This window comes from Choloepus didactylus, chromosome 19 (assembly GCF_015220235.1).
Source record: "Choloepus didactylus isolate mChoDid1 chromosome 19, mChoDid1.pri, whole genome shotgun sequence".
Taxonomy (NCBI): Eukaryota; Metazoa; Chordata; class Mammalia; order Pilosa; family Megalonychidae; genus Choloepus; species Choloepus didactylus.
In genome coordinates this window covers 3685046-3757134 of record NC_051325.1, presented here as the reverse complement: position 1 = coordinate 3757134, position 72089 = coordinate 3685046, and the positions used below count along the sequence as shown (strand labels likewise).

Genomic DNA, 72089 nt, shown 5'->3' with positions numbered 1-72089 from the left:
TTCCAGAAAGATGGTGGAGTAGGAGATGCAGAACAAATTTCTCCTCTCTTAAATGGACTAGAGGAAGGGGAGATGACACCCAGAACAGTGGTGACAGGGTGTGACTGGCTGGAGAGCGATCTCTACAACACATGGTGGAGACTAGGATCTGGAGGCAGAGAGATTGCTCCTGAAAGAAGAAAGTGAATTTATTATAATGGGACCACCATGGGAGACGGGTGGCTGTGGCTGGACACCAAGTGTGACAGGGAGCATGTTTCCATGCCCTATTCACCCATTTCAGCAGTTGGCTGGGGAGATAAACCTTCAGAGAGCCATGGCTGGGAGATCCTAAGAGGGAACTTAGGATTTCAGGGATTTGTGGTGACTGCATTTCCTCTTTCTCCATGGAAGCCTGTAAATTGTTCCATTCCAAATTACCATGATATATATTCTTTTCTAGCACTCATGGAAAGTTCTCTGAGATTGATCATGTGCTGGCACAGACAAAAGGTCTTAATAAATTTTAAAAGATTGAAATTATACAAAGCATACTTTCTGACCATAAGGGAATTCAATTAGAAATCAATAACAACCAAAGAATGAAGCCTTTCACAAATATATGGATGTCAAATACCTCACATCTAAACAAGTGGGTCAAAGAAGAGATTGTAAGAGAAATAAGTAAATACCTAGGGGCAAATAAAAATGTGAACACAACATATTAAAACCTATGTTTGAATAATATGGGGGATGTATGTGATGGAAGGTTCTGAGTGTTCTTTTTTACTTGTATTTTTATAATTATTTTTAATTTTTTGGTGTATGAAAATGTGCAAAAACTTATCTATGTGATATTAACACAACTGTATGATGGTACTTTGAACAACTGATTGTACACTGTTGATGATGCTAGGGTATGTGAATAATTCTCAATAAAAATGAATCAAAAACACTATGGGATGCAGGGAAAGCAGGGCTGAGGGAAATATGCAGCTCTAAATGCATACATCAAAATGGAAGAAAGAGGTAAAACCAAATACCTAATTGAACAACTGAAGAAACCACATAATAACAGGAAGTGAATACTAAAAAAGTAGAAGAAAAGAAGCAACAAAGAGAAAGCAGAAATAAATTGTCAGACCTCAGAAAAAAGAGTCTAACATATAGAAGGATTGTCTGATCCAGGGGCACTGCTGTTTATCTCACAGAAAATAGGTGCCCCATAAACTAAAGAATGAAGGCTGTTCAAGGCTGTTCTAGCTCCAGCCACAGTGGTCCCTTAAAGATGGGTAAGGCAAGGTCAGATATGTCCATGAGATGAACAACCAGAAAGGCCTCCTCTCCCTAGATAACACAGCTAGATTTCAAAGAGTAATACTCAGAACCCTAGCAACCAATCAGCCCAGAAATTAATAGGCACTCACCCAATCAAGGCACAGAATGCACTCAGCAGGCACCCTTACCCCCAACATCCTCCCATCCCAACGTGGGTTTTTCCATTAAAAATGCTGTTCTCAGAAAGCTGGAGTCGTTGTCTTTTTTCTTTCTGCTGGCTCCCACCTGCTTTCTTCCTCTAATAAACCTTAAACTCTCTACTTGAGCCATGATTCACTGCATTGTGTGGATTCCTGAATGACTCTGACCTAACATAAATGAAGTAGAGAATTAAAAAACACAACAGAAAGAAAAATGAAATCAAAAGTCATTCTTTTTGAAGATCAAAAGAATTGAGAAACCCTTAGCTAGAGTGACACAGTCAAAAAGAAAGAAGAAACAATTCAGAAATGAGAGTGGGGTCTTTACTATGGATCCCAAACAATTTTTAAAAATTGAAAGGGAAAACTATGAAAAACAGTACTCAACAAATGAGGCAACTTATAGGAAATGGACAGTTTCCTGGGAACACATGGACAACTTACACTGACTCCAGAAGAAATAGAAGACATTAACTACCAATCAGAATTAAAGAGGTCAAAGCAGTAATCATGTTCCTACAAGTAATAGCTTGGGACCAGGTATCTTCACAGGGGAATTTCACCAAACTTTCAAAATTGAACTGTCACCATTCCTGTTCAAATTCTTTCAAAAATTGAAGAAAAAAGAGCATTACATAACTAATTTTATGAAGCTGACATTACTCTAAAACCAAAACCAGAAACTACAAGAAAGAAAAACTACAGGCCAATATCCTTAATGACTATAGTTGAAGAAATTGCTCAACCAGATACTTGAGAAATGATTTCAATTCCACATTAAAAAAATTATACACCACAACCAAGTTGGGTTCATTTCTGGCATGCAAGTATGGTTCAACATAAGAAAATCAATCAATATAAATCAACATATTAACAAATCAAAAGGGAAAAATAAAATCCTCATCTCAAAATATGCTAAAAAGGATTTGACCAAATTCAGCTTACATTTTTGAAAAAAGAACACTACAAAAGGTGAGAGTTGAAGGACATTTCCTCAATATGATAAACGCTATATATGAAAAACCCATAGCCAATATAGTAGTAAACAGAAAATGAAAGATCCCCACAAAGATTGGGAATGAGAAAAGAATGCCCATTGTAAGCACTATTATTCAACGTTGTGATCAATGTTCTAGCCAGAGCAATTCACACAAAGGAAAAAAGGTATCCAAATTGGAGAGGAAGAAAACCTTTCATTATTTACAGATGATATGATCTTATATTTGGAAAATCCTGAGAAATTGATGACAAAGCTACTTGAGCTGGCAGACTAATTCAGCAGAGTGGCAGTATACAAAATTAATGCACATAATTCAGTAATGTTACTATATGATGGAAATGACTTAATTGAATTGGCAATCAAGAAAAATATCCACTCACTGTAGCAACTTAAAAAAATCAAGTACCCAGGAAAAAAAATTAGCCAAAGATGTAAAAGACCTCAACACAGAAAATCACAAAACTTGACTAAAATAAATCAGAGTGGAAAATATATTCCATGATCATGGATAGGAAGGCTAAACCTTTTAAAGATATCAATTCAACCCAAAATGATCTACAGATTCAATGTGATTGCAATAAAAATTCCAACATCATATTTACATACTTGGAAAACCTAGTTATCAAATTTTTTTTGAAAGGAAACTGGCCATAAGTTGCCAAAAACATTCTAAAAAAGGAAGAACAAATTGGGAGGACTTATAAACCCTGACTTTAAAGCCTAATATAAAGCCACCATGGTTAAAACAGCATGGTATTGGCAGAAAGACAGACATATTGATTTGTGGAATTGCATCAAGGGTTTGGAAATAGACCAGCAGAACTATGGTCAACTGATTTTGATAAGTCCCCCAAATCCACTGAACTGGGATAGAACAGTTTCTTCAAAAAATGTAGCTTGGGGAACTGGATATCCATAACCAAAAGTAAGAAAGAGGAACCCTAGCTCATGACCTTGATAAAAATTAATGCACAGTGGATGAAAAACCTCAATAGAAGACACTGTACTATAAATCTCTTAGAAGATAATACAGAAAAACATCCTCAAGAATAGGAGGTGACTTCTTCGACCTTACATCTAAAGCACAAGCAACAAAGGAAAAGATATATAGATGGGAACTTCTCAAACTCAAAAGTTCTGCACCTCAAAAAACTGTCAAAAAGGTGAATAGGTAGACATCTCAATGGGAAAAAATATTTTGAAATCCTATATATGATAAAAGACTGATATCCATCACATATAAAGAAGCAGCAATGCAATGACAATAGTAAAAACAATCAAATCATAAAATGGATGAAAGATATAAAAAGACATTTTTTCTAAAGAAGATGTACAAATGGCTAAAGACACATGAAAAAGATTCATCTTCACTAGCCATTAGAGAAATGCAAATCAAAACCACAATGAGATATCAACACTCAGTAATAAAAATGGCTACCATTATACAATCAGAAAACTGCAAAGGGTGGAGAGGATGTGGAAAAATTAGAGCTTTTATTCATGGCTTCTTGGAATGTACAATGGTACAACCACTGTGGAAGACACATTTGTGGTGTCTCAGAAATCTCAATATTGAATTAGCCTATGATCTGGGAATTCCAGTTTTTGGTATATACCCAGAAGATCTGAAAACAGTGACATGAACAGACATTTTGACACTGATTTTCATAGTGGCATTGTTTACAATTGCCAAGAGATGGAAACAATCCAAGTGTCCTCCAACATTTGAGTGGATAAACAATATGTGGTATATACATAAGATGGAGTCATAATGGTGAGTGAAGTAAGTCAGACATAAAAGGAGAGATATTGTATGTTAACAGTACTATGAACTCCCTGAACAGTGTAAAATCAGTGCTGTATTTTACAGAATATAGGTAACCTCAATAGAGACAGAAACTAGGAAAGGGGGAATGATAGCCTAATATGCTCATATATGTTAATGTGCATGATTTTAAAAGTATGAGAATGCATGTGTGACTATTTGTTTGCTAACGCGATTGCAAATAGAGCAGCATTGAAGGTGAACATGAATGATGTTTTTTTAAAGGCATGTATCACACAGATAAGCACTACAATTATAAATAAGTGCTTACATGATAAACTTCTAAGGTAGAACACTTGTACAAAGAGTTAAACACGGATTGGCATATGAGAAAAACTGCCTATTGTATAATAGGAACTATAATTAATAGGGATGTCTTTCTAGTACTATACAAATGCTAGGGATAAATAATTAAGGGAAGATTAAAGCTTTAGGGTGTTTTCGGTCATGAGAATTATTTAAAATGGAGAGTGATTAAGATGATTATATAACTAAGTGAAGATAATGTGAGACATTGATTATTTATCTTGGGCAGAACATATACTATGTGAAATTAGGAATGCTCTACATAATAAGTCAAGAGCTCAACCTTGGGGCTTCCTCTTGTGAAACATTTGCTGTAAAGTGGAGGCTAGCCCCACCTAAATTATGCCTCCAGAGAATCTCTTTATTTGCTCAGATATGGCCGTTCTCTCTAAGCACAACTCTGAAAATAAATTCATCATCCTCCCTTGGATGTTGGGCAGGACTCCCAGGTGAGTGAGTCACCCTGGCAATGTGGGACATGGATCCCAGCAATGAGCCTGACCCTGTTATCAAGGGATTAATAATGTCTTTTTGACCAAAAAAGGGAAAAGAAAGGCAACACTATAAGGTTTCAGTGGCTAAGAGATTCAAATAGAGTCTAGAAGCTGTCCTAGAGGTTATTCATATGCAAGCTTCAGATAAATATGCCAGATGGCCAGAGTATGACAAGCCCAAAACAACAGTAGTTCCCAAAACTTTAAGAAGACCTTGGTCCCTATATGACACACCAAAAGTTTCACTCACTAACTATATTTTTCAGGAACTTAAATCCTCCAGACTGTTTCTATGCCACATAATCCCAAAACCCAGAGGCAACAAACTCATCAAAACATTAGCCAGACATGCTTCCCTTTCCCATAATTTAGAAAATCATTTTCAACATGAAAAAAAATGGATGTTCATTCCCTAGACATCTCTGAAGATGGGGAAAGTGATTAAGTTAGAGGAAGGTATAGCCAGAGACAAGAGAGAAATTAACAGAGGAATACAAATACTGAATCTTTGTATCATGTGTTTTCCTTACTTGCTATGGTACTACAGTAGCTGGAAGGAAACAACAGAAATGTTGGAATTGTAACATATAACATTCTTTGAAATTTGCTCTACATCTACTTACTAAATTTTACTTTGAATGTTATCACCCTTCTAAATATATGTGAAAATTCACAATAAGAAAATAACTGAAATTATGGTACTGTAATCCATAATAATCTTTGAAATTTCCTATGTAACTACTTGTTAAATCATACTTTGAAAGTTATCACCTTTCTGCATATATTTCACAAAAAGGAAATAATAAAAATTGTAACTGTAACCCTTACAATTCTTTGAAATTTGCTCTATAGCTACTCCTTAAATTGTACATTGAAGCTATCACCTTCCCAAATACCTTTAATATTTCACAATATGGAAATAACTGAAACTGTGGAACTGTAACCCATAATAATATTCTTTGAATATGGGTCTCTAACTACTTGTTAAACCACACTTTGAAATTTATCACTTACATGTATGTATGTATGTGTGTGTATATATATATTATATCCCACAATAAAAATATTTAAAAACCCTATCACCTCATAAAAGAACATATATAATTATCTGTGCACAAATAGATAATTTTTCTTCCTTTTCATTGCTACATATAGTTACTGTTTCATAGCATGGATAGACCCCAAGACTGGTATCTCACTGTGATTTTCCCTTTCTGTTTTAGTTTCCTGGCTGATAAATGAAATACCATGCAGTGGGTTATCATAACCAATGGAAATTTATAGGCTCCCATTTTTTTTTGGTCACAAATTAAGGTGTTATCAAGTCAATGATTTCTCCCAGAAGACTGTGGTGTTCTGTGGCTGCCAGCCAATCCTTGGTACATGGCTTTTTTAGTACCTGGCAATGCACATGATATCCTTTCTTGGCCTGTCCTTTTTCTGAGTTCCATTGACTTCCAGCTACTGGCTGCTTCATTAAGATTTCTGTCTCTTTGACTGAATACCTGAAAAGAACTCCAGCAATAGGACTAAGACTCTCTTGATTCAACTGGCCATGCCTTTGCTGAAGAAATTTCATCTAAAGTTGGTATTTGCAATCGGTTCTCACCCAGAGGATTGGATTGTGTTTATGAAAATGTTTTTCTGGTGTAATACCTGCAAATGACCACACTTGCCTTTCCATAATATAAAATGGTGATTATGATATTTCCATGTGTGCATTTCTTTTAATCTGCTTCCAGTCTTTGAGTATTTACCTGTTTTATAATTGGAGTTTTTACTTTCCTTACTTTTGTATTTGTAAATTCTTTATATATTAAGATTACAAGTGAAATGGTGGATATGAAATTTGCAAATGTACTTTCTTGTCTATTACTACTCTTCATTTTTTTAATGTCTCATAGCTAGACAAATGTTTTATATTTGGTGTAGTCCATGTTGCCATACTTTTGTGAATCCTTTTTCCTCAAATATACTTCCTTTTCATGATTATTATTTTAATTTAAATGTCATATATATTGTGCAAACTACCCAAAGATTTTGATATTCTTGGTCTTTCACAGTACTGTTTGCTCACTCATTGATCTCTGTGATCTCTGTGATCATACTTTTCACAGAATGCTTTAGTTAAAATTTTAGATTATTATGTTTTTATGTGAAACTTGGATATTATTATTTGAAGAGAAATGCTTTCCTGTAGTGCTTTGGTCAGGATAAAATAAGAGTTGTTTCTTGGTTTCAAGTTTAGGTATCTGTTTCTTAGGTGTTTTGCTTCCTATCCTGGTATTTATGGATACCCTATGAATATATTCATCTCCTAGACCCAAAATTTATCAATTCTAGCTCCGATGTAAAGATGTGAAACTTCATTTTAGACTCCCTATGATTGGAAGAATTTTAGTATTTTTTCCATTTCAACATATTTTCATTTATGTAACATTTTCCTTCTTCAAGACCAAAGAAGTGAATATTTGTATTTCTGCAGTTAGGATGCTTTCTCATCTACTATTGCTTACCCATCTTGACATCCAACAGTTCAGTAACTGTGCTTATTTGTATATGAGTGCATGTAACAGGCTCCACCATATAAATGATCCATTTTCCTGATGTAATTCGATCCTGTCAGGTTGAGTCTTTATGAAAGAGGATACCACTTTGACTTTATGAACTGATAAGGGGCATGATTCTTATGAATAGGGAAAAGAAAGGAAGCCTAGGCTAGGATACTGCTGGTTGGGAACAGAAAACCCTAGAGAATAACAGGAAATGTCTTCTTCACTGAACTCTCTTTTTTTCTAGAGGTCGGGGCACAGCTGAGAACCCATACTTGTTTTTGTACAAAAGTACCATGGGACTATGCCTCTGTGCTCTTCTTGCACGGTAATACATGGCTGTGCCTGCAGGGTTCATGTTGGTCATTGCTAGAGACACCTGACTTATGGCATTGTCCTTACAGATTGTGAGCCGGCTTTTCAGAGATGTTTCATAACTCTTATCATCATCCCAATATATGGTTGCAAGCCACTCCAGTGCCTTCCCTGGGTGCTGATGGATCCAGGAGATACCGATTCCAGAAGTGCTGATTGAAAACCCAGAAAAGGTGCAGGTCAGTGTAAGGGTCTGTGCAGTTTTCACCAGACCAGGACCAGTCTCCTTCAATGTGACCTGGGAAAAAAACCCTGTGGAGAGAAAACAATGAGAAAATGAAGCAAATTCAGAATGAGAAGAGAAGTCTTTTCATCTCTGTGGGATGAACTTCCCAGAGCACTCACAGGGAGGGACAATCAGCAGCAGGAGAATGGAGTAAATCCTGTCCATGGTGGAGCCCATGAGTCATGGAAGCAGGACAATTGCTCAGCTTTTCAACACAGGGGAAGGTGGAGCTGAGGAAGATTTGCATTGACCTTATAAAGCTCTGTCCCTCAGATCACAAAACAGAGTAAAGGACCAAATCTGTGTTGGAAGTGAATGGAGACAATAGGACTGGTCTCCCACATAGTGATCTCCAGGGATGGAAAATCCATCCATTTCTGAACCTGATTTCATGATGTACAAAGTTCACAGAATTGGCCTGGGAATTGGACAGATAAAGCATTTGAGATTCCAAATGCAACAGAGAGGATACCCTAATTGGGTATTTTTCCCTAGTTGCCTCACCATTATCATTTCTGTCATAAAGGAGTGTGATTAGGGAACAAGACAGACATGGCTTATTCCCATGTTCAGAGGCAAAGAGGTGTTTTCTTTTTTCATTGACATATATTCTCATATCATACAATCATCCATGGTGTAGAATCGAATTTTCAGAGTACCATCATATAGTTGTGCATTCATCAACCTAATCTATTTTTTAACATTTTCCCTATAACAGGAAAAATTTAAAAAAATAAGAATAAAAGTAAAGAAAAACAACCAAATCATCCCCACATCCCAACATATTTTTCATTTAGTTTTTCTCCCCATTTTTCTACTCATCCATCCAAACACTGGATAAAGGGAGTGTGATCCACAAGGCTTTCACAATCACACCATCACCCCTTGTAAGCTACGCTGTTATACAATCATCTTTGAAAAATCCAAGTTCAGCCAAATACATGTTCAATCAAAATATAGTGAGAGGTAAGGATTCAACTTATTCCTTTAACCTGTAGATGTCCACTTGTCTCAGCATGATTTGTTAAAGAAAATCCTCTTTCATATTGAATATTTGCACACTTGTCAAAAATCAATTGTAGAAAAGCACTGAAATGTAATTAGGAGCACTGAAATATATACCTGAATGTGTTGAAAGGGGGAATGTTAGATTGTATATTTGGTAGCATCTCTAACTTCTCTGATAGTATTCCCTAATAAAGAATACTCTATTTTTTTTTAATTCAATGAACCAAAGAAACCAGGATTTACTTACAGGCTCTCTATTCTTTCTATTTGTCTATATTTATATTCTTTTACAGTACCACACCTTTTGACTGCTGTGGTTTTGAGTTAAGTTTATAAAATGGGAATGCAAATCCCCTAAATTTTTTCTTGTTTTTCAAGATTAATTTTTCTCTTAAGGTTTCTTGCAATTCTATACAAATTTGAGGAGTAACTCTCCTATTTCTTCATAAAAATATGTTAGGATTTATTCAACATTGCATTCAATGTGAACATTGCTTTAGGTAGTATTTATCTAAAATGCTAACCCTCTCAAATATTGAATGCAGAATACTTTTCCATTTCTTTAGGTTTTCTTCCATTTCCTATAGTACAGATTGTAGTTCTTTAAATCTACAGAAATTTACCTCCTTTGATAAATTCATTAATATATTTCATTCCTTTAGATGCTGTTAAAGATAGAATTGATTCCTTCAAATCTTTATCAAATTCTTCCAAGATCAATTTAGGAACACAAATGATTTTTGTGTTGATCTCGACCCTGCCATATAACACACTTCTTTTCTCACACTAGTATTTTTTTATGCTGATTCACTGAGATTATCTAAAATTAGTGTCATTTTATGGGTGAAGATGGCTTATTAATTCCACTACTAACACTGAGAGAATGACTGTTGGCCATCAAACCTGAGTGTCCAGCAGCATCCATGGACAAGCTGTAAATATGCTGAGCACTCCTGAGATAATCTCCCAAAGCACCTGCCTGGGTGACCTTAACTCATAAGCTGTTCAGAAAAAAAGAATCTGGTTCTCTGAGCACCCTATGATACATGATCCAGGCCTGTATTTCCTATCCCACTGATGATATGCATTGCATTAGGTCCCTTTTAAACTCACAGCTTCCTAAACATCTCCCAGGAATTTGGCTTTGAATAACAGTGTCATATTATCAAACTCCACATAATGGAATTCCACATGGTATTCACGCATTTAAGGTTCATCCCCATTGTGCCTTGTCTTTAGTAACTGATTTCTTGTCAGCTTGTTTTCATGTTCCTGTCATAATACCTAACCTACCATCTCCTGCTGCAAGCTCAGCCCAGACCATATTAGCTATGCTAATCTCTGCATGTGCTCTTCCTTGGATTATTGTGTGTCCAATAATTCCAGAGCCACTGATTTAACAAATAAATGAATCCTTGTCCTCTATGTTCTCACCATTAAGGCATTTATAGTATGTAGATTCACCCATTTGAAATATACTTCTGTCATCTTGAGTGAGGCAAATCTTCCCAAAGTAGTACAATATTATGAGACCCATCAATTGTCCTAGTTAAAATCTTAGGTTGTATTTTGAAAAAGGAGAACTATGCCCCTGAGAGGAAGGCCCTCCCTGGTACCCCTGCATCTGCCTGAGGCTGTTCTCAGTGGGTCATGATTGCCTCCTACATCCCCAGCCCCTGCCCTGCATGGTGGTTCTAGTCAGGCTCACTAGGCACTTCCATCCCGGGGTCTTTGTCTAGGATTACTGGATTTGCTCTTGGCTTCAGACTGCACTTTAGAGATTCCACACACTGTTGATGCCATATATGTCTTAGTGAACTGTTTTTAGTAACTTGGCATACTCTCAGGTGGAACAAGTGCAGGGTTCTATGGAAAACCCTGGGGCCCATTTCCTGGAGCCTGACAGATGCTCTGACCCAGTCCTGCACATGAACATGGTGATCCAGAAACTTGTGGAGATTTCAGGGTGGCTCTTACTTCTGTTGTGTCCCAATAATTAATTGTCATATCAGAGATCACCTGCACATACAGAACTACTGGGCTGAAAGCCAATTCACATGATATTATACCTATAACACATGCACACATTACACAGGCACATATACATTGACATGCACTTATTACACACACACTCACATACCTACTATATGTATGACACACACCCAAATATATACACATATATAGACCAGCACTTACACACATTACACACACAAAATCTACTATGCAATCTCTTTCCTATACACACTCACAAGCACATCCAGAGACATGTGCCTGCACACACATCTGAGTACACATTCACACATACCTGTACACATGCACATGCAAATGCATGTCTATCATACCCATGACATCCACACATATATACATATATAGAAAAACAAATGCACACACACACAGGCAAACAGACACACAGATACACATTAAACATGTGCACTCAAATATAAGATGTCCACAATTCATGTCCATATACACACGTACACATACATGCATGCAAATGTGCATAATCTCATATATTTACATGCAAACACACTCATAAATATATATATAAACTTGCCGTGTCTGACTTTTGTAGGAATGGAACCCAAAATTCTCCTTCTTCCTAATGCCCAGCCCATGGGCACAACCCCCATGCTTGCACTATGCTTGTTTAGGTGTCCTCCATTGCCAAACAGAACAGAAGCAAACATGAGCCATGTGAGTCTTGGTAGTGCGTGCATGCTGGTTTTGACTTTCCCCACATTGCCTTGGAGCACTACAGAGGCCCCATGAGGGGAGCAAGGCCTGTGCCCAGGGGTCAGGAACACAAGGCTGATCACACAGTCAGTGCAGCCAATACTGACCATTCCTGAGTGTGTGGGAGGACACTCTGGTCATACAGCTGAGTGAACTGCTGTTTTCAGTGGACACAGGGCCCCCTGTGCAGAACAGGGAGAGTCCTTGGCAGGATGTCATTCCCAGGAGCAGAAGTAGGTGCTGGTCAAGGAAGGGGTGTCCCAGAACAGTGAGCTTGTCAAGTGTCAGAATCCCTGTGAGTCACTGTCTGTAATGGGCCTCCTGATCCTCTGCTCTTGGATGAAGTGTCCCTGTCCCAGCATTACAGTGAGAACATGATAATAATATTCATATGTTAATGAATTATCATATTCATATTCATCATGGTCCTGAATACCACAAAGATAAATGCACACACACACACACACACACACACACACAGAGGTACACATTACACATTGCACACTCAAATATGCTATGTCCAAAACTCATGTACAGAAACTGAAGCCACCAGATGCTGCACCTGAGTCCATGTCAGGGTTTCTCTTTCCTCCTCCTTCACCCTGAGGACTCAAGCAGTACATGATGGTAGCCAAAGCTTATTTTTCATTGCCATTCACAGGAGATTGAAATAAGTTTGGAGAATGAGTTTCATAAAGTTTTTTGAAAGACAATTTCATTTACACTTCCATGAAAATCCAGGAAAAAAGGCAGGTTTAGATATATAAGACAAGTAACAATATTAAAAAAAAAAAAAAAAAAAAAAGCACAGAATTCTATTTTCCTTGAATCATGTATAAATCATAGGCCTGCTTAGACAAGATGCAGTGGAAGTTCTCTGGGGGTTACATGTTGTGGAGAAGGAAGAGGGAACCCCAGGCAAGGCCTGTGTACCTTCCAATCATGGTCTCTTTGTGCCCTCTGGTGGTCTCAAGAGCCCCCTGCAATCCAGCCCCTCCTGTGCCATGCAGGGGAGGTTTGCATGTGAGTTAACCCTGACTTCAATCACCGTGTCTCTTGTGCAGTAATACATGGTCATGTCTTTGACTCTCAGGCTGCTCAGCTTTAAATAAACTTCATCCTTGGAGTTGTCCTTTGTGATGTTGAGTCAAGAATGAAGAGTTAATTTCCACTATTCAGTATGTGCTTCCACTACCAGTTATCCTGCCAATCCACTAAGCCCCTTTCCTGGAGCTTGTCAGATCCAGCTCATACCATAGCTGGATAAAGAGAATCCAGAGAAGAGAAAATGAGGGACAGGGTTTGTGAGGGCTTCACCAGTCCAGGTCCTGACTCCTGGGACAGGACACCTGAGACCAACAAGAACCATAGTGAGTCAGGTGCTCATATGCATTGTTCCCATTAACTTCATGTCTAAATCCTGGGACACTCACATCTGGGAGCTCTGAACAGAAACAGGGAGAACCACAAGACTTTCATGTTGTGCTGGATAATGTCCATCACTCCCAGAAAGTATCATCCAGAATTAAGTGGAATTTAAATTTAATCAGATGTGTGCTGTGGTTTCATCTGTTTACCCATTTGGCAATTTGCATTTGAGAGATAACTCAGTAAGTAAAGTGATAGGGGATGAGGGGAGGTGTTTTTCTTTTGGGCACCCCAAGAGAAGGATGCTGGCTGAGCCCCGGGAGAACACAGTCCTCTCCCTGGAGAGCACCCTCACCAATCCCTGGTTCCTTTACTTTGAGGCAGGAAATGTGTTAAATTAGGAGTCAGATGGGCCCAATGATTAAGAATGGCTCTGGGAATATGATCATTTTGTTTGTGTTTGGTTGTTTATGTACATTTATATTCCAGATATATGGAATTACTAATATGTATACAATATATAAGGTGTATCTATCCCCTGACAATGTTAGTTATAATGGATTCTGGCTTATTAATGAATTATCAGTGGAGGGAAATGTTTGGAACCACCTATTCTCCACTTTGTTGATACCATTCCTCTTTTGTAACTTTATGTGTGACATTTTAGTAAGTTTTCATTGCTCTTAAGTATTTTCAGTACAGCTATTAATTCACCATGATATCCAGAAAGGGCCTCTGTGTGCCTTTTCCTCTCACAACCATGACTGCCCAAGCACCATTTGTCTCACCTGTGCAACTGGGGCTGGTCAACACAACTTACCTTGTTTCCCCACCTGAATATTGACCAGTTTTGATCCACTCATCTCTGAATATGTCTTTCTATTTTATCATCTCATGAATAGAACTTGAGAGATGCTTATTATAGTATGGATGTTTAATAATATTATTTAAACATTAAATAATATATATGTTAAAAAAATCATCTTCATCCTTTATCCAAGTTATGTGGCAGTAACATGATGTGAAAAGGACTTGTCCTCAACATAAAGTCATCAATTATTGTTGCAGAGTTTGCAGATTATTGAGAACCCCATAAGGCATGACCCAGGATAGGAACTGGTGCATAATGTCTTCAGAAATTCCATGAGTGGAGGTGCCCTGAGGGGAGATGCAGGCAGGAAAATCAAATCCGTATGCAGACTAAGTTTTCTCACTGTGAGGACACTGCTGAACAGCAAAGTGCACATTTCATGGGTGACACATTTTCACATCTCCCTGTTTGATGCCTTGAATGTGTGGTTATCAATTTGTTACATTGTTTTTGTAACAAATGTATATTTGTTTTGTATATTGTTTGTTTTACATAACTTTATCGCTCTTACTTTTTTATGAAATTACTCAAATATAAGTTTATTAATAAAATTTCACTGCAATTCAAACTTAAGCCACCTAGCACTCAGGACCAGTTTTATCTCTTCTTTCCTATAATATCAACAGAGATGTCCGCAGAATAAACTCCACATGCTGACATGAATCTCTTTTGTTCTGCCCCCATGCATGTCCCTGGACATGTCCCCTTTATTTATGGCCCTGTTACTCCCAGCTCTTTCCCAGGCCCTGGACCCTGGACTCAGTGGTTCTGAGCTTCCCGAGACATGCCCTGTTCCTGGTACCTGGACTCTGTCTAGTGGGAGTCATTGGGCAAAGAGAGCATGTGGTTTCTTATCTTGTGATTGTGCTGTGTGATACACTTACAGACATAATCTTATTTCATTTTCCAAAATCACACTGTAGAGGAAAATGATACCTAAGTCTAACATGTCAAAACACTTCCCGGGTGATAGTAGAAATCTGTAGCCTGCAGCATGGACATGGTGATTTGAGGAACACACATTTTATTCCCTTACTTCCAGCAATACACACAATCCTTTCTCCTGATTTCCAAGGTCCTTTTTGTTTCTCACTAAAGGAAAGAAAATAGGAGATGATGCTAAAAGGCAAGGTGGGAGACTAATCAGAATTTTGACAGAGGACCAAAGATGGGTATTTTTAAAAATCCATGAGCATGTTGAAAAAAAAGATTAGTTTCTTCTGGGGACTCTCACTATGATAGATGACGGGATTAGATTGGTGAATAAAAACTAAAATAACCACAGGTTCTCCTGTTAATATACTACTATCTATAATCATATAACCATAACTACAGCTTCAGGGTTGATGGGTTGACATTGCTCACTTTTGTAAATAAAGTTTTATCAACACTCAGCATGTTCATTATATATCATCTATAGCTGCTTTCAGTGGAACAATTGCGTAGTTGCTATAGGGACCCTATGAACCACAAAGCCTGAAAGATTTACTATGGGACCTTTATTTCCCTGTCACTGTGGTGTTGGGTGCCTGAAATGTGATTAGTGTGATTTCAGAACTAAATCTTTAATTTCATTTAATATTATTTAATTGAAATTCACATTTCAAATTGATACTTGACTCCATTAGGGGAAAATAGAAGTATATTTGGCACAACTTGGCCATTTGTATCCACTATAAATTACTATTCATTTGCAAATTCCATGAAATCTAAATGAAGATGTGCTGTAAATGTAAAATACAGACTGTATTTAAAAATTTGGTACAAAAAGAGAATGTAAACTATCTCATTAATAATTTTTCTTACATTGATTGCATGAGATGATATCTTAGATTTTTTGTGAAATAAAACATATTAAAATTAAATCCACCTGTTTAAAAAATAAGAAGAAGCAATATCAACACCATTTCATAGATATGAAGCTACAAACATAAAAATAGAGGGGTTGTTTGACATCCATGAGCACGTATCTGGTAAGCATGAACCTATGTCTGGACCTGTGCTCCTCACCATTGGATTCATGTGCTACTCTGAACCAGCACCAGGACACTGTGGGACAACCATAGTGATCTTTACATGCCCACAGCTGTCTTTGTGTAATGAGAGCCCATTGTTGCATTGCTACATTCTAGTGTTTACCTGAATTATGTGAAAGAGAACCAGAGCATAGGAAATGCTTTCCTAGATTCTCTGACACAGCATATGTCATCATTTATGCCACCATCTCTCCTGTGGTGCCAGTTGCAAACTGTTATATACCCCAGAAAAGACCATGTTCTTTTGGTCCAGTCTTATGGAGGTGGAATTATTTTGAATGGGATATTTTGATTAGGTTGTTTCCATGTTGGTGTGATCACACCCATTCAGGGTGGATATTAATTAGATTACTGGAGTCAAGAGAACTGACATGCCACACATACACAGATTCTTGGAGATGCTTGGAGATGCAGATAGAAGGATGTTTGGAGATGCTAAGTTGAGAGATGAATCCCAGAGATTTCCCCAGAGAAGCTAAGAGAGAACCCCAGACTCTTAGAGAGAAATGCCCTGGGAGAAAAAACAAAGATGCACAGAGACTGAAAGGGAGAACCTAAGAGAGACAGAAGCCCAGAAATGTTTTTTGGAAACCCATTTTGAAATCAAGACCCCAGAACAAAGGACCAGAATGCACCAGTCATGTGCCTTTCCAGCTGACAGAGTTGTTCCAGACACCACTGGCCTTTCTTCAATGAAGGTTTCTTCTTGTTGATTCCTTAGTTTGGACACCTCTATGGCTTTAACACTGTCAATTTGTAACCTAATAAATCCTCTTTATAAAAGAAAATCCATTTCTGGTATTTTGCATAATGGTAGCTTTAGCAAACTGGAAACTTTCTTGCCAATATACCCAATTTTATGCTTTGTGACTTCTTCATTGAAATAAGAGCTGCTCTATGATTGAATGCATATAATTAAAGTAATTCATAAGTTTATGCCCATGCATCCAGCACTGCAATCAGGATACTGTGCTATTCAGAAACCCTTACAATTTTTTTCTTGTCCTTATGTAATTCCTTCTCCCTCCTTTTCCATCCTTTCACCCTGACTCCAGGCAAATACTGATCTTCCATATGGTGCATTGGATAATTTGCATCCACAATTTTTGTAAATTGAATCATAAAATATATGGTTTTGTACTCCTTTCATTAGTGTAATTTTTAGTAATCCATACATATTCTACAGAGTCCTGAGCATTCATTGACCTAATGCTGAGTACCTTTCCAATGTACATAAATGCCTCAGTGTGTTTATCTAGTCTCCTATTGATGTACACTTGGATTGATTCAAGTTTCTTGCTATGAGAAGTGTAATACCCAGGTAAAAATACTCTTTATTTTTACAGCAAAAACAGGAAAACTTCAAATTAAATAATTAACATCAACATGTCAGGTAATTGAAATCACAAGACAAACAATAACCTTGTAAAATGGAGAGGCAGATGTTTGCAGGGAGAAACAAGACCCAAATTTTAGCTTACCTGAGGGAGATCCCAAAAAATCATTATTTACCTTATTAAAAGATCCAAGGAAATGTTTCCTAGTTTGCAGGAATGCAATATATCAGAAATGGGTGAACTTTAGAGTGGGGATTTAAGTTAAAATTTACAGTTCTAAGAACATATGAAAGTCCCAACTAAATCATTACAAGGATGTTACCTCCTATGAAGATAGGCAGCCTGCATCCTGTGTTCCTCTGTCAGCTAGCAAGGCACATGGCCAATGTCTGCTGCTCCTTTCCTCCCAGGTTTCATTACTTTAATCTCCTTGTCCCAGTGGATTCTTCTCTGGGATTCTGTGGGTACTCTAGCAGCTGCTTCTGGGTTTTCTCTAAGGTCTTTCTGATTTTTCTACTTTTATCATCTCATAAAACACTCCAATAAGAGGACAAAGACCCACCTTGAATGAGGGGAGTCACATCTCAAGTAGTAATAACCTAGCCCAAAGGTCCAACTCACAATAGGTCTTTATTTTTACAACAACACATGAATGGGTTAAAACAATGCGGACATGGCCTGGCAAATGGAGTCACAGAAAGCACTGCAGGCTCACTTGGCACTGGGGTTGCTGGTGGGGGATCAGGGGCAAGGAAGCCACTGGGCTTGGACTGGGCCAGGATCATGGGTGGTCTGTGTCATCCTTTGCACCTGAGCTGGGATGCATCAGGGACTCTGTAGGGGTGGTCTTGACATCTGAAGCAGCATTGACAGTTGTGGAGGGATGAGCTTGTGCTGCAACACAGGGAGCCAGTCATGCCAGGACAGTGAGCAGAGGCCTTGGGCACCAGAGGGGCAGCAGCTGCAGCCAGAGTGCAGCACACCCCCCATGGTTGCCCAGAGCAAGCCCAGATACCTGGTGGCTACAACAGGGAGCCAGCACTGACTCACCCATTCCTGGATCTGAAGACAACCTTGTTGCCAGGGTGCCTCTGCAGGGCCCTGAGTGGAGTGAGGAGCTCTTCTGCCTGGATAGGAAGAAATTTGAGGCCATGTTGCAAACTGCTGGTAAAGGAAAAGGTAAAAGTGAAGAAGACTTTTTTCCAAAAGACCATGGAGGAAACAGATACGCAGATTGCTTGGCCATCAAAAGTGAAGATTGTTGTCAAATCCAAGAAATATCCCCATATTAAGTTTTCTGGAAAGAAAGATGTTAAAGAAACCAAAGAAAGGATCATGTCTGTCTTAGACACAAAAAGCACTTCGGTCATGTTGAAGATGGATGTTTCACATACAGAATATTCACATGTAACTGGCAAAGGTGGCTATAATATTTAAAAACTAATGGAAGAAATAGGATGCCACCTCCACTTTCCAGATTCCAACAGGAATAAACAATTCGAATTCTCCCTCTTTTCAGCACAGCCAAAAACCTACATCATTTCAGTATCATTTAAACAGCATTCCTGAATGTAGGGTGCTACTGCCATAGTATGAGGGTCTCAGAATAACACTAGTTCTGTGAAGGAAGGAATGGCTATGTTGTTAGAAGAGCTTTCTGGGAGCATGGCATCTGCAATTTCTGTGAGCACACAACTAGATATTGCAGCTCAACATCAGCTCTTCATGTTGGGTTGAAATGGGAGCAACATCAAATATATCATGCAGAGAACAGGTGCCCAGATCCACTTTCCTGATCTCAGTAACCCACAGAAGAAATCAACTATCTACCTCAGGGCACCATTGAGTGTTCTTCTTGCAAGATGTTATCTCATGGGTTGTCTTCTTATTGTGATGAAGTTTGATATGAAGGAATAAACTGATATAGATCCAGAAATCATTGCTCAGTTGATGAAACACATTGATGTCTTCTTTAGTATTAAACCAAAGCCAAAAATGCCAAGCAAGTCTGTGATTTTGAGAAATGTTGAGGGTAATGCCTTAAATATGCATAAAACAAGAAATGTCTCCTGGGACTTGAAAGCAGTGGGGTTACCATAGCAACCAGTGCATCCTAATCATTGTGCTCTGCCAGCTTGGTGTGTCCCAGGCTGGATATCTTAGCTTCAGTAAGTCTCAGGCTAACTGGACTAGGTCTTCAGGGGCGCTCTACCTTATTTCTAAACATTCCAACCACCCTAAACTCACTCTTGAATGCTATTAACAGCTCAATCACCTGTAGCAAAGTCCAAGATGTGGTACTCCTAGCCCCAAATTATGGGCACTTACACTTGCTAATACATCAAGAGCCACATATTTTTCTGCTATACTACACATGATGATTCAATCCACTGTCCAAGCCACATTAACGAATATTTTGTTGCTTGGAGTGTCCACCTATGGTCACACAGCTCCATCTCCTCCTTCTGGTTTAATTCCTACAGATGTCCATATCAACAACATGCAGACAGAAGGCAAAAAATCTCAGCTTCTGTAAATGGGCATGCACAGTCTCCAAATACCAAATATGATGTAAAATCCACTTCAACACTTGGAGAAAAAATGCTCAGTGCAAATCATGGTGTTCCATCCATACAACTGGGACTGAGAAAGCATCCCCCAAACCAAGTGCGGCAGAAGGTTTTAATGATTTTTTCATTGAAGCAGGCATGCCCAAAATTCCTTCCCATTCTGCAAATGCTTTAGACTTAAAACTGATGAGGAGTCCTGGCTTAGGTTTTCTAGCCATAGCACTGGCTAGAAAAGATGCAATGACAGTCTCTGCAGTTTCATGTTGTGGAGCAAGAAGAGTGAACTCCAGGCAAGGCCAGGAAACTCCTCCCAGCCACTCTCTGCAGCAGCCCCTGGGGATGGTCTCTGAGTTCCCCCTGGTGGTCATGAGCATCCACTGCAGACCAGCCCTTCCTGTGCCCTCAGGGGAGATTGGTATCTGGGCTCACCCTGACTTCCCTTCACTATGCCTCTCACACAGAAATACCTGTCTATGTCCTCTGGTCTCAGGTTGGTCAGCTTTAATTAAACTTTGTCCTTGGAGTATTCCTTGGTGATGGCTGAAGTGTTGGGTTATAGTTTGTGCTACCAACAACCCATATTGCATGGACCCATTCCAGCCCCTTTCCTAAAACCTGGCAGATCCAGTAAATATCATCTGGATAAAGAGAATCTAGAGACAGAGCAGGTGAGGGACAGGGTCTGCGAGGGCTTCACCAGGCCAGGTCCCAATTCCTTCAGCTGCACCTGGGACAGGACACCTGAGGACAAGGAGAACCACAGTGAGTCATGTGCTCAGATGTATCATTCCCATTACATTTATGTATGAATGCTGAGACACTCACATCTGGGAGCTGCCATTAGAAAGAAGAACCACAGGGCTTTCATGTTTTTGAGGACAAGGTCCATGACTCCCAGAAAATATTTTCCAGGGGAAGAGCAAGTCTGAATTTAAATAAATGAGTCATGTTTTTTTCTTATTTTATTTTGAAATAAATTCAAACCTACAGGAACAATTGCAAAAACAATACAAACCCGATACACAGAACTCCAGCATACCCCAAACCCCTCCCACAATACCCCAATCAACCAACTTTAACATACCACCATTTCTTTCTTTCCCTCCCTCCCTCCCTATCATCCATCATCTATTGCTCTGTCTTCTGAACATATGAGAGCAAGCTACACACATCCATGAAAAAACAATATAATTCACATATACATTTCCCATGAACAAGAACATTCTTTTATGCAATCCAATTAAGCACAGCTAAGAAGTTCAAGGATTTCAACATTGATACAAAGCTTACATTCTATATTTCCTTTTTATCCTTACATCCCAACTGTGTTTGAGCCTCCTCTCCTCCATCCTCAAATCCCATCCAGGATCAACCTTGGCATTTAATAGTCATTATCTATTTAGACTGTCTTTTTTTTTTCAATTGTGAAAACATATATACAGCCTAAATTTTCCCATTGCAACCCCTCCCTAGCATTCCATTAGTGGAATTAGTCACATTCAGAATATTGCAATGCCATGACCTTCCCACCATCCATTACTAGAAATTTCCCATCACCCCAAACAGAAACTCTACACTCATTTCTTAACTGCCCATTGCCCCTTCCCACACTTCTCATAACCCATACTCTGCTTTTCATCTCTATGGTCATATGCTCTGACATTTTCTTTGTGTTTACTGTGATGCTTAAATTTAACATCTTAAATCTATAACAATCTTGTTTTTCTTTGATACCAACTTAACTTCAATAGGACATATAAACTATGCTCCTATACTTTTAAGTTTCCCCACCTTTGTGTAGTTCTTGTCGAAAATTACATATTGTACATTGAGTCCAAAACCACTGATTTATCATTACAGTTTATGTATTTTAGATCCTGTAGGAAGTAAATAGTAGAGTTACAAATCAAAAATACAGTAGTATTGGTATTTATATTTACCATGTTATCTTTACTGGAAATCTTTATTTTTTCATGTGGTTTCAGTCAATTGTTTAGTGTCCCTTCCTTTCAGCCTGCTCAATTCCCTTTAGCATTTCTCAAAGGACTGATCTACTGGTGATTTTCATCTCCCCCTCATTTTTAACCTACAGGTGTTTGTGAATTTTCTATGTCGCTGATGGTTGTTTACTTCTATTTGTATTCCATTGAGGTCAGAGAGTCTGCTTTGAATAAATTCATATATATTTTTTAATTTATTGAGACTTGTTTTATGTCCCAGCCCATGGTCAATTATACAGAAAGATCTGTGATCACCAGAGAAGAATGTGTATCCTGGTGACCTGGGATGAAATGTTCCATACATGTCTGCCAAATTTCTCTATATGTCTCTCTCCTTTGTTTCTCTGTTGGTAGGACTCCATTTAGTATCTGAAGTAGGGCAGGTCTTTTGTTAGCAAAATCTCTCAGCATTTGTTTGTCTGTGAAAAACTTAAGCTTTCCCTGAAAGTTGAAAGAGAGTTTTGCTGGATAAAGTATTCTTGGTTGGAAATTTTTCTCTCAGAATTTTAAATATGTCATGCCACTGTCTTCTTACCTCCATGGTGGCCACTGGGTAGTCACTACTTAGTCTTATGTTGTTTCCTTTTTATGTGGTGAGTTGCTTTTCTCTTGCTGCTTTCAGAACTGGCTGCTTCTCTTCAGTATTTGACAGTCTGATCAGAATATGTCTTGGAGTGGGTTTACTTGGATTTATTCTATTTGGAGTTCACTGGGCATTTATGCTTTGTGTATTTATATTGTGTAGAAGGTTTGGGAAGTTTTCCCCAACAATTTTTTTGAATACTCTTTCTAGACCTTTACCCTTCTCTTCTCCTTCTGGGACACCAATGAGTCTTAAATTTGGAGATTTTATTTTATCTATCATATCGCTGAGATGCATTTTGATTTTTTTAATTTTTTCCTCATTCTTTCTTTTGTTCTTACATTTTGCATTCTGTGGTCCATGAGGACACTGAGTCATTGCTCAGCTTCCTCTAGTCTTGTACTATGAATATCCAGAGTCTTTTTAATTTGGTCAACAGTTTCTTTTATTTCATAAGTTCATCTACTTTTTATTTACTCTTGCAAGTTCTTCTTTATGCTCTTCTAGATTCTTCTTCATGTCCTTTATATCCTGTGCCATGCTCTTGTTGCTTGTTTTTAGTTCTTTGATTAATTGCTCCAAGTATTGTGTCTCTTTATTTTTTGATTTGGGTGTTTGGGTTTTGGTTCTCCATAACATCTGGTTTTATCATATGCTTTAAAATTTTCTGTTGCTTTTGGTCTCTTGACATTTTCTTTACTTGATAGGGTTCTTTCAGAATATGAAAAACATCAATCTCTAATTTGTCAGATCTACAGTTTAATGGAGTACACTTTCACTAACTAACAAGCAGATGGTGTCTGTGAGTCACCTATTTCCCTCAAGTCAGTCTCCCCAACTTTGTCTTTGTAGTGCAAGGAAGTCTGAAACTTGTGGGGTTCAATTGGTGCAACAAGTTTGATTCTGTTGTTGGTGCTGACCACCCTGAATGAGGGGTGTGTATCTGAGCCGTTTGGGGGGTAGGGCAGCTTTAATAATCAAACCTCCCAGGTGTTCCTGGAGATTTAATGCTGTTGCAAGAGTCTAAGCCTTCATTTCAGTCTTGCCACAGATTGTCTCTGCCACTGACCCACAAGTCCTTGGTATTGGCATAGGGTCCCTGGGATTTCTGAGTAGGTCCCCATTCTCAGTCATGCTCTTCCAGGACCTCTGCTGAGGGAAGGCTGTGCTATGCCACAAATGCACACTGGCCCTCCAGGGAAGACCTGGGCTGCCAGGCTATGCAAGGGCATTACCAGCCTGCTGTAAAGATGCCTGAATGTGGTGTGTTAATTTTCTCTTTTCACACAGCTCTGCCTTCCCAGCTCCAGGACAATAAGCTGTAGGTGCACTAAAGGCCACTGTTCATGGCTGATATTGCAGCATGTGCGTGGTGCTGTGAGAAACACTCCCTGTAACACTGGGACCCTTGGCTTGGCTCTAGCCTGTGGCTCTGGCACTAGGCAGGAGTGTCCCCAGCCTGCTGGGAAGAAGGTTGCAAGGGGCATGGTTTCTTTCTCCTTTTGGCTCCCCTCTGTCCTCCTGGCTCTGAAACAATTAGCAGTGGGTGAGGGAAGGGCTATCTTCCATGCCAGATATTGAGGCATTGGCACAGCTCATTCCTGCTGCACTTAACTGTGCAGTTCTTGCCGCCTTATCTGAAGCTGCTCTGGTTTTTATTTTTTTAAAGAACTAGTCCATCTCCAAATGCCAGCTCATGGTTTCCCCAACACTGCAACATGGCTGCAGGACCTACAGCCTACTCACTCACTCATTTCAGAATGCAGACTCCTGGTCTCACCAAATGCATGATCCCTGTGGATTTAGCAGACCTTGCCTGGCTGCTGTGTCACTGGAACTGGTGTTCTGTGTCACTTCAAGGCTTTTATCTAGTATTTTTCATGGAGGTGTTTTTTGCCCTATCTCACCTAACCACCATCTTAGGTTGTCTGAGTCCTGTTGCTTTATCTGGTTACATAAGCAGTTAATTGCATGTGGAAGTTACATTTCTGTGTAAAGTTAAAAGGGCAAGGAGAGGTTATTTTATCTGCTGCTCCCCAGCATGAAGGATATTGTGGGTCCCCAATCTTCTCATGAGGGCTCCACATTCTCTAAGCCCAGATTCCTGTTCCTGCAGGATAGAAATATGATTAGTGAGGTGATTACTGAGTTAGATATGCCCAAGGATCAAGGATCCTTTTCAATATCATCTTTAGGCCTCTATCCCAGGGAAGCATTTATATATCAAATAACCAGTACAAACACAGGTCCTTTAAAATGTGTGAAATCATGCTATAACACTTTTTCTCCTGTGTTACCTCTACTATATGGTATATTCCAAAATTTTGAGGTGGCATCTCAATTTTTATTTTTAGGTTAACAATCTGTTTAATTTCAAAAAAAAAGTCAGCAATATTATAAACAAAAGTGAAAACTTTCCTCAAATATCCAAGCCAATAATGAAATCTGAAGTTGTTCACCTCAATAAATTACAAGAAATTTGAATAACAGAAGATTAAAAAGCAGAAAGAAAGGAAAAAAAAGGAAAGGAAACTCAATTCCCCCATATCCTTAACCAAACCCCCTCAATTGTTGACTTGTAGTATTGGTATAGTACATACGTTACTGTTTATGAAAGAATGTTGAAATACTACTAACAGTAGTATGTAGTTTGCAATAGGTATATATTTCTTCCCTCCATGCCCCTGTATTATTAACTTCTAATTGTATTTTCATACATTTGTTCTGGTTCATGGAAGAGATTTCCAATATTTGTACAGTTAATCATGGACATTGCCCACCAGAGGATTCAGTTTTATACGTTCCCATCTTTTGACCTCCAACTTTCCTTCTGGTGACATATATGACTCTGAGTTTCCCCTTTCCACCTCATTCATGCATCGTTCTCCACTGTTATTTATTCACACATCTTGCTACTGACACCTCTGTTCATTTCCACATATTTAAGTTCAACCTAGTTGAACATTCTGCTCATACTAAGCAACCTTTCCCCATTCTTAAGCCTCATCCTATATCTTGGTATCTTATATTTCATGTCTGTGAGTTTACATATTATAATTAGTTCTTATCAATGAGACCCTGCAATATTTGTCCTTGTGTGTCTGGCTCATTTCACCCAGTATATTGCCCTTGAGGTTTTGTCATCAACCAATTTTTTTTTTTTTATGATGGCTTTGTTCACACACAATACTTTCCATCTTAAGTAAATAATTGATGGCTCTCTGTATGGTCACATATTTATGTATTCAACACCTTCACCACTATCAATATAAAGGCATCTACATTTCTTCCACAAAGCAGGAGGGAGAGTCAAAGAAGGTAGATAGGCAAAAGAAAGAGGAAAAAAATGAAAGCTAGGAAGTAGCAAAAGGTAAACAGCTTCAAATCAAATTAGAGTAAAGAGTCAGTCAACACCACCAATGTCAAGTGTCTAACATGACTCCCCTATTTTCCCCTCTTATCTGCATTTACCTTGGTATATCACTTGTGTTATATTAAAGGGAGCATAATACAATGTTTCTGTTAGTTACAGTCTCTAATTTACGTTGATTTCATCCCTCCCCTAATGCCTCCCCATTTTTAACACCTTGCAATGTTGTCATTTCCTTGTTCTCCCTTGTAAAAGATTATATTTGTACATTTTATCACAATTGTTGAACACTCTAAATTTCACCAAGTTACACAGTCCCAGTCTTTATCTTTCCTCCTTTCTTCTCGTGTCTCACATGCTCCCAAACTTCCTCTCTCAACTGTATTCATAGTTATCTTTGTTCAGTGTACTTACATTGCTGTGCTACCATCTCCCAAAATTGTGTTCCAAACCATGCATTCCTGTCTTCTCCCTTCACTCAGTAGTGCTCTTTTTAGTATTTCCTGTAGGGTGGGTGTCTTGTTCACAAAGTCTCTCATTGTCTGTTTGTAAGAAAATATTTTGAGCTCTCCCTCATATGTGAAGGACAGCTTTGTTGGATATAGGATTCTTTTTTGGCAGTTTTTCTCTTTCAGTGTCTTAAATATATCACACCACATCCCTCTTGCCTCCATGGTTTCTGCTGAGAGATACACACATCATTTAATTAAGCTTCCTTTGTATGTGATGGATTGCTTTTCTCTTGCTGCTTTCAGTGGTCTCTTTTTGTCTTTGACATTTGATAATCTGATTATTAAGTGTCTTGGCACAGGCCTATTCATATCTATTCTGTTTGGAGTATGCTGTGTTTCTTAGATCTGTAATTTTATGTCTTTCATATGAGATGGAAAATTTTCATTGATCATTTCCTCTATTATTGCTTCTGCCCCTTTTCCATTCTCTTCTCCTTCTGGGACACCAATGATACATCCATTCTTGTACTTTGTTTCATACTTAAGTTCCTGAAACATTGCTCCTATTTTTCCATTCTTTTTTCCATCTTCTCCTTTGCATGTAGACTTTCAGGTGTTTTGTTCTCCTGTTTCTGAATCTTTTCTTCTGCCTTTTGGGATCTGCTGTTGTATGTTTCCACTGTGTCTTTCATCTCTTGTCTTGTGCCTTTCATTTCCATAGATTCTACTAGTTGTTTATTTGAACTTTCAATTTCTGCCTTATGTATGCCCAGTGTTTGCTTTATAGCCTCTATCTCTTTTGCGAAATCTTCTCTAAACTTTTTGAATTGATTTAACATTAGTTGTTTAAATTCCTCTATCTCAGTGGAAGTGTATGTTTGTCCCTTTGAGCCATAACTTCATTTTTCTTAGTGTAGGTTTTAGTTTTCTGCTGTCTAGGCATTTGACCTCCCAGGCAACCCCAATCAGGTTTTTCCAGATGAGAACAGGCTCAGGTCACAGAAGGAGGAAATATTCAGTATCAGGTTTCCCTGATTGTTTTTCTTGGAGGACTGACACACCTGTGCTTTTCTGCCAGGCAGGTGCACCTGTCAGCCTGTCACTGGCTGGTGTAAGAGGATGTGGTCTGTGTCTCTCACCCAGGCTTTGGGGTCTAGTTCCAGTAAGGCAGGCAGTAGAGCTGGGCCCTTCCCTTTCCTCTTGGGGAACTATGCCCCCTCCAGACAGGTCATTTCATATCAATAAGTTCTTTGTTTCTCTGACTCTCCTGATCAAAGTGTTTTGATTTTAAAATGGCTGAGGCTTTATTTACCACAAAGCACTGTGGGCTGAAAATGGCTGAGGTTCTCTCTAAAGAGAGAGAAAGGGACAGACAGCTCCCAGGTTCACCCATGAGCCAGAGATAACACCCAATCCTCTGGGCTCCCAATCTTGAGACAGATATGTCCTCTGACTCTCCCAAGGTCAGTTGTCACCAAAAGCCTCTGTCTGCTTGTTGGAGATTCACTTTCTGTATTGAGCAGTTAACATTAAAACTCCAGTTGGAACTGGGCTGAGGTACACTAGCTTGTTTGGAAGGTGCTGTTCTCTAGCACCATGTGGCTTCTGTGAGGGAGGGGCTCTTGGCTCTTGGCTCTCAGCATGGGTCCACAGTTTTTACTTACAGATATTATGCTGTGATCTTGGACATTCTTCCCAATTCAGGTTGGTGGATGATAACTAGTCAGACATGTTTGTGTCCCCACAGTTATTCCAGGTAATTTACTAGCTTTTTGGTCATTTATAAATTGTTCCGGTGGGGACTAACAGTCTTTGACTCCTTTCAATGTCACCATCTTAGCACCTCCTCCCAGCATCTCAATTTTGCAATTATAGTGAATTCCATGGAAATGGTGACATCATTTGTGCTGTGAATTGGAGTTACTGTCAGTGAATTGCTGACTTGGTTGAACATATTGTCAACTGAAATAGCTACTTTCCTGTGCTTTTTCAAGGGTTACTGTGCAGTTTTTACTTCAACAATGTTACTTGAAAATCCAGTTATTGATTTGACATAGTTCTTTTCTTGCACAGGTATGTGAAGAGGCCTAGAGTTGCCAAGGCACCTGCTAAAGTGACCATAGAAACCATTTTTTTAAAGCAGCACATTTGGTATCCCTGAGCCCTTGGAATACTCAAGAACTCTGAGTGTGGAGCAATCTGACAACACAAGGAGGGGTCTGGGAGGCAGACTGTTGTTTTCCTTTATACACTGATCCCTGTGTTTTCCCTTGTCCTGGATGACACAGATCAGGCCTCAGAAAAAAGGGGAAGCAGAAGTAAGGCAATTGCAGATTAAGAAACTGCAGTGGAAGTTCACCAGGTCAGGGCTTGGGACTCTGAGAAAAGGCAAAGAGCAGGATTAGGAGACTGTGCATCATTTGAACAACGTTAGAATGATTACAAATCTTAATAGAAATGTCCACCCCATGTCAAAAATAAAATTACTGACAGGCTGATATTTCTGAATTTAACTGCACTGTAGCACTAATATGAGCCCTGATCTCTGACCACTGACTTTTCAAGGATCACATGCCCTGTTCTTGCTCTGAATTTTCACTCCTGTGGGATGAAGGAAGTTCAGCTACCCCCTCCATTAGCTTCATGGGCAGCACCTCCAGATTGATAATTCTTGCTGGAGTTCTTTTTATTTAATGAATCACAGTCTCCACAGAGAAACATAACAGTATTTCTAGGTAATATTCATTTTGCCTGAATTTTGTGTTGCAGTTATATAGGTCTTCCCTGTACTCGTATTGGTATTCTGTAGACTCTCTTCTATGCCCATTGTCAAAATTTGGAAAATTGAATAATGTCATTCATTCCTAGGTAATTATCAATAATTGGGTAGATAAGGATTTATGGAAAATTAAGTTTAGGTCTTGGAAAATGTCTCATTGACATTGTGGATATCCATCGTTAGATGAAATAATAGGAAGAAAAGAATTAGTAGTGTACTAAACAGAATCATTTTATTCTTGTCCAGTGAATACAAAATTATAAAATAATTCAATAAAATATCTACATAGAAACAGATTCACATCATTTCAAAAGGTAAAATTGTCAGTCTAGTCAATGAAATCTCATTTTCCTGTCAGGGATCTGTGCCTATGTGAGTATGTGACATGTTTCAGCAGGGAGGCAGGAGAGATTGCCTCTCAAGGCATTTACAGACCTCTAGAAGGACTCTTTAGAAGAAATGCCCACACTCCTCTGCCCATTGTCATATCTAAATGAAGTCCTTTTTTTTTTTTTTTTGTAAACATAAGCACATGTGATGGGCATCAACTGGAGGATAAAGCTGACATGCCAGATGTATCAGAGTGGAGACATGAAGAATTTATATGTAAGTATATTTAACACTGAGCCAAACATTGGACCCATAAGGTCTCCATGTCTTGTTCATTAGATCATAAAATTTCTCATTGTTTAAGTAGTGTATGTTGCCTTTTCTTTGATTTGTGCTGAAAGAGTCATACATATTACTCAATAGGTGTTAAGATATAATTTAAAATATGTAAAAATCAGAGGTCCAGGTGAGGATATTATCAGAATAGGAGATGCAAGAGAAATAGTTAAATCAAAAGTTTGTGCTTAGAGGGGAAGACTCCTGCTTGGGGACATCAGAGCTTGAGCTTTTTAAAGGAATGTTTGCCTTAGAGGAAGCATAGGATGTACTTCACCAACATGGTGACAGACAGATTAGGTAGCAGGATCATTTCTCCCTGGAGAATAGGGAAATGGAACATTCATCACAGACATGGTGCAATGGGTGTTAAGGCAGAACTTGAAACTCCCAGAGAACATGGGTATGGGAGGTATGTCACTGATGTAGGGGTGTTTGAGTGAGACAGCAAGACCTGAAATCCCTACGGAAGGAGAGTTGTGAGAAGAATATCAGGAACATGGGGAGAATTCCCTGAGGCAGCAGGGTAATTCACCTTGAAAACAGGGATTCAATGTACCTCACAATCAAGTGGAAAAGGAATGAGAAAGCAGAACTAGATGTTCCTGGAGAGCAGAGGGGACACAAGTTATGCGCCACCATGGGACACGTGTGGGAGCCAAGCTGCATAGTGAGGAGGACTCAACTTGGGCACTGAAGTGACAAAAAGCAATGTCACTACTTGGACATAAAGGAGAAAATTAGGAGCCAATTTACCAGTTATCACATCAGTAGGAGAAACAGAGAAAGAAGAGGTGAGGTAAAAATGGGTTCCAAGACAGTTCATTCCTTCTTGGGACTGTCCAGGAACACACACTAGACTCTATGAAGTTGTGGAATAATCATTTGGTGCTTAATTGAGGGTTAATAAGGAAATTAACTCTTCCACATCATTCTACAGCATGGGGAAGGAAAAGAATTACCTTAGTAGAAGCTGGAAATATGTTACTATTTAGAGATAGAAAGGAAACTGAGTATAGATGTGAAGTGTTATTGAAGACAGACAATCATTGGAGTGTCTTCCCAAAATGAAAATGAACGTTTTTTAAATTATTATTCTATGAAATGGCCTGGGGTAATGGCTTGGGGTAAAGGAAACAGAGCATTGTGAATTGTAGGATGCAGGAACTTCTCTTAGAGGGTATGCTAACTAAGAAGTTTGCCAAGAAACTAGATCCTTGGATATGGAATTATGTGTAATCAGTTTTGTCAGTATTGTCAATACCTGTGATGGACATTTCTGTGTCCTTATTGTTCATACAGAATTGTCCTATTGTGTGAAGATAGAGATAATTTCAGTTCTAAGAGATATATGTTGTAGGGAGGTAGAAGCAGTGACATCCAACAGACTTGAGAAAATCCATAGGTCTCTCTTGGAGGCAGGAACTGTGTTGTTGCAAGGATTTTCCATCAACAGAATTTCCATGAGGGTTGGAGAGCTCTCTGGTGGACCAGGATGAAGTTGACTTTTCAGTATATAATGAGTTCATGACTTTTCTTTTCCCTCAAATTTAGACTTGGGACAAGGATGGGACATGCCTAGACACCACATCCCTCAGGCAGCCCCATGGCCATCTGATCCATCACCTCATGTCTGAACACACAAAGACATGTACACTTGGTCAATGGATCCTTGACCCCCATGGTTTAGAGTTCACCAATCAGAGATTTCACAAAGGTAAACATGGAAGGAAAATTTGCCTCATGTGATCCTTAGGTTGTAAGTCCTCCTTCTCCCAGAGACAAGGAAATGGAGAAAAACATGGAGAGTTTATCCAGTGGCAGTTTGTGAAGTCATAATCATTAACTTAACAGTACAGTGTTTAATCTTACAAAGTAGTATGTAGTTTTTATTGAAGTGTGTTAATGAGGGTGAAATTTCCTGTAATCTATGATTTACCCTAAAATAGATGGCCTTGTGGATTAAGTGTTCAAAGCCCATACCCTGAGTACAATCTACTAGAAAACAAAAGGGAAGGCTACTTCTGATGAAAACTCAAAATGAGCCTACTCTTTCAGAACAGGCCACTCAGAAGATAATTCTGAAGACATGGAGTTTCCCAAACAGAGAAATCTCAAAGTATCTCATCTTTACTTGCACTTTTATCTTATGCACTAAGTGAATAGATCCACAAATTAGACAAGACATTATTCAAATTCTGTATGTGAGCCTAAAGTAAAAATGTAAGAATGTTTCCTCTTATTACAACAGTAGAAGTCAGAGAAGCATAAATCAAGGGAGGTAACACAGGGGAAGTTTTCAGTTGGAGAGGAAGCCCCAGAACCTAACAGGAAACCAGCTGTGAGCATCACATCAGCACCTGCACCTGGAGCTGGATCCTGTGCTCTGTGGTTCCTGAGCACCCCCTGCAGGCCAGTCCCCTCCCAACACCCTGAAGGGAATGCTTGCTTCTAGCTTCCCAATGACTCTTCCTCACTGTTTATTCCATACAGTAACACAAGGCTGTAACCTTGATTCTAAGTTTTGCGTATTTCAGATAAACCGTTTTCCTGTTTTCTTCCCAGATGATGAATCAGCACTTCATGGAATCTGTACCTCTTAGTACCTACATCAGTTTTTAAATCTCCAACACATTTCAGTCCCCTTCATGGTTTCTGCCAGATCCAGTCCATCCAGTAGATACTGAATTTGAATCCAGGACTGCAGGGGAGAATGTCAGAGACACTGCAGACTGCAATAAATCTCCACCAACTGATCCTCACATTGGACATTTGTGAACAGAAAGGCATCCTGCTCAGAAAAACTTGCATATATCCAAATTTTTGATCAGTGCTGTCCACTCACATTCACTCACGTGCTCAATACTGTCTGTTCTTCAGAAAATGACTTTTTTTAAAAATTGTGGAATATAACATACATACATAAAAGTGATAACTTTCCAAATGCAACTTAAAAACTAGTTAGAAAATTCCAAAGAATGTTATGGGTTACAGTTCCATAGTTTCATTTGCTTCCTTATTGTGAAATATAACATATACATAAAAGGTGATAACTATAAAATTACAATGGAACAAGTTGCTATAGAGAAAATTCCAATCAACACGGGTTACAGTTCCACGATCTTAGTTTCTTCTCTCTAGCCATTCTAATACCCTAGCAACTAAGAAAAAAATAATGTAAGGATTCAGTTTTCATATTCCTTATTTAAATTTGATCTAGTCTATTGCTATTCCTTCCTCAAGTTAAATCACTTTTCCCCTCTTCATGAATGACTAGGCAACAGCCCCCCTAACTTTTTCATGTTGAAAAGGCAGTCAAAAATATGGAAAAGGGGGGGACATCTTGTTGATGTTATTGAAGAAGCTGTTGCCTCTGGGTTTTGGGAATTAGCTGGTATAGGAACAATCCGGAGGATTTAAGTTTCTGAAGAAAATACTGAGTGAAACTTTTATAGAGTCTTAGAGAGGGGCCTGGCTATTTCTTAGGGTTTTGGGGACTGCACTGTCATGAACTTATCACACTTGACCACTTGGCTTATCTCTCTGAAGCTTGCATAGGAGAAACCTCCAGGACAGTCCCTTGCATTATTTGAAATCTCTTAGTCATGGAAAACTTTTTCTGTTACATTTATTTCCCCCTCTTGGTTAAAAATTCATTCTCCTTTTACAACAGCAGTAAAAGAAAACTCAGCTTATCACAAACTCCATGGTGAACTGCCTCTGTTGTCTCAGTCACCAAGTGTGTTGACCTGGGAAATAATGCTGGTGCTCTCTCTCAGGGCTGCAGGGTCTGGGCAGGATGGTTTTTAGCAGCAGAGGGAGGGGCCCTATTTGCATTTCCTCCTATAATTCAGGAAGGTCTGGGTTTGGTGGCCTTCAGCAAGGACAGTGTACATAGCAGAAACAGGTGACTTGAGGGACAAAAGTTATAATGATAGCAGTTGTGAAACCATGAATCCTAATTTTGTGATATTTCTGAGCTATTGATATAGCACCTATTGTCTTACTTCATCATTATATACCCACAAAATGTCTGTGAAATATGAGGGTTATGGTTTCTCAGCATGCCCAACAATTGTACAGATTAATTGTTAGATAATAGAAGAGAAGGGGAGTAGCAGTGTGTAATTGTGGTTTTATTTACATTTACCTAATAATCTTTAGCAAATATTATGGTTATTACACATTTGTGTATCACTCTTTATAAAATGTCTAGTCATATATGTTGTGTGTTCTGGTTAATATTTAACTATGTGTATATATTCTGGACATAAGAATGTTATTCATTCTATGAACAGTGAATATTATCTTCCATTCCTTGGATTCATTTTAATTCCATTAATATCATTTGATACAAAAATTACATTAGTTTTGACAAAATCCTATTGTATTTTTTGCCTTAATGATTATGCTTTTAGTGCCATATCTAACAAATTATTGCATAACCCATTTTGTTGATGTTTCAGAGATTGGGTTTATTATAAAACATATTAAAATAACAGGCATCATAATGATCACTTTGACAAACCCAAAGAAAGGCATTAAATATATCCAATTTTCTAACTTTTCACAATAACATATTTATATAATAAAGCCTATTTGTATGATAAATTTTGGTAAATAAATAATATAAAATAAATGACAGTTTTTCACATCCTATGTCCTGTAAATTAATATTTATGACCATAATTATTTCCAACTACCTCCTTAGCCTAGTTCATGTTGAAGAGACATGCTTCTTAATGTTGGAGTTTGCAGGTTGCATAATTATATCTAAGGCTCCTGCACAAACACATTCTCTAAGACATCAAAAGATATAGGCCAGAGGGCTTTAATTATTTTTTAAAACAAAATTTTATTGCAGAATATGACATATTTACAGAGAAATAATAACATTCCAACTCCAATTTAACAAGAAGTTAGAGAGCAAATTCCAAAGGAAATTATTGGTTATACTTCCACACTTTCAGTTGTTTCCTAATTATGAAATATGACATATATACAAAAGGATAATATCTTTCAAAGCATGATTTAACATATACTTATATAGGAAATTTCCAAAGTTGTTATGAACAATACTGTAATTTCTGTTATTCTCTTATTGTAAAATATAACATATATCCAAAAAATGATATTTTTCACAATATAATTTAAATACTAGTTATGGAAAAAATTTCAAAGGATCCTATGACTAAAGTTCCAATGTTTCAATTCTTTCTGAATACCTATTCTATACCCTAGAAACTAAGAAAATGAAAATCTAAGGAAAAGAAAATGTAAAGAAAAGAAAAACAAAATAATGTGCACAAAAATTAAGTATATACATATTTTGGGTCAAATTGTTCAAACAACCACATAAGTGAACCACAATTTTCATTCTCCCTCTTTCAATGTGGGAAACTAGTCTGTATTGGTGAGGTCTAACTAAAACATATTGCAAGTCAAAAAAATCCCACTGGAAAGACATATTTTGGTATGTGATGAAACAAATCTGGGAACCAAACACAGCCAAACTTTGAAGGAAAGTAAAAGAGGATATTAAAACATAAAAACTGTGAATTATCTATGAGTGAAAAAAGTGAGAGCTAACTTGTCATCATACACAGCAAAATCATAAGACACCAGAATTGAGAAAACAAAGCATAATAAAGGAAATATACAGATAAATTATCTTAGAGAGAACATACAGACTGTGCTGCTAAATGAGAGAGACTCATTTACCAGTGCTTCTCAGTAATTAACAAATGATGCTGAAAACCTGGTATGAATTGCCCAGAATACCCTTAGATTTATGTTACCCCAAACACTATAAATCAATAAGGTCCTTGTCTTGACCAGGGGTCTGGGCCATAGAGAAACTCTAGTAGAACTGCTCATTGTAATTACAGTCCTGCTTGAATTAACCCTCCTGGAAGCACAAGAAATAGGAGGCAATTTTCTTCTTAAGGAACAACACTTTCCTTTAAATATGTGTGACTTGTCTAGTGGAGATTCTCTATGAAAACAGGGATAAGGTAATAGTTCTTATGGGTTGTAACAAACCTCCAAGTGCATCACAGTTTACTCCATTGCTGGAAAAAACTGAGGATATGTACCAAATATGTTGTAATGGAAACAAGATATATATGTTCTTGTCTTCAAATGTAGAAAATTTCATAAAAGTTGAGTTACCATCAATAATTTTTTATTGTTAACAAAGGAACATTGATTTACTGACTGGCTGCTTTGGTGTTCCAGCTAAGAGGAGTTAATATATTATTTTATTTTCTATGCAAAATCTCAATTTGTTCAATTTTTATGCATACCAGAATTGGACCCTGTCCATGGAAAGAGGATATGGAGGGGAGAAACTAATAGAACTGACATCAAATGTGAGATTATGTATTGTGAGAAGGCAGGTCAGGCTCCCATCATAGAGGCTTTTAAACAATTATTAGTTTAATCACATGAGTCCTGAGCATGTTCCTTGATAAGAAGAATGAGTGTAGGAAGAAGCATGGATATAATTTCTCTGGTTCACCAATGGCACATGCCTTTCCTCCAAACATTGGTCATTTAAAGCTGGAAACTATTTTGTAAAAGAGAAAAAAACATTCTTACATGCTGAAAGGCTATTTGGCTCTTCATGAGAAATATTTTGTTCTATGAGAAGACTTGATGCTAATGATGAAAATTAACAGCATCTCAACTTTAAAACATTTACTGAGAGAGATAACGAGTCTTTGGAATACTGATGAGATTTGTGATAATATTTATTACTTGATGACAAATATCATTTAAAAATTCTGATACTAATTCTCAGTTCCAACATGATATGTAAGGGTAAGTGAATAATACTACATATGAAAACTACATTTTACTATTTGAAACACTGTTGGGAAAAAAAGGAATATCACAGACATCCTTACTAATTCCATGTAATGTAGGAGACAGTTTCCTTCTTAATATTTTAACAACTCTTCTGAATGTTTACTCAAACTTATAACTGACAATTTAAATGCTATTTTAAACAGAAATGTAAAATTAAGGCCCACAGTAATTCCCATTCAAACAACTGAATTCATTTATTTAACAGTCCATTCACTGATTTTAGTGTACTTTCCAGTAATGTGATGGAAATTAAGTGCTTGCACTCAAATAATAGTTGCATCAATGTATGTAAAGAAAAGTTTTGAAATACTTGTCAGTTGCATTTCTAAATAGTGCTCAAATGTGACAATAGGGATTTTTTAAAAAATCATGACTTGTAATTATGTAAAAGCAAATTTCCTTACTTTGACTAAACTTGTATGAGTTTGAGTATCAGAAATGCTGGCCAGGATTTAATGCTATCAGAACCCACTCAAAGGCCTCAATTCACTGCCCTCTTCTATGCAATAATGATGACAGGACATGGAGTGAGCGATCCTCATGACCGACTCTGAGGTGAGCAGTCAGGTAAATCCAGGAAAGGGCTAGGGATAGTGGAGGGATAAGGACAAACTCACTCTACTAAGACATCTCTATAAAGGAAATGGACCAATGAAACTGGACAAGTTTTCTCACCACAAATTTAACTGTACCTTAAGAGAAAGGCAACCCTGGACCAAAGGACATAGTAAAGAATTGGGGAATAATATACCTGGAATAATTGTGGCTAATTTTGATGTGCAAAGCCACATGTTGCTTCCATATACCACCTAAGAGAAACAAATGAGACCAAGTTTTAATACAGACCCTCAGAATGCACTTCCTATACATCCAACTAAAGGTAACAGACAGGAACAAGGTCAACCTGCTGTGCTTTGGAGCCATCACCTTATTTGTGAGGAAGATGCCTGACCCTTCAGCTTCCCCAGTCAAGCCCAAGTGCAGCAGAGATGCTAAGACAGGCCTACTCCTGAGAGACGCAGGAATCATCAGATGGACAGATTGTCCTAAAGGCTTCTCAATGGCCTTGGTGATCCCTCCTTTTGGGTTTGAAAGTCAGGGTAGGAAATTTCCACCCAACCCCCCCCCCCCATTCTCCCTCATTCAGGCTCAGACTTGTATTGTGGGTTGTCAGCTCCCCTGCCTCCATGGTACACCCTCCATTTTCTCTCTCAGAACACTTTCCTCAAAATAAAAATGAAACCAGGCATATTTAACTTGATTAGGGTGCTTTTCAAAAAACCCAGAATAAAAAAACATTTTTAATACAAATCCTGATGAATATTCTGATGTTTAAACTTGACTATTTTTAATCCCTTCCTTCTTTGGACCCACATCCGGGCAGGTACATAGTAAAGCCTGTGTGTGTGTGTGTTCCTGTGGAAGATGCAGTAAATGCAAACCCACCACACCTGGGAACTCTACCCCAATCCAACATAGAGTCAAAAATAAAGGTCAAAGAATAAAAACTACTTTGAAAACCATTTTAAGACATTGTAAAGTTTCTTCAATATATGACAGATGTTTCCAGTAAGAGTCAGTAATATCATCACTATGTATTTAGTCAAGAGAAAGATATGCTAAAGATCCATAAAATAATTAAAACTGAATATTCATAGAAGATTTATTGGTAACCACTGTAAATGGATACAGTCCAATGCCCATCAACAAGGAAATAGATAAAACAATTTTGTTTTATCTGTGTAGTGAAATAATATTCAGTAATAAAATTGAATTAACCATTGAAAAAATAAATAAATGAAGGCCCAAACCAAGCCCTTTGACTTAAATCAACTGACATGCTTGTGCCTACTCAGTTCTCCCAGGGAATATCTCCATTCATAGTCAATTGTCTCTAGAATTCTCTTTGTGAATGAAATGCTATCATTCTCAGCATTCAAACTAAATTTTGGTGTATGAAGTTCCATATTGTTTCTCTGATGCTCTCATAAATAATGCAACTGGGGACAGGATTCCTAGATTATTACCCCCACACTATGTCCTCTTCTCTGATTTTGTTGACTAACTGGCTCTGCTAATTGAGAACCAACATGAACTCTGAGCTGCACTACTTTGTGCTGCATTTTCTGAGTTCTAACAAAATTCTGTTATAGATTTAACCAAGATAAGATAAATTTATCAATAATCCTAGCATTATGGGACAGGATAGGGGAAGAGCATTCTTCTTGTAGCAGTCTTTGGGCATGTATCTCAGCCCAGATCATCTGTATTCTTGGAATGATTGCAGCATAAGTTCTGAGTCATTCTGGGTTCAGGTTAATGACTCTGACACTTTGAATGATTAGCTCTGAGTCTCAACCAGGCATTATCCTCTGTTTTACAATGTACTTAGTTTCAAAATACTTTACCCCACATGTTCCCACATGACTCCATCTAGTGGTAGCTTGTGTGGAAACAGATTCAGTTACTATTTGAAGAATAGGAAGAATTTGTATATTCTGAATGCTGAGGTCCACACTCATAATGGCAGGTGGCTCTTAAGGACACCAGAAAATGCCTGTCCTTCTGCTGCTGCTGTCTGTGCCTCTGTCACAATGAATGTCCTTGATCCTTGGTTATTGGAAAAGCCCTCATGGTCTCTAGGGCACAGCCAAAAGCTTATTAATTCAGCTACTTCCATGAGGAGACCTCTAAAGCTGATGATATTCACTAAGACTCTCTGGATAAAGAAAGTGAAAAAAATATAAGCAGGGTAGAGGGTACACTTCAGAATTATAACTATTAACACCTCTCCATGCCCTGGAGGCAAAGTCAACAGTGTCAGCACATCTGTTTCCCACAGAGCAGGACCCCTGCCTTCTCTGAAAAAATGTCCCTTTAACTCAGTCCATATGCTGAGTTCCCACCATTTTCCAGCCACCCCAGAAACCCCAGAGCATCTTCCATGGAGAAGCTTCTCCTTTACGAGAGCTCCCCAAGTCCTGACCTGGGTATTTTTAGTGGCACTCTTACTAAATGAGAATCTATTTTAATTCTGCAGTAATTATTAAGAAAATAAAAAAAATATTGGAAACAACCCTGTGAAACAATTTCTGAGTGATTTGCACTCAAATGTGGCCCTGAAGTGGCCACCACCACACTTAACCATCTGATCCTGAAGTCAGAAAATCCCGAGCTCACTAAAAACTGCAGTGTTGCCTGCAAAGATAGTCTGGAATTTTCTATTTTAAATTAGGACATGTGTGTCTCTAATTAAACACGATTGTTGAATAGGAATGGAAATACTTTCATAAAATAAAACTTTTAGCTCACAATCCTGAAGCCTTCAGCGTGGAGCAATTTAATTTGGAAGGAATATTTTATAGAGCACATGTGATTTACACCGAAATCCATGAGGAAAAAATGAGACATGCTGATCCAAAATATTATTTGCCAGTTTGGAAAAATATAAGTTTTTCCATGTAAGGAATGGAAAGAAATATATGATAGAGGGGAGTAAGAGGGAGCAACAGAAAATGAAGGGTCATATTTTGCTCACATTTTATGCTACCACTATTTGTCTCATTGAGGATGTAATCACCACATGGAGACCCAAGGACACAGTGCAGAAAGACCAGGGCACTGTCATGCACAGCTCAGAGTACTGTGGGGTGTCCCATTATGAGCTACTCACAAAGGCATGTATAATGGATATTTTTCTACTTTGCCTACACAATAAATCAATTCTACATCCATATGCCATATGGCCATATGCCTTTCCTGAATGAGTCCACACAGAGCAGAGAGGAGAGAGCCCAGTCCATGGTGAGGGAGGATGGGCCCTCAGCTTTTCCCCAGGGCCTGCAAGAGCCACAGCCTGACCCAGAAACTGAATCCAGGACAAAATCATGAACCCTAGAATCTAAAGCACAGGAACATGACACGCATTGTAGGGGAGAAGAAGGAGCATAGACAGATGTAAAAACCAAGTCCCGGGGGAAAGAAAATTGATCATCAGAATAACAAACAACTAGCACAAGGCTCAGTCTGATCTGCTCACATTACGTGAGGAGGAGCAGTCAGATTTGAGATCCATTAGTATTTACAGGATACTGGTGCTGAAATAGCTTCTCAGGACTCTTACCTGAACCCCAGAGTGTTGAATCAGAGAATCCAGCTGACATCTCTGCACTGAGGCTGACTGACATGCTCCATCAGGCTGCCTTGAGCTGCTTCAGAGCTCTGAGGTGACCACTGGCAGGGTCAGTTCTGCCCCCATGATGGACAGTCTGCATTGTATGCATTTGCACAGGTTTTCTGCTATTAAAGTGAACTTTTCTAATTCAGAGAATCCAATATTGGGCACTGAATTATACCTGAATGATGTGCCCCTGGTTAACTGTAAGGTGGCAAGGAAGCCCCAGACCTTCCAGAAAACCAGCCCTTTCCTTCCATCTGCAACTACCCCTGTGTTGGGTAATGTGCACTCTGAGATTAGAGCACACCTGACGCAAAGCCCTGTCCTTGAATGCCTACAGGAGAGGTTTGTATCTGGGATTTTCACTTTGTTTGTCTTTTGCACAGTAGTACATGGAAGTATCCTCAGATCACAGGACCCCCAGGCTGTTCCAAGCCTCATCCAAACTTGACAACCTGCATCTCATACTGAATACCTGTAGGAATGAAAATATCCTGCTCAGGAAAACTACCATACATAGCTATTTTTATCTTAATCATATTCACTCACATATCTAATATCTCTTGTCTCCATTAAATGAGACAAGGGAAATCAGAGAGGAAAACCTAACTCAGCACAAACTCCAGAGTGAATTGTCATTGTTTTTCCCCAGTCACTGAATGGAAACCCCTAGGATACCTGGCACTGGGGCTCCTCTCCAGTGCCACAGGGAAGGGACTGGGTAGTTTTCATCAGCAGAGGGAAGGACCATGTTTTTATGTTCTTGTATTATAAATGACACTGTGAGTGTGGACACCTTCAGAGAGGGCAGTGCTCATAGCAGAAATGAGTGTCCTGGGGGCAGCTAGCAACAATGACTGCAAATTTGAAAATATGACATATTATTGTGTGATTGTTCTGGGATTGGTTTTTACATAAGTTGTAGTCTTTAATTTTTCCAAATGTACACAAATCATGCATTCCAGGCATCAATAATACTTCCATTTTACAGATGTTAAAATACAAAGTGAAGGACAGAGGTGCTGCATGATCTGGTAGGAAAGAGCCCCAGTGTCTGGCAAGTGCTACCCACTACTAGACATGCCTGCTTCCCTGGACTAGCTCCAGGATAGAGATGGGCATGCCTGTTGTGGTTGGCAGAGCCCCTTACAGGTTATGAGATCTGCGACTGAATGTCTTGTGTTCTGGTGTTTCCAAAAGCCAGGGTTCATAAGATGTATTTTCAGGATTCTCTGACTTTTCTGCATCAATATCTTTCACTCTATGTCTCCCTCTCCACTGTTGTAACTATTTGTATATTTAAAAGTTAGTTCAGGTATAATTGAAAAAATACTGAGCTGCACATGTGAAGTGCACAATACTATGGGTACTGATGTAGGTGTACACCCTTGCACCCAAGAACACAATCATGATAGTAAACAAACCAGCACAAAAATCACCTCTTGACCTCTGTAGTACCACCCATCTGCACCTAAAAATTGAATGATCAAAAATATGATAGATGTTAATCAAAATATATAGATAACTTGAAGCTGAATGATTGACAACCATGCATTAATAAGCAATAATGGTCACATTGGATAAAAATGCAATAACCAATTCTGCACTGTATATGAAAGGGTCATGTCACATATGAATACATAAAAGGTCAAAAGTGGAATCAGAATACACAAATGGAATGACAACATGGGACAGATAATTTTGAGCAAAAATATTAATTTCAGAGAAAGTAGACTTTAAATACATAATATTATTAAGGATAAAGTAGAATATATCAAAGTGATAATGAGTCAATTTTCCAAGAGACATAAGCAAACTTAACTGATAGAGCATAAAAGAGAAATAAAGAAAAATACAGTATAGTTGTAGAATTCTGTAAACTTCTCTTTCAGTAAAAGAACAAGCTGGGAGAAAATAAGTTCAGGTAGAGGTTCAGGTATTACACATCTATTTACTAAATAATATGTATAGAACAGTCTACTGCATAATTGGATAATACAGAAAGTTTCATTAACCAAGAGACTATTAGAGACTTCAAGACTAAATGCAATGTGATGCCTTGACTGGAACATAGACAAAAATAAGCACAGCATGGAAAAATTATGAAATTCCAATAATGTCTTCAATTTAATAAATCTAAATATACCAGTTTTAAGGTCTTCATAATGTCAAATTTGTCATGCTTATATAAGGTACTAATTTTAGGAAAACCTGGGAGTGAGGTATATTGGCCACACTGTATTTTCTTTAAAGTTGTCTGTAAATCTAAAATTATTCTGCTCTAGATTGGTAATGCTGCTGTTTTGCCAAATACCAGAAATGGATTGGCTTTTATAAAGGGGGTTTACTTGGTTATAATGTTACAATCTTAAGGCCATAAATTGCCCAAAGTAAGACTTCAACAAAGGGTACCTTCAGTGGAGAAATGCCATTGGCATCTGGAAAACCTCTGTTAGCTGGGAAGACACATGTCTGGCATCTGCTTTCTCCCAGGTTGCCTTTCAAGATGGTGTTCTCCAAAATGTTGCTCTTGGGGAGTTTTTACCTCTCTTAGCTTCTCCAGAATTTTTCCATGTCTTAAGATTTCATACTTAATCATTTGAAACACACTTTAATTTTATGCTTAACAAGTTGTGAAATCTAAGCTCCGTCTTTATCAGGAACAAAGAATGGTATTTACAGTATTATCAGAATTTCAAATTTAACCTTTAATGTCTGCAATATTTCCTGGAGATATTCTTACAAATGAGCCATGACTTCTGTGAGAGCAATATAACATATGATTTATTTATATAGAAACTAAAATTTAAAAGAGGAATTACTATTACTTTATAACTAACTTACTAGTATAGATTTTCTATTTCTTCCTATAATTAGTTCATTTCATCATGTCTCCCACTTCCTCCCTTCTTTCTTGGGCATGTTTAGCTTCTCCTTCAGTAAAATCTAATATAAGACATGAAGTATATGAATTATCTATTCCACTTATTTTAGCAAGGCTTTACACTATCATTTTTAAATTGTAAAAAAGTATTTTTGTGGAAAGAGTTCTGTTAAGTAGGCCACAATATTGGAAGGAATAACTGGCTCTTCTCTGTTAGAACAGAAGTCATCATGCAGTATTTGATACTAGCGAGTCTCCACAGCTATCTAATCTCTATGAAGAGGGAAAGAGCCAATGTCTGCTTTTCCAGATTCCTCCTTAGATGTAATTTCCTCTCTTGCTGAAACTTTTCCATCTCCTCTACATACCCTATTCCATCTTTAATTTGATTAACATCTGAATCTCCTTGTTCTCCTATGTACATTCCATGAGGAGTAATCATCAATGCTCATGGGAATTCTTGCCCTTTCAGAAATTGGCTAGGCACATGGGTAATATGCATTCAGTCAGGGTTAATTGATCATTTATTTCAGATAGAGTTTGCTGTACCCATAGGTTCAAACTAGCATTCTTAGGCCAGGATTAAAATTTAAAGGATATTTGAAATATTCTGTTACTGTTTTATCCAATTCAGGGGGATCCTAGTAATATATTATTCTGTCCATCTTTTTAGGTGGGATCCCAAAAACCACTGATTATAGCATAAAGTGAAACATTGTTTTGAATTACGTTTAGATTTAAACTTACCACTAGAACAAGTGACATTTTAACAACAAAGAAAGATCAAAGTCCCATGTGATGTCACAGTCATTGTTTCTTCACCAAGCCCTGGAAAGTTGACCATTGATTTTTTGTCTTGGAAGATATCCTCCATGGTGATGGGTACAGGATCTCCTGTCTGACTGCATGGTTGTCCTGGCAGATCAGAATGCTCAGTAGATGTGCAGTTTGCTCATCAGTGGAAATGGGGTTGTTGCTAGGATATAGGGGCTCACTATTACATGCTAGTTTTAATTGTGAAATTCTGTACCTGGTTGTTGTCCCCACATCTCCTAGGGCACTCATTAGAAGGAATGGGTGATAGCAAAGTAAAGCATGCATCATGACAATTTACTAAATGTCTACCTAACCTTTGAATAGTTACCCAGTTGCTATGTTGCATTTTTAATGGAAGGAAACACTCACATGTTGGATTGGTGTCATAAAACCAGTGCCCTCTATCCAGGAATTTTTCTTCATGCAATTTACATATATGTTTCAGAGAAAGTCTGTTACCCTTAGTTATGAAAAAGACACTATCAAAATTATGTTAGATTCCTCACAGTATGAGGAGAGCATAGGGTTAGTAGAAGAGATTGAAGTTTCCACTTGCATTGTTCTTTAACAAGCTCTTGTATTATTATTTTATGTAGATGCTGTAAAAATGCAGTATATCATGGTCCCTCTCAAAGATCACTTACTGTTTCTTCTTTTTCAGAGAATTTGGAAGCCATATCAGAATCCTGAAAATCAGATTATGAGTATAATAGTAATTATTTGAATGACTACAGGCTTAGCATAAGTTAATGTATCAATTATTCTACCAAAGATACCTTAGGTCACAGTATTCACAAAATATTTTATTGTTTTTGCAGTTGAGGCAGCAGGAGGCCAGACATACTCAAGTGCATCTCCCAGTTTTCTAATCCACCCTGTGGCATCCTCTTCATATAAATCCAGTCTAAGAATGTCAGCTTTTATATTTGCTGTTTGCTGCTCAATGCTAGCCCATGTGTTAGTGACCTTGATTCAGCAATTGAGACTGGGACATGAAAATCAAGGATGCATACTTGTATTATATTACATCAAGAGTCAAAGTGATCTTTGTATTATTATCCCTTAGTGGTAAAATTGATTCATGTACAATTTGTTGAATAGTGATTTTCAAAACTTGAAGAAAAAAGACAAATTTTTACACTTTTGTGGATATAAATCCAGTCATTTTTCTCAATGAGTTTTCCATGATGTAGCAAGAATTGTATTTATTAGTATCATTGTTAATGTAGATAACATAGAGCAAATGTCATGTAAACATCATTTCTAAAGAAAATGTTGTAGCAATTATGGGTAGGGGACAATTTTGTCCATGGAATTTCATTGGTTCTTCATTAATATGAAGAATAGAAGCTGATAATTTTTTAGAGTGACAGTTATGCATCATATATCATAATAACACTATATATGATCTGAACGAATTTTTATTTCACCACATATTTAAATGTGTGTATTTAAGTAAAATCATCCATGTGTCTTAGGTGTGCAACAGAGAACAACATGAAAACTGCTTTCCATTTATAACTTCATATATTTTTACTACACGGGATACATTTTGTTTGATTTTGCAAATGGAAGAGTTCCATAATGAGATTTTATTTATAGAAATAGACATAAAAATTTATCTTTTTGATAGGGATTTATTAAACATGTATACCTTCTATTCACCAATGATTCTTGTTGAACATCCAGGCCCCAGAGTGTTGAAAGATTTCTGTAAACTAATCTTCAGAAACCAACAAGTCCTGCAAGTAAATGCTATCCACAGTGAAGCTTGAGAACTGATGACTGAGAAAAATTGAGGAAGTTGAAATTCAATGTTGGATATCCACTCAATATCAAATGCCACAATAGTGGTGTTAAGACCATTTCAGTTAGGGCCTTACTGAGGATAAGTGAAGTCAGATTCCATCCTTTCTGAGTGCTGCTCTGACAGTTTGCCTGGGAATAATTGTGTAACTCAGAGGATATGCAGTGAGACCCACAAATCTCGAACTTGATCAGTCCCTGAAATCACAAATGGGACAGACTGCCTGGAGTGAGCAAAGGGTCATTGTGGCACCCACAGTGGTACACATGTAACTAAATTTAGTCAGAATTTACACATAGGGATGATTTCAGGCATAAATTTGCTGCATATGAGCTTTTTATTTTGACACACAGCTTGTGTCATAATTGAACCTTTAAAAGGCCATTCTATAATTCTCTCAATCCATCTGATGGAGAACATTGTGAGAAAATGGAATTCCATAAGCATGTTCTGATTCCCTCATTTTTGTTGTAAAGTGTGTTGCTTTATCAGAAGTGAGCTCTCTGGAATATCATGACCGTGGATAAGGAATTCTGTAAGTGCACAGATGGTAGTTGTGGCACAAGAATTACATTCAAGGATGGAAAATATGAATCCAGAGCATGTGTGTATTCCAGTATAAACAAAATGCTGTCCCTTCCCCAAGGGACATGGTCCAATTTATTCAACCTGCTACCAAGTAGGAGGTTGATCTCCTCTGAGTATGGTGCCATATTGGGCAATGTGTTTTGTCCCTTTTGCTGGAATATGGGGAAGCTAGCCTTGTTACATGGATCCCCACTTTTCTGAGCCCATGAGGAACCTTCATCCATTCCACCATGGATAATTTGTTCATGGGCCCATTGGGCACTGACAGGAGTGGATTGGAAAGAAGCCTGTCTGGAATTCACAAAATGGATGATTCTATCCACTTGATTTTGAAAATCCTTCTATGTTGAATGATATTGCGGTGAGCATTCACATGGGGCATATATATCTTCATGTTTTCACCCAAAAAGTCTGTCCACACATCTCTCCCAAAGAACTTTTTGTCTCTATTAATATTCTTTCCAAATCCATAACCACCCATCTAAACCATTGGCCACAGTCCTTCAGTCAGAATACATCCACACATCTGTAAATTTCTTCTTAGAAAAATGATCAACTACACTGTTCTATGTTCTGCACACTGTGAGTATTATCACTCACCTCTGTCCTGCAGGGATGTCCCATAAATGGTCTATAATGCTGAAGTTGTCCACTTTATGTTAGTACCAGTATATCATGCAGAACTCTCTTTAAAACAGGTCTGAGTTTCCTCTCCTTCATTCAATAAATGGTGGGGAAATCACTGGAGTACATGGGTGCAGGCTGAGAAAGACAAGGCAATATTTTAAGATTGGGAGCCATGGATATTTGGGCCACTTCCTCATGTTACTTACTTGAGCCTTCAGGAAATGCTTGAGTCACATCACCTATAGAATATTGTCAGAGAATACAAACAGCATCTCTGTTTGCCACAGAACCTCCCAACACCATTGGATCTTCTGTAATGTATGGACTATATGACAGATTAACTTGCAAGATAGCCTGAACAGTTTGCAGAGTGTCCTATTTTTCTGCTCTCCACTCAAAATTAATAGCTTATCAGGCAATTTGGTAAATGCCGCAGGGTTGCTATCTATACAATGAATATGTGGCTTCCAAAATCTGAAACAGCCATCAAGGTATTGTACTAATTATTGGTTGTAGGAGGGGCCAGATACAATAACTTATGTGTCATCTTTAAAGGTATATCTGAAAATGCCCCACAACCCATGACAGCAGGAAATTTCACTGAAGAGGAAGGCACCAGAATTTTGTTGGTTTTATCTCACTATCTTATATGCAAGTCACTTAACGGTAATTATAGAGCAGTTGTTACTTCTTACTTACTGGGACCAAACAGCATAATGCAATCAATATAATGTACCAGTGAGATATCTTATAGAATGTAAAGGTGATCAAGTTCCCTGTTGACTACATTATGATGGAGTTTCAGGTTTGATATTCCCCTGAATCCAGAGAGTGTAGGTATATTGCTGGTCTTGCCAGCTGAAATCAGTTTTTTGTTGTCTTTACTAACAGTAAGATATTTACTGTCCTTTTCCAAATGAATAGCCACATATTTGTTACTGGGGGATATGTTGATTTGATCAAGCAATGATAACACATCTGGAATAGTAGTTGTAGTTGCTGTTACCACCCAGCTCATTTTACAACAGTCCACTGTCATCCTCCATGATCCATCTGTTTCATGCATGGGCCATATAGGAGAGTGGAAGAGGAATGTGGTTGAAAACAACACCTGTGCATCCTTCAGGTCCTTGATGGTTGCACTAATCTCTACAATCCCTCCAGGAATGTGGTATTGCTTTCAATTTAATATTTTGCTAGATACAGACAGTTCTGGTGTCTTCCACTTGGCCTGTCCTACCATAATAACACTCATTCAACAAATCTGGGGATCAACATAAGATTCTTCCAGGTGCTGAGTAAATATTTATCAGTTATGCATTCTGGACCTGGGGAAATAACCACTAAATGCCCAGGGGAACAAACTGGACTCAGTAAGTGAAAATTCCATTAATCACCTGACTTTCCTAAGGCTTTCTCTGGCTGATAGAGAAGAGTGATATCTCAGGTCTTCTAGAATTAAAGTCAATTCAAATCCAGTGCCTAATAATTTCAAAAATATCTAATAATTTCCTTTACCCCAATGCATTTTAAACATGGCAAAGGACACTGGTCCTTTTGGGGAAGGTTGAGAGGAAGATAACAGATTATATTTTTTGCAGTGAAGTAGTTCTCTTCCCCAAGGCATCTCAGCTTTCCCTTCAGTCTAACGATTACTTCTGTATAAAATTTCTCAATTTCATTGGTTGATGGTGTGACCTTAACCTTCCAATTTTGGGCATGATTCATTTATTTTTGAGATTGTTCACATACCATGCAATTATCCAAAGATCCAAGTGTGTAATCAATTGCCCATGGTACCATCATACAGCTATGCATCCATCACAAGTAATTTTTTTTCAATTTTTAGAGCATTTTAATTACTCCAGAAAAGAAATAAAGATACACCAGAAAAGGAAACTCAAATCCTCCCATACCACTAACTACCCCCCTCCATTTTTGACTCATAGTATTGGTATAGTACATTGGTTAAATTTGATGAAAGTATGTTAAAATACTACTAATTGTAATATATAGTTTGCAATAGGTAGATTTTTCTTATTCCCCTCTATTATTAACTTCTAGTTATAGTGTCATATATTTGTTCTGGTTCATGAAAGAGATTCTAATATCTGTACAGTTAATCATGGATATTATCCACCACAAGATTCACTATTTTTTATATTCCCATCTTTTAACCTTCAACTTTCCTTCTGGTGACATACATGACCCTGAGTTTCCCCTTTCCACCACATTCATGCGCCATTCAGCACTCTTATTCTCATAACATGCTACCATCACCTCTGTCCATTTCCAAAAGTTTAAGTTCAATCTAGTTTAACATCCTTTTCATAATAAGCAACCACTCCCCATTTTTAGCCTCATTCTATATCCCAGTAATATATTGCATGTCTATGAGTTTACATACTATAATTAGTTCATATCAGTGAGACCCCACAATATTTGTCTTTAAGTGTCTGTCTTCTTTTACTCATTATAGTGCCCTCAAGCTTTCTTCATCAACCCCCTTTTTAATATGGTTTTGTTCAAACACCATAAATTCCATCCTAAGGAAACAATTGATGGTTCTCTGTGCAGTCATATATTTAGGTATTCACTACCATCACCACTATCTATATAATGGCATCTCCATTTCTCCCAAAAAGGAGGAGGAAGAGGCAATGAAGGGAGAGAGACAAGAGAAAAAGAGAAAAAGAAAGAGAAAAACAAAACAAAACAAAACAAAACATGACAGTTAGGAAGCAACAAAAGAAACGATAGCATTAAACTAAAGTAGAATAAAGAGTCTGACACCGTCACCAATGTCAAGAGTCCCATACCCTTCCTCTATGTCCCCCCATATGGATTTAGCTTTGATGTATTACCTATGTTATACTGAAGGAAGCATAATACACTGCTTCTGTTAACTCCCCAATCCCCCCATTTTTAACCCCTTGCAATGCTGACATTCATTTGTTCTCCCTCATGTAAAAACATATTTGTAGATTTTATTACAATCATTGATCACCCTAGATTTCACTGAGTTATACCTTCCCAGTCTTTAACTTTACTCTTTCCTTCTGGTGTGCCACATGCTCCTAAACTTCCTCTTTCAACCATATTAGCAGTCAACTTTGTTCAGTGTACTTACATGGTTGTGCTACTGTCTTCCAAAACTGTGTTTCAAACCTCACTCCTGTCTTTTCCTTTCTATCTGTTGTACTCCCTTTAGTGTTTCTTGTAGAGCAAGTATCTTGTTCACAAACTCAGTCATTGTCTGTTTGTCAGAGAATACTTTAAGCTCTCCCTCATATTTGAAGGACAGTTTTTCTGGGCTTAGGATTGTGGGTTGGTGGCTTTTCTCTTTCAGTATCTTAAATAAATGAATCCACTTCCTTCTTCTCTTGATGGTTTCTATTGGGAAATCCACACATAGTTTTATTAAGCTTCCTTTGTTTGTGATGGATTGCACTTCTCTTGCTGCTTTCAGGATTCCCTTTTTATCTTGGATGCTTGATAATCTGATTAAGTTTCTTGGTATAGGCCTATTCAGATCTATTCTGTTTGGGGTATGCTGTGCTTCTTGGATCTGCAATTTTAGGTTTTTCATAAGAGATGGGAAGTTTTCATTGATTATTTCCCCTATTATTGCTTTTTCTCCTTTTCCCTTCTCTTCTCCTTATTGGGCACCCATGACACATACATTCCTGCCTTTCATTTCATCTTTAAGTTCCCAGAGATGTTGCTCATATTTTTCTGTTCTTTTCTCTATCTGTTCAGATGTCTTCTTCTCCAGTTCCTGAGTGCTTTCTTCTGCCTCTTGAGATCTGCTGTTGTATGTCTCCATTGTGTCTTTCATCTCTTGTGCTGTGCTTTCATTATCATGGATTCTATCAGTTATTTTTTCAAACTATTGATATCTACCTTATAAATGCCCAGTGTTATCATTATATGCTTCATCTCTTTTGCCATATTTTCCCTAACCTTTTTGAATTGATTAGTATTAGTTGTTTTAGCTCCTGTGTCTCAGTTGAAGTTTAAATTTGTTCCTTTGACTGGGCCATAACTTCATTTTTCTTAGTGTAAATTGTAGTTTTCTTTTGTCTAGGCAAATGGTTGCATTGGTTACCCTAATCGGGTTTTCTCAGAGCAGAAAGGGCTCAGTTCTTTTGAGAGGAAATAGTATCATATTTCTCTGAGGGTGTCTTAGATTGATTCATGCTGTGAGGCCTCAAATCACTGTGACTTTCTGCCCAGCAGGTGGTACCTGTCAGCCTGAAGCACCAGACTGGGGTAAGGAGGTGGGGCATATGGCTGTTTTCCCCCAGGCTCTGGGATCTTGTTCTGAATGGAAGGTGGGTTGTAGCGCTTGGCAACACCTCTTTCCTCTAAGAGAAGATACACCCCTGGGGAGAGGTCATTAGCATTTGAATAAACTCAGACTGGACTGTCTCTGCCCTTGTCTGAGTTTGAGCACTGGGAATTGAAAATGGCTAAGGCTTTCTCAACTGAGCTGAAAAAGGGACAGACTGCCCCCCCCTCAGGGTCAATCTGTGCCCCCCCTCCAGTTTCATCCATTGGCCAGAAACAGCACCAATCCTCTGGACTTTCCCTCCTTCCCAGATGGGTCTTCTACCTCTCCATGGTCAGTCATCACCAAAAGCCTCTGTTTGCTTGTTGGGGATTTGTAGCTTGTAGTGTGCATTCCACACATCAATTAAAACCCCACTTGGAGCTCTTATGAACTATATATTTTTTGTTGTTCAGAGAGTGTTGCACTATAGCACGGAGTTTTCCATGGGCATGGGGGCTTTCAGACTTTGCAGTTTGGGCCATGGTGGGAAGGGGCTCCCAGCTTGGATCTGCAGTTTTTACTTACAGAATTTATGCTGGGATCTTGTGCATGCTTCCCAATTCTGGTTGGTGTATAGTGAGTGGATGTCACCATTGTCCCCCCACAGTTATTCCATATTATTTACTAGTTCCTCCTGAGTGTTTGTTATTTGTTTCAGGGGGACTGACTAGCTTCCACTCCTCTCTATGCTGCCATCTTCTTCTGAATCTCCATTTTATGCAATTCAAATTTGACTTTTGTTCACTTGATCTATAAATCTGCTTAAAGAAAGTTAGAATTTAAAAGACTTCCCAACTATTTTACTTATAGGTACCAGATGATCCATTAGCCCAAACCATATGACTTGGAATCAGCCTTTTCTTATTACTGCTTTGAGTTGTGCTGCATATTTTGGTAGCCACTCCTACCTTCAGTTTGGCAATTAAGTGCTGCCACTTGGCTCCTGCACACCTGCAATCTGATCATTCCTATTGTGTTTAAGGATCCAAGTTTAGTAACAGTCATTACCAAAGTAAAATCTGAGAAATAAGGAAGACTGGTGACATAGATCTTTAGGGAAGATGGGGCTGCCTACATAAATTTATGCATTCTAGTCCTTGTGGAAAATGTGTCCTCCAGGCATTCATTTGTTGGGTGATTAATTCTCAGATGTTACATCCACTCTAACACACCAATATCTAATCATTTGTATCTGCTCAGTTGTATTACACCAGCACAGTTTTGACATTTATGACTCTGGTATTGCAGAGCACATTTTGGTCCATTCTTCAGCCAACCTCCAGAAATGTGGGAGCCCATTCCAATCCATGGAGCTACAACATTGAATCCAGAATCTCTGCCTAATGGGCCCATATCAGTTAATTAATTCAGACAAACCTACTTTATATTTCTTTCACCATTAACCTTCACTTTTAAAATCCACTCCCACACATATTCACCTGATAACTCTCTAAATAATGTGGAATAATCATGTGGTTCTTTTGGAGTGTAGTGCATATCCACATCAGTCACAGTTTGCTCCTCAAATTTTGATGCCTGTTGTGACTTCTTCAGTCTAGTTATAGGTCCAGAATGAAGAAGGGTGGTGGGGTAGGTCAAGAGAGTAATTATCACTTCCTTGCAATGAAACTGTCTCAGGGTGTTCCATTCTATTTTCATGTCCTCCCACAGGGGTAATCTTTTCAGATGGAGGCGTAAGAGCTCTTTCCTCAAGAGAGTCATTTCCAGTTTTATCAGGCACAGGAAGTATAATCTCCATATGAATACAGGAGGGCTAGTTCCCCTGACTAGGTTGGATGTCCTTGGCTGATTCCTCAGGGCAAGCCATTATGGGTTTATCTGGCAATGAAGACTCATCATAATCTAGGACTTGATTGCTCCTACTGTCATCATTATCAGATGATAATTCTGCATTTAAATTTTCAGGAAAACATTTCTTCCAAATAATACAATCACATCACCATTATACACAAAGCAAAGATATGAATTCTTTTTACATTGATATTCAGAAACATGCACAATGATACATTGGATCAGGTTTTCTGAAATTTGAATTCTGTGGCTTTAGGAAATAAGATTTTCTCCCAGGGAATACATAGTCACTTTCTTGTTCTTCATCTAGTACTTGAATTTGGATTTTGAATCTTTGAGCACTTAGTTTTGTTTAACAATTTTATTGATGGATATAGGTGCAACCATCAAACTACATTTTGCTTTTTCATTCCACAAAACTGTTAAATAATCAACTTCTTTGAAACCACAGTCTTGCCCCTTATAACCATTTGAGTAGCAGTGGTCGTTTTCATATCTGTATTGTAAATTCATTCCATACATTGTCAGTGACATCTTGATAAATATGAATAGAATCTTTAGTGGCTTTGCATCTAATAAGTTTATTACACAAGCACAGTTTTGTCATTTATCCTTCTGGTAATAGAGAGCACATTTGGTCCATTGGAATGGGTGGGAACCCATTCCAATCCATTGAACTACAACATTGGATCCAGAATCCTTACCTAATGGACTAATATCAATTAATTAATTCAGACAAATCTACTTCATATTTTTCCACAATTATCCTCAATTTTAAAATCCATTCCCACACATATTTACCTGAAACTTTCTGAATAATGAGCTATAATCATGTGGTACTTATATATAACCAATTCCAAAACATGAAGAAGGATCTCAAATTATATTATATAATCTCAAATAAAAATATATTTACTATTATTTGTAGTACAATATTATGATATTTATCATAGGACTTGGCTCACATGACTCTGGGGATTAGCAATTCTGAATTCTTAGGGCAAACCACCATTTAGAGACTCCAATGGAGGATTTGATGAGTTCCCCAGAAGGTGGCTGGCTGAAGTTGAGGTAGAAAATCTTTCTAATTGCTGAAATAATCATTTCTCCCTCTAAGGCATTCAGCTGTTTCAATGAGACTTTTGCCTTTGTGGAAGTAAACTATTTGTTTGTTGTAAATGTAGTCAGTCATAGATATAATAAACCAAGTAACATTTTATAACAAAATATACTCACAGTAACAGGCCAATGCTTTCATGATGAAATTGCTGGACACATGAACTTAACCATCATGCATGCCAACTTCTTGAGTTTAACATGCTTGAGAAGAAAAGACAAGGTAGGGAAAATTTGCATTCATTGAAAGTGGTTTCCACTTCATCAAGGAAAATAACATGCAGATCCTTGGCAAGATAGCTGCGTGGTGAATATTTTGCAGAAGATTTGTGGTCAAAATTTCTAGAAGGCATCTACCTGCTCAGGAATCAGGCCTTTAGAAAATCATCTAAGAGCTGCCTTCTTGAGACCCTGTTTTCCTATACCCTGGGATTTTTCCTGATCCTAGGAGTCAGTAGTGACAGAGAGACCAGCTGAGCACCAGCACAATCCCCTCTTTCTGATGATGTTACCTCCCTCATAAAGGCTTCAGTCTCACAGGATAAAAATTCAGAATCACAGCAGAAACCTTATATATGGAGATGTTTGTTGTTATCAATACAGTTACCATTACCTTGGGAATGAAAATATGGGAACCTATGTGAGCCTTCATCTCCAACCATTTCAACCGCAGAAGGCTCACTGTGTCAAATCTGTGACACTGTGTCAAATCTGTATGACTGTGACAGGCCAATCAACTCAGTCTCAGTGTCCTCACCTGCAAATTGACTGCTTTAGACTCATTGCTCCTGAAAATCCCATTTTACCTTATCATTTCAGGAACACAGACTTGAATGCAGCAGACTCCAATCTGACTCTTCAATATTAACCTCCCTCAAGGGGAGGTTTGTGTCTGGGATCATAAAGGTTTTTCCAATTGTGTCTTTTCCGTAGTAAAAAATGGCTGTTTTCCTGTCAGTCTCAGAGCTCAGCCACAGAGAGAAATGGTACTTGGATGTATCTCTGGAGTGAGAGACACAGCTATAGAGGGTCAAGTTATATTCTGTGACAGCACCAGCATTGATGCTCCTCATTTTCTACAGCTCCATTGGAAGCTTCTGGATCCATCTCCAACAGCATGCTGAATGTGATGGAAAAAACAGACACCATGCTCAAGAGGGTAAAACCTGTGAAAGCTTCAGCATTCCTCAACTTGATTCCTGAAGCTGCACCTGAAACAAGTAACCTGAACCAGGAAATCCTCTGAGCCACCCACTTCAGAGACATCGTACCCATCCCACCATTCCTAAAACCTAGGAAATGCATTTAGCTGAGATCTGCCACCACTAAGATGAAGGAGCTAAAGGATTCCATATTATTCTGGATAAATACCATAATCCCAGAGGAGTCTGTTCAGATAGAAGAGAAACATGACTCTGAGTAGCAGTAGGACTGAGCTGTCACCCAGGAGCTCAAGATGTGGTTTCATGTGGGAAACACAATTGTCTTTAAAATGGGTAATGTAAATGAGCAATCTTTCTAACTAGTTGCTTTCCAGGGAGCTTCTGTGTTCACTGATTATAAGTCAGAGAGCAAGAATTTGTGGCAATATGCATATTTTTTTCCATTTTTTACTGTTTCTTTCTCATATTCACAATAATTAGCTTCACTTTGACAGGATTTCTTAGTATCTAATAAAGTGTCCAGCATACACAATGTTTTAAATAAATACCTATTGAGTGAGATGTATTAATGAATAAGATGGAGAAGAATTAATTACCTAACCAGAGAGTGATTTGAGATACAGACAAGTGAAGTATATCTTCTACATGAATTTTTATTTTCCATCCCCATATTCTCACCTCTGTCACTGGGAACAGAGGAAGGAGGTGGAGCAGCAGTAAATGTTGAAATCATCCAGTGGGAGAAGGATATGTGAGCTGACTGGGCACTATTAATCTGCACAATTCCTTTGTATCTGATGAGAATGAAAATCAGCATTCCATGCAAAAAATCTGTATACCCTTGTCTGTGGGCCTGAGAAAATAAAGAAAACAGAACAGTAAGATGAGAGATTTCCAGAAGAATCTCCTTGGAAGGAGGGAACCTCCTAACCCTCCTTCTGAAGGGCCTGGCCCCTGTACCCCATGGACAGGAGTAACTCTTTAACCCCATAACTATCTGTCCTAGGCTTCCCAGCAGAGGGAGATTTGTCTCCCATCCTAACCTGGAGCACCTGGTAGTTCCTTGCACAGTAATTTCCACACCTGTCTCCTTAGGTCTCAGAGGCTCACCTATAATTGCACCTGTCTCTGGAGTGTCTCTGGTGAGGGTGTCCTGAGACTCAGTGGTTTTTCTTTGGAAATTCTGTGGAAATCTGAGTAAAAATTTTAGATGATTAAGTTGAGATAATTTCAGGGAATATAGAGAAAGAACAGATTTTTTAAAAAAGTAAAGTAATAGAATAATATTCAGTGGTCTGCCATACCACATTTTTTTAATCCATTCATGTGTGGAATGACATCTTGGTTGCTACTAGATTTTGATGAGTATAAATGAAGCCGCTATGAACATTCATGTGTATGATTTTTTGCAGACATGAAATTTCAAATCAGTTTGGTATGTAAATGAGAGAACACTTGCAAGGTTTCATGGTAAGACTGTAGCCTTGTATGAATCTTCAAGCTGTGTTTCAATGTGGTTGCATAATTTTGTTTTGCACCCAGCACTGTTGTTGATGTGGGTTGTTTGTACTCACCAGCAAATGGTGTCATCAGTTTTGTGTTGGGAAGGGTAGGGGATGTAGGTCTTTCCAGGACCTCACAGGTTTCTGGAGCTGCTGGTGGTGAAGACATGGATGGAAGGGAGGGAGGTCTTTAAAGTTTGAAGCCTTCCATTTTCCTGGTACTGCTGCCAATGGCCTGTAAGGAGCACTTTGATACTGGAGATGACCTCGATCTTACTTCTCTACCTATCACCAAGTTTCCTGGTCCTGAGAATGCAGTTAGTCTTCCATCTAGTTAATGTCCAAAAACACAAGAGGAAATTCCTTAACCATTCTGACACTCTAATGATGTCTAGATCTGGGACTTGTCTTGAGAATTTTGAGGTTTATTCCCTGATGAATTTTCCTTAATCATATTGGAGAGAACTTTGAGATCATGACTTATTTATCCATTCTAGTTTTCTGGTAAACCGTGTTTCACAAAACACACTTTTAATGCCATGCAATTTAAAATTAATGTTTAATACTTTAGTAACATTCCCCTGACCCAATTTCAGCTCTTGCCTAAGGATTCAGTTCCACTGAGGAGCATTCAGGGCTGACCTGTACATATGAATTGAATGAACTGATTTTGAGGTTTAGAGAGTGGAAATAGTGGATGCATCAGCAGCTACTGCCCCATGCCTGCTTGCTTTTGTACGGCTTAAATCTGCAAATAGTGAAAAATTTGGGGGAATCTAAGTGTCTCCTCTAAAAACAGACTCTTTTGTCAAAAGCCAAACAACCAAACAAACAAAAGCAACATTGATTTTAAGTTCAAAGGGTTATGCTCTGATATTAGCTAGTTCATAGGGACTGAGCAGCTGGTTCTCTATGAATATGCAGTGAACCTGCAGGAGGCATAGGGGTCCACAGAGCAGCAGCAGAGGACTGATGGGTTAGGTCAGTGAGACAAGAGAATAGGAAAATGGAGAATGTGTGTCCTCAGTTGATGTGAATCTGCTCTATTCTAAGAGCAACTCATTCTTTTTTTTTATAAATATGGATCATTGATGAAAACAAAAAGAAGTAAATATATTTATTAAAATGTGTTCAAAAAGTTAAAATGCATTTTTCAAACTTATAATTGTATTTTATAAAGAATATTGACACTACTATATATAAAGTTAAATTTCTTTGTTGTTTAAGACCTGTAAGGTGTTTGCTAAATATTTATTCTTCACCACCTAGTTTTTATCACAATTCTATGGGGTATTTTGAAAAGCTCCCTAAGAATTGGTGGCTATTTGTAAATATCAGGCTCCTTTAAAATTATCAGTGATTCTGGGTCAAATAAGAAGAAGGAGGATCTTCATGACCACAACACCTTCACATATGGTGGTACATTTTATTTACAGCCCATATTCTGGATCTGCCAACAATGCTGATTTGATTTGGGAGAAGGGACCAAGCCATTAAGCTGTTTGCTCCACTAAGTTCTGTGTCTTGCCCCTCTCTGTCCTGAATGCTCAGGAACACCTTCTATGAAATGTACCTTTGAGACATCTTATGTGCTCTTAAGAGTAGCATAAGCCCATCCATTTTCTGGTTGCATGGAATCCTCCGGTGTGGGGGTGAAATGGTCCCTGTGGCTTCAGGAGTCCAATCTCCACTCTCAGGGTCTTGCTGGGCTGGCTGGATGCTGATACATTGTCATACAGGAGCAGAGGACCTGGTCCATCTCTCCCCCCAGACACAGACCCTGGTTACAAACTACTCCACTAAGCTGAATTATATCTAGCTTCTCTCAACCTGATTAAAATATGAAGCAAAATTTGAAATGCTTGTATGGCCCTCTTGAAATGTGCACTCATGATTATTACTATTCACTTCTGACTACTGGATGTGGGCCCTACTGACTGCAGAGGAAAGTTTACACAGAAAAGCAATGTAGGAATGTTGAGTTGTGGTGTTTGGAGGTCAGGAAGGCAGAGTCAGCAGTTGGCACAAGATTTCACTTGATTCAGGGATGCAGTCGGGGTGATTCCTGTTGTCATGACAGAGTGGGTCTGACCCAGATGTTGCACCTCTAGACAGGTCACCTTGTCTAGACTCTGCACTCAAACCTTCATTATGTCCTTTATACAATCATTTCCTATACAAATATAATAGCTCTGGCATCCATAGACAAAACACTTTTATTGGCAGTTCACAGAATATAAAACCACATTTGCAATAAAAATATTTTACAAATGATTTAACATGCTATTTAGGCAAGGGAAATTAAACAGTTTTGCATGTGAAGATGAAAATGTTGAAGAATGTCCACTACACTGAGCTTCGCACAGACCTCGTATATTCTCACTGATATTGGGGTTCCTTTGTGTCCGGCGCTCTCTCCGCCCCGCCTCGAGTCCTCGGTCGGCCGGCGATGGGGACCAGAGAGATAAGGGGAGAGAGGGTGCGGACAACGTCTTACCCGGGGCACTTGTGATCACTCAGGACTCGCGGTGGTAAAGCAGATAAACTTTTAATGGGACTAGGCAATCATCATCTTTACAGGTTCCACCCGGGACGAGGCGCCTCGGGGGAGAACAACCTCGATGCGGCCGTCAGGTACGGCTCCTTGTGGGCTGTCTCCCCGAGCTTTGCCCGGGAACTTTCTTATAAACCTTGCGTGTATCCAATGGGCTAACGCCACGCACACAAGCATGATTGGTGAATACAGCGGGTGGTTACATACATCAGAAGCCGGAAGCAGGATGTGGGCGCCATCTTGGCACCACTCGATGGGCGGGGGGACTTTGGAGCAGGTTTACAGCGCATGCGCTATGCCCGTCCCGGGAGACGGCTCTCCACATCTCCCCCTTTATTATTTATATCGACCCAGTGTCCCCAGTGATGAGTGTGCTCCCGTGAACCCAGATGGCTCACAATTTGTTCCGGTGCTTTGGGGAGTCTGGACTAGGTCTCAGCCATTTAGCGGCGGAGCCTCTAGCACCGACCAGAATGCTCACCTCATATGGAGACAGGAGAGTCCGTGAGCTGGAAACAACATGACTCTCCCTGCAGTGCTTTGCCTTGCAACTGGGGGACAAAGGCGGGGGCAGGGATAGCATTAACCAGAGTCGGAGGCGTCACTAGGCGTCCCTATGCATTGGCTAGAGTCAAGTCTGGCCACAACTATGACTCTGCCTTAGGGACCTACCTGAGACAAAAATTATGACTGCTGGCGTCGCCCGTTATACCCGGGACACAGCTGCGCGCTTAGCTACAAACCTCGCTCCCGAGTGCCCCGCCCGAGGCGGCCAGGATGGGGTATGGCCATCAGAATGGTCGCTGTTGGGGGTATCAAAGGTGGAGGACATAGCCATCATAGTGGTAACACGGTACTGCCGCGCTTGAAACAGGCGTTCTAGCAAAGATTTAACAATGACTAATCCCACCAATAGTCCCACCATCAAGAGAATCCAATTAGTCAAATTGGGCCAAGAGAACCAAGAGGTGACTTGGTCCCACAGATTTTTTACAGTCTCGCCCAGTGTGGAAAGGTCGAAACTAACAGGCTTCAATTTCCTAATGTTCTCAAGTCCCTGAAGGCCGGAGGCTTGGTCCAATGGCCCAGGCCGTATATTCGTTGGCGTTTCTGACAGCTGCTCCCCGGCCTCCCCAGGTGATGCCACGGTTCCCACCAGTCTTTCCGGAACCCACACTGGTTGACGTCCTGGTTCCTGGGGAAAAACACAAACAGAGCCTCCGGCCCAGCCGAGCACCAGGTCAGGGCCTTTCCACTGTGACGTGGAGGGAGCGATATGGCCCTTAACAGTCTCCCATATAAGGACTAGAATCGGGTCCAAACAGACACCCGTTTGGCGCGCTCGGTCTATATCACGGCCAAGTTTCATCCAAGAGGGCAGGTTGAGGCTGCCAGAGCAGGGAAACCAGGGGGCAAAAGTGGCCACATCATCAAGAAATCGCTGGAGAGAACTTCTCTTAATTGAGATACCCCGCTGTTTCAAAAGGGTCTTTAAGGGGGTTAATAGGGGTGAACTCCCAGACTGCCCCATGCTTGCAGTCGGCACTATCTCTTAATCACTCGGAGAGCTCTTCCGAGTCCCCGGGGCTACCTGAACGCCCACGGGCCCTAGTCCTCGTATGGAAAGGGGGTGCTTACCTTCTCGCGGTGATCAGTCGCGGAAGTCAAGCCACGGATCCCGGGAGCACGTCTCCGTCGGGTCGAGGGGAACGCGAATGAGGTTCCCCGTACGGGCCACCACTTGTCCGGCGCTCTCTCCGCCCCGCCTCGAGTCCTCGGTCGGCCGGCGATGGGGACCAGAGAGATAAGGGGAGAGAGGGTGCGGACAACGTCTTACCCGGGGCACTTGTGATCACTCAGGACTCGCGGTGGTAAAGCAGATAAACTTTTAATGGGACTAGGCAATCATCATCTTTACAGGTTCCACCCGGGACGAGGCGCCTCGGGGGAGAACAACCTCGATGCGGCCGTCAGGTACGGCTCCTTGTGGGCTGTCTCCCCGAGCTTTGCCCGGGAACTTTCTTATAAACCTTGCGTGTATCCAATGGGCTAACGCCACGCACACAAGCATGATTGGTGAATACAGCGGGTGGTTACATACATCAGAAGCCGGAAGCAGGATGTGGGCGCCATCTTGGCACCACTCGATGGGCGGGGGGACTTTGGAGCAGGTTTACAGCGCATGCGCTATGCCCGTCCCGGGAGACGGCTCTCCACACCTTTGAGGACTGTTGGCCCTTGCTGGCCTCCTAGTCCCCATTGCTGAATATCTCTTACCCAAATAGAGGAGGAGGACTAAAAGATCCCATTCACCTGGCCACCAGATCACTGCCAAGAGTGGACACCTATCTCTGAAAGACCAATGTAATGTGCTACTGGTAGTGGTGGTCATGGGCTAAATGTGCACCAAGAGCCTTGGGAAGTTTGACTTCAGAAAAAAATCCCATTGAATCCTGATAATAGAGTGCCTGGAAATATCCTGATCCTAATCTACATGGGCTTAGATGGTATAATAAGCCAAACCTAATACTATTTTAAAAGTCCATGTGTTTGTGCAAGTGTGTTTGGCGGGGGGGATACATATCATTTTCATGCTTATGCTATCTAGAATTACCTTCTCTGATTTGGACTCATATACATTTCTTGACAGGTAATTTTGCATTAGAGGGAAAGAAGTTAACAGCAGACATACAGGGAAACTTGCAGTTTTAAGATGGTCAACAGATCAAGGTGGACCAGTATGTAATGCACATCCCCTGATCTGGTCCAGGAAGGTGACAATAGTATTTGGTGGTAGTGACATGGAACCAGTTACCAAGTTCCTTATCCTGTGAGATCACCTGAGAGAAATAGATGGCGTTTCTTTGCATTCAACATTTTAAAGCAAGGGGAGTTGGTATTCAAGAGCAAGTACACCAAGGATTTTGCACATGACCTGCTCACCAGCTGTGTCTTGAGACACTCACAGGTGAGTAGCACTCTCATTAGACTATTTTCCTGCAGGGTGGGAATGATGTAACAAGGACATGAGAGAGTGGATGCAGGCCCCTCCTGATCCTCTCTTTGCAGACTTGGCCGTGATCCCAGGTGTCCTTGCTTATCTCATCTCTTGGTGATGCGATGGCCACTGCTCCTGGTGGTTCATAAGAGTATGGCGGGTCCATCCAAAGAGTATCATCCATCATCTGCAGTGGCTGATATTGTTCCTAACTCTCTGCAGCTCAGAGGCATGCAGGTGTATATGCATGCATGTTCTGTGTATAGAAGATGTGCTTTATATCAAAATATACATTGAAAATTTAATTCTTCCTTTTGTAATCAGAACAATTACCTTGTCCTTTTACAGGGGCAGTAAAGGAGAATTCCTGAAACAGACTATTGAGGAGACTGAAGGATGTGTAGAGCAGTGTGGTAAAGGCCACTTAGGGAGCTTGCTTGGCTGAGGGTGATTGTCCAGAGAAAGGAGCAGTTCTGAGACATCAGCATCCATCACTCACATCTGTGAATGATGGGGACAGAAGCCTGGTAAAGACACCATCAGGAAATTGAACAGGATCTTCCTGGAGCTGAAGGTTTAGAGCTGGACTATGATGATATACCTGAGTGTAGTTTCTAACATGTTATATATATATATGTGTGTGTATGTATATATACATCTATATATAATAATTTATTTAAATATATATAGAGGTGCATGTTTACATATATATGTAAACCTACACATGTACATGTACATTTATATACATATATATACACATGCATATGTACCTCTAGTTATACATACACACACATATACATAGAGGTATACATATATAGCTATAAACATACACAAACATAAACACATACACACACACATGCACATACACATATATTCCATGGATCCTTCAATTTGTTCCCACTGGAAGAAGACCAAACAATTTTTTCTTTACAAGATATGTTGGTGCAAGAAGGTAGGAAGGAAGAGAAAGAAAGTTTGAGGGGAAAAGATGGGATCCTAAAGAAAGGCAATAGGCAGGGGGAAGGAAAGCACACACACACACATGTGCACACACTCAAAAACTGAAAACCACAAAATTCTCTTCCTTCCTATACTCTCCCCTGTCCTTTGATGTCCCTGTTCCTGGGGGTTCCCAAGTACAACCTAGTAGTTGTGAGCACCCTATGCAGCCCAGCCCCTTCCTGTGCCTTGCAGGAAAGGTTTATATCTGGGATCACCCTGATTTTCTACCACTGTGTGTCTTGTACAGTAATACATGGCCATGTCTTCTGCAGTCATGGAGCTCAGCTGCAGAGAAACTGATTCTTTGATGTTTCCCTAGTGACAGAGCTGCAGCTCTTGAGGGATGGACTATAGGATGTGATGCCATCATTACATAATACCCTGATCCACTGCAATACCTTCCCTGGGGACTGGCAGATCCATTTCCAGCAGTAATTAGTGGTAGTGATGGAGAATCCCCACAGAGCAGGTGAGAGACAGATTCTGTGATAGCTTTAGCAGTCCTGGGCCTGACTCCTGCAGCTGCTCCTGGCACAGGACACCTGAGGGCAAGGAGAGCCACACTGAGTCACAGAAAGACACCAAAGCCCATGGCTCCATTTTTAAACTCCTGGGAAATTTCACATGAGGGAGCAACATGCAGCCAGAGCAAGAGGCAAAGCAGATTCATGGTTTTCTCCTTGAAGTTCCCATCTTCCTCAGTCCACATACTTGAATGAGAAGTCAGAGTGGTTTGCCACATTTAAGCCTCCTCCTTCCCTACATGGCTCAAAGAGACATTTGCATGTGGGCAGCTCTCATGCTACAAGGTGGAGTAGTATAAGTTGAGGTCTCTGGGTGCACAGGAGCATCTCTTAATGGAGATATCTCCCTATTTCGCTGACCCTGTTAGAGAGGAAAGTGATTTGATTAGTGTATAAAAAGCTTTATGGATAATCCAGTAATAAATGAGAATTTTCCAGCACTAGCACAGATTTCATCAATTTGGAGTAACAAGAACAGATTTTAAAATACAGATATAGAATAGATGGATTTAGAATTATAAGCATTACTTGGAGCCCTGTGTCTCTTTTCTATGTACCCAGTTGTTCTAGTTTGCTAATGCTGTTGGAGTGCAAACCACCAGAGATGGGTTGGCTTTTATAAAATGGGGTTTATTTGGTTACAAAGTTACAGTCATAAGGCCATAAATTGTCCAAGGTTACACATCAGCAATTGGGCACCTTCACTGGAGGATGGCCAATGGTGTCCAGAAAACCTCTGTTCACTGAGAAGGCATGTGGCTGGCATCTGCTCCAAAGTTCTGGTTTCAAAATGGCTTTCTTCAAGGACGTTCCTTTCTAGACTTCAGTTCCTCAAAAATGTCAATCTTAGTTACACTTGGGATATTTGTTCTCTCTCAGCTTCTCCAGAGCAAGCGTCTACTTTCAACAGCCATCTTCAAACTGTCTCTCATCTGTAGCTCCTGAGCTTTCTTCAAAGTGTCCCTCTTGGCTGTAGCAAGCTTGTTCCTTCTGTCTGATTTTATATAGTGCACCAAATGGGTGGGCCAATACCTCCATGGAAATTATCCAATCAGAGTCATCACCCACAGTTTGGTGGGGCACATCTCCATGGAAACACTCAAAGAATTACAATCTAATTAACACTGATAGGTCTGCCCACACAAGATTACATCAAAGATAATGGCATTTGGGGGGACATAATACATTCAAACTGGCACACCAGGGAACAGTTAAAGTTTCCTAAACTCACCACGGCATGGTGGTAATGAATTGAAGAATATAGTATGCAGAAGCCAATATACTCTTTCTGAGAGTGAGGCACAAATGATTCTTTGTCAAAATTGCCAAAATGATTTTTTTTTCAATTCAAGTAAATTTTTATGGAAACTCCTATGGTCTAAGAGTATATATTTAAAATACAGTCATCTTAATTAAAAAAAAAAAAAACCTAATGTGCAATTACTACTTAATTATTAGTTACATTCCCATTTAACCCTGCTGTCTTATATTAGATGTTCTCAAATGGCTCTAGCAATACACCAGTAGTTTTGAATGGCAACATTGATTATCTCACATTTCCTTTGGGGCATGAATTCTGCACAGGCTTACCTTTATAGCATTGCCTCAGGGTCCTCCATGAAGGTGCAGATGAGATGTTCGCCCAGCCATATTTCCTATAGGGTGGAACATGGATAGAGACATAACTTCTGAGAAGGCTTCCACACTGGGCTGGCATGTAGGTATTGGCTGGTCATGGAATGTCCCCACAGTCACCACACCTTGTGACCATGGTGGGTGTTGGACATGAGGTCACTTCCTGCCCCTCCATGGGTGCAGCAGGTTGCTGTTTCATCTATCACAGGTCTCAGCTCAAGCCCAATGTGCTTCCTGCCCCTCACTAAGGGAAGGGGAATTGGCTTCTATCTCTTCCAAATATTAAAAATGATCTCTTGGCAATGAGAGTTTCTTGGATGCACTTGACACATGGAGGGATTCCTGGTCTCCTGTCCCTATTATTTCCCCCAAGCTTCTGAGAGTCCCTGTAAAAGAGCTATGGAATCCACTTTTATCCAGGTTAGCACTCTTGGAAATTCAGCAATTTTTAAATTGTGCCATCATCTGATCTTATGTAAGTATACAAATGAATTTGACTAAGGATGTCTGAAATTTGTATCCTAACATTTATCAACCTTTTCATTTATAAATGACTACATATGCTTTTAATTAAAGCTTGAAAATAATTTATGATACTTTACTTTTATTGACCTTATTTGCTTTCCTATAAGTTTGTAATGTATTAAGAAATGCCAACAATTTAAATTAAAGCTGTGTTATAATAATTATATATTTAAATGTATCTATCATTGCCCCTCTTATCTTACTCATGTATCCAGCCACTCACATCTTTCCATTCACCTTCTCATAATAAAATATTGATGTGTTCCACAGAAGGGTGTTTTCACAAACTGCTCATGTAAATGATTTTTAGGTTTAAACATAATAGGTATACTTTCTTCCTCAATATTTGGGGCAATCATTTTCCACCTTCTGTGCATTATGAAGGCCAAGATCTTCAGTCAGGGCAGCATCTTCTCCAGAGAATTGTCATTGCCCAGGGCCTGCAGACAACTGGCCTTCTATGTCCTTGCTCAGTGGCCCACAACCATGCAGTGACTCTCTGTCTCTGATACACTCTTTAATACATTTAAAGTAAGAATTTTGAACCTCAGTGACAATGTAAATAACAATGTCCCGGAGAGAAGGAGGTCCTGGTAGAATTTGTCTTCAGGAGAGTCACCACAGCCATGATGGCAAGTCAGAAATCCCCTTCCCAGGCCCTGAACTGTCCCAAGACCTGGGTATCTTTGTGCATCAGTCTGAGCATCATCTGCAGGGGATGGTGACTGTGTTCAAACTAACCCCTCCTACCTATGTCTTCTGCAGTGTGTTGGATCAGCTGCAGGGAGAGCTTGTTCTAGTGTTGTCTCTGGAGGCTTTGTGGTGTATCTCAATCCCAGTACACAGTATGATGTAAACTCCCTTGACCTTTTCCCTAAACTATGGAAACCCAGTGCATCCACTGCAGGCAGACATGAAACCTTGGACATCCCAGAGGAGCCCATAACCCCTCTGCAGCTTCCAATATTCCTAGACTCCTCCAGCTGCAGCTCACAATAAATGCTGCTGATTCCAGAGAAGGAAGGCTCAGATGTCCAGTCACACAGTCATTGCAACTCTAAGTCTCCCAACTATGCTGATATTTACTTGAAAATGGCCCAGAAACAAATCCAGCCCAGAGACTCTGCATGGTTTCCACAGAGAGTCTCCATGGTTTCTACAGTGAGTCCCACCCAGGGCTGCAGGTATAGGGGCTATGGAACTTTCTATCTAAAGAGGGAGCTGTACTTCACATTTTCCTCCCCATAGAGAGGAGCAGAAGATTATTATGTTGAATTGAGGACTTTCCTTGTCCACCCAGAAAAGTGTCCCTGAGCTCTGACTTGGGTTGATGGGATGGTAACTGGGATTCCCACAAATACTAAGTAATTTTGGCCTCTGTGCCCATCCACACATTTTACAAGGTGAGCTACACACTCATCATACCTGCATTAAATGTTGTTCAATTTTATTGTTCTCCCTGCACATATTGAATCAGAGGATGGAATAGGAAACACATCCACAGTGGATTTTATGAAAAGAAGAGTGGATGATAATGAAATGCTGAGGGCAAGCAGGCCACCCTGAGCAGGGTTACTGTTGAGGTATGTGGGGAACAATAATAACAAGAAGCAGGTAAATAAGTCAAATACAACACGACTGAAAATATCAAGTCACTGTTTCAAGAACTTCTGGAAAATTTAAATTGGAGGTGTAAGTGGATCATCCATTAAGCACATAAGAAAAACTGACTGACACAATATAAAATTGAATGCTAATAGAATCAAGTGAACACAGATTCTCTGCAAAGGGCTCAGATATGGAATGAAGCTGATAAACTTTATGGAGAATTGTGGAAAGTGGATGGATTAGGAAGATCTGGGACTCAGTCCTTCCAACCAAACAACTGTTAAACAGGAAGGAACTGCCTGAAACAACTCTTTTGAAACTCCAGAAGCAAGCAGAGCCCTGTACTGTATCCAGGGAAGACTGGGAGGAAGATGCTGATAAGTTAAGAAACAGTAAATTGATCTCTCCACAGGCATCTACCAGTTCCCATTTCACACCCTCCCAGCAGTCCTCTGTACTTTCCAGCCCCTCACGAGTTTGCTGGCAAGAGAAAGGGACATAAAATATTCTCTTCTCCAAGAACAGGGTGTGGGCATGTTCAATCACCTATCACAGAATTTGATTAATCAAAATTGGATTGCTAGGGAATGGTTGTGAGCACAGCCCTTGTTTCAAGCCACCCTGGATAGGAATGCAGCCACTGATTCATTCCTACTGGACAAAAGCATCAGCAGCCACGCTACCAACCCACCCAAAATAGGGACTGCAGTTGTACTGCTTCCTCCAGATTGTGGTGGGTACTTTGTGGAAGGACTGCATTTTCTGGGAAGGCCAGGAAATCTCAGCGTTGGGGAGCCATCAGAGTATCTGTCTGTGCACTCCCTGATCCCATACCCCAAGGGCAGTTTGGGGCAGATCTGTGTCCTCTTCTTTGGTAACTGGCCCTGTTTAGTCTGGGTAGACTGAATTGGGAATGTTCTCTTTGGTATGCTTTTCCTCCCAGAATTTGTTCATGAATCAAAAGGAGCTTGAGGCAATAAAATGAATTTAAGGAATCATAAAGAAGACAGTCTGAGGCAAAGGATTGCTGGCTTCACACACCTGGGAGAAGGATGTCTGTCTTGTGGCAGAGGGTTTGGAGGCACAATTGTGAACAGGACAACACGGAGTACACTGCACACTAGTCACACTGTAGCAGCAAACCTTCCTGATAGGAGAGCTCAAGAATATCTGTCTTATCACCAGCTGATAACAATATCAAGAAACAGATATCTCATAGAACAAAACTGAGAGATAATATTTTAAAATGTTAAACCATACAGTTTACAACAAGAGTACAAGACAAAAACAAACAAAAATACAGGAGATGATGCCTCATCCAAAAGAAGAAGATAAAATCCAAAAAACAACAATGATGAAGACCAGAATGTGGACATATAAAACAAATCCTTTAAAAATAAACTTAAAAGGGCTAAAGGGGATGAGAGAAGATAGAATTAATTGAAATTGGGAACACAAAGAATGAGCAGTGTAAGAACCTTAATAAAGAAAAAACTACTTTAAAAAGGAATCAAAAGAACAACTGTCGTTGAAAAACCACATGAACTGTGGAATTAGCCTTTCTTGTAGTTTACTTATACTTTCTCCTCTTTTTGTTATCCCAGTTTTCCAGTCTTTAATCTAAAGAATACCTTCCCCAAAATAATTTAGCTACCAAAATCCAAATGAGTAGTGTAAAGCTGAGTTAGGAACATTGACATGGGAGTGCTTCTTAATCTTAAAACTTTGATATTTTTCATATGAAAGGACTCAGTGTATTGGCTAAAAGATAAATTACTTAACTAGTTAATTTTAGATTTATTTATTTATATGTATTTAACTGAAAGAGGAAATGACATGTATTAACTTTCCAATAAAGGTGATTGAAGCCTTGATTTTAATACAATTTTATTTTAAAATTTAACATATATGCATAACAGTTGTAACTATCAAAGTATGGTTTAACAAGTAGTTAGAGAGCAAATTTCAATGAATATTATGTGTTGCAGTTCCAGTGTTTCAGTTCATCCCTTATTCTGAAATATAAGATACATACAGAAAGGTGATAACTTTCAACTTCAAATTTAATGAGAAATAATAAAGCAAATTTTAAAGAAAGTTATGGGTTACAATTACACCAGTACAGCTATTTCCTTACAGATATTCTAATTGCATAGCTATTAAAAATTTTTGTAAAGACTTAGTATTTGTAATCCTTTGTTAATCCTATCTTGTCTGTTGCTACAACTTCCTCTTGTTTAGTCAATTTGTTGATCTTCAGGGGTTTCTAGACAGTGACCACTCTAACTTGTTCATATTGAAAATGGGTGTTGACATTATGGGGAAGAGGTTTGCATTTGGTTATTGTTCTTAAAGAGGCTGTGGTCTCTGAGTTTTAGGGATTGTCTGGCACAGGAAAAAATATAATGGGTTTAAGTTTCTGAGAGATAAACTTAGTGAGTGAATCTTTTAGAGAATTCCAGATAGTGTGCTGATTTGGAAGCATTATGTCCCCCAAAACACCATGTATTTGGATGCAAACTTTTTGGGTCAGATGTCATGTTGATTAGGTTGGAAACCTTGGATTAGTCTGTTTCCATGAGGATGTGACCCACCCAAATGTGGGTAACATGTTTGGATTATTTCCATGGAGGTGTGGCCCCTCCCATTCAGCATGGGACTTAATTGGTTCACTGGAACCCAATAAAAGCTCACAAACAGAAGGACTTCAGAGCAGCTGCAGCTTAGAGAGACATTTTGGAGAAGACTATTTTGAAACACAACCTAGGAGTAAGCAGACCCCAATCATGTACCTTCCCAGCTAACAGAGGTTTTCCAGATGCCAGTGGTGTTCTTCAGTGTTGATACTCTACTGTTGATACTTTCAATTCAAGGAAACTGTTATGGAAATGCTCATTGCTTAAGTGCATATATTTAAAATAAAGTTGCATTAAATAAAAAAATAAAACTAACCTGCAATTACCAATTAATTAGATACATTCCTATGTGATCCCACAATCTCATATTAGATGCTATCAAATGGCATTAGGAGGATATTAGAAGCTTTGGTCAATGACATTGATTAGCTCACATTTTCTTTGGGTCATGGATTCTGCACTGCCTTACCTTTATGTCTTTGTCTCAGGGTTCTTCATGAAGTTGCAACCTAGATGTTTGCCCCAGCTCTAGTTGCCTTGAGGCTGAAATGTGGGTAGAGAAGTCACTTCTGGGACGTTTCCCACACTAGGCTGGTGAGTAGGTGCTGGCTGGTCATAGGATGTCTGTATGGTCACCACACTTTGTGCCCATGGTGCATGCTGGACAGGAGGTTGCATCCTGCCCCTCCCTGAGCTCAGCAGACCAGCTTCATCTATGACAGGTTTTAGCACAGTCCCCATGTGCTTCCTGTCCCACCACTAAGAGAGGAGGGATTATATTTTATCTGTCCCCAATTACAAATATGAATTTCCTGGTAGCTGTGGGAGTTTCTTGTTGCTTCCCTAAGGTCTGAGAGTTTGGATCATGTTTATAAATGTTGCTGTTTTGTTGGTTGTGACTGGT

General features: G+C 39.2%; 1 pseudogene; it reads left to right on the top strand.

Annotated features, from left to right (window-relative positions):
• Positions 1 to 18576: 18576 nt before the first annotated feature.
• Positions 18577 to 56284, top strand: LOC119516006 (annotated as a pseudogene).
• Positions 56285 to 72089: the final 15805 nt, after the last annotated feature.